The 60,948-nt window shown below is 33.6% G+C and overlaps 4 protein-coding genes and 1 long non-coding RNA gene across 7 annotated transcripts; 3 read left to right on the forward strand and 2 right to left on the reverse strand.

The window, feature by feature from the left end:
- Positions 1 to 3,866: 3,866 nt before the first annotated feature.
- On the forward strand, positions 3,867 to 9,853 carry LOC122582483. Of its 2 annotated transcripts, none has more exons than XM_043754879.1 (4): positions 3,867 to 3,980; positions 5,372 to 5,712; positions 6,574 to 6,813; positions 9,010 to 9,853. In XM_043754879.1, exons 2-4 carry the CDS (start codon positions 5,452 to 5,454, stop codon positions 9,448 to 9,450), a joined length of 942 nt encoding a protein of 313 aa, XP_043610814.1. In that variant the 5' UTR covers positions 3,867 to 3,980; positions 5,372 to 5,451; the 3' UTR covers positions 9,451 to 9,853. The 2 variants fall into 2 exon arrangements, with proteins under 2 accessions (XP_043610814.1, XP_043610813.1); XM_043754878.1 differs by having other exon boundaries at positions 5,375 to 5,712.
- Positions 9,854 to 12,944: 3,091 nt separating this feature from the next.
- LOC122582131 lies at positions 12,945 to 14,898 on the reverse strand. The gene has a single exon (XM_043754489.1). It carries the CDS (start codon positions 14,705 to 14,707, stop codon positions 13,217 to 13,219), a length of 1,491 nt encoding a protein of 496 aa, XP_043610424.1. The 5' UTR covers positions 14,708 to 14,898; the 3' UTR covers positions 12,945 to 13,216.
- Positions 14,899 to 30,998: 16,100 nt separating this feature from the next.
- Positions 30,999 to 40,083, reverse strand: LOC122582853 (influenza virus NS1A-binding protein homolog). Its single transcript, XM_043755288.1, has 11 exons — positions 39,917 to 40,083; positions 37,962 to 38,101; positions 37,365 to 37,546; positions 36,419 to 36,907; positions 36,034 to 36,132; positions 35,390 to 35,747; positions 34,810 to 35,009; positions 32,398 to 32,474; positions 32,042 to 32,143; positions 31,519 to 31,705; positions 30,999 to 31,243 (listed from the first exon to the last, which is right to left on the reverse strand). The coding sequence occupies exons 2-11, from the start codon at positions 38,092 to 38,094 to the stop codon at positions 31,154 to 31,156; spliced, it is 1,917 nt and encodes a 638-aa protein (XP_043611223.1). The 5' UTR covers positions 38,095 to 38,101; positions 39,917 to 40,083; the 3' UTR covers positions 30,999 to 31,153.
- LOC122582855 lies at positions 31,196 to 33,586 on the forward strand. Of its 2 annotated transcripts, XR_006321254.1 has the most exons (3): positions 31,196 to 31,267; positions 32,662 to 33,083; positions 33,361 to 33,586. It is a non-coding gene; the product is annotated as an uncharacterized LOC122582855 (long non-coding RNA). The 2 variants fall into 2 exon arrangements; XR_006321253.1 differs by lacking the exon at positions 31,196 to 31,267 and having other exon boundaries at positions 32,121 to 33,083.
- A 6,224-nt stretch (positions 40,084 to 46,307) lies between the features above and the next one.
- Positions 46,308 to 59,832, forward strand: LOC122582770 (protein SIEL). Its single transcript, XM_043755204.1, has 9 exons — positions 46,308 to 47,064; positions 47,154 to 47,234; positions 47,562 to 47,642; positions 48,309 to 48,527; positions 48,993 to 49,184; positions 55,706 to 55,846; positions 55,985 to 56,074; positions 56,963 to 57,414; positions 58,336 to 59,832. Exons 1-9 carry the CDS (start codon positions 46,408 to 46,410, stop codon positions 59,213 to 59,215), a joined length of 2,793 nt encoding a protein of 930 aa, XP_043611139.1. The 5' UTR covers positions 46,308 to 46,407; the 3' UTR covers positions 59,216 to 59,832.
- Positions 59,833 to 60,948: the final 1,116 nt, after the last annotated feature.

A 60,948-nucleotide genomic window follows, 5' to 3' on the forward strand; every position in this document is an offset into this window, starting at 1 on the left:
AAATAAAGCTGGATCATCGTGGTCTTCTATTTCACTTAAGAGTGATTCTTGCATCTTTTGTTTACGATCTGGACATGTTGAGGCAAAATGACCAAACTTATCACACCGAAAACATTGAATTTTTGACCGATCTTTCTTCTTCTTCTGTGCACTTTCAGTCTTACCCACACCTGCATTGTTTGACCCACTTCGAGTTTGATTAGTAAAGTTATCAGCTCTTTTCCCGCGTCCCTTGTTGCTTTGATTGCCTCGACCTCGACCTTGTGATTGCCATTGTCCCTTACTTGATTCCGCCCTCGTGTACAATGCTTTAGATTGATTATCCGACTCAAAGTCGTCCTCTTTAATTCTTTCTTCATAAGCTTTGAGTCTACCCACAACATCGTCAAACTCAAGCGTATTCAAATCAAGAGCCTGCTCAAGCGCAGCAACAATCTGTATATATTTTTGAGGAATACCTTTTAAAAACTTTTTGACCATCTTCGTTTTATCTATTTTTTCTCCAAGTGATGCTGCTTTCGAAGCCATACTTGACAGCTTTCCCGCGTAGTCACCTATTGTACTAGACTCCTTCATCTTCATGTTATCGAACTCGGTCATTAAAGTTTGTAACCTAGCCTCTCTTACTCGCTCTGCACCAAGATGACGTGCTTTTAAGGCATCCCACATCTCCTTTGCTATTTCAAGATCACCAATTTGTATCACCTCATCTTCAGGAATCGACTGGAATATAGAGCTGTTGCAATATTGTTTTTCTTTTCATCAGTAGAGTCAGTACTTACAACGTTCCCTACTTCATGAACATTAAAGATTGCTTGCATTCGCATGGCCCAAACAGAGTAATTCGTTGCAGTAAGCATTGGACACTGAAACGAACTGGAATAGTTGGTCTTAGCGGGGGGCGGATTATCACCCATGTTTTGCCTTCATTATACGTGTGGTGTTGTTGAATTTTGATCCAGTCCTTTGGATCTGATAGATGATACTGCAGAACCCTTCTTGGCTGCTACCCTTCTTGGCAGCTGCTACTTCTTGGTTATGCAGTTTTGTGGCTGTTGTGTTAAGCTCTGATACCAATTCAAGTCCAAGAATCAGTAAAACAAAGAATTAAGAAACTCACTTTTATTATAACTGAAAAATATAGCTCTAAAAACCAATTACAATAACTCTCATACATAACCCTTAAACCTTAGCTATGTATATATAGTGTGATATAACGTGACCCTAACTTGGTCACCAAGAAAACAGAATAACTGATGGACCTAGCCTACTTGCTTGAGCCCGGTTTTAATTATGAAGCCCACCGACTTGTGAACCCCATAAGGAATTAGCCCAACACAAACTACCAGATGATGTCCACCAAATTAAATGATGTACGTCCATGAGTTCCAAGACAATCTATGTAGCTTTGCACGGCTATTAACCCACAAAAAACTTTTAGCTTTAAGGACAATCTAATAGGTCCTTAAAGCTAAACACGTATAAATTAGTGGGATTTTACACCACCGAGAAACGACCACCCAAATCGATTGAGTAAAACCACATTTAAGGAAAATATGGTTCACTGTTTCTGGTAAATTTCTACACACATGTCACAGCTCTGATTGCAACACTATGTTTCTTCTAGCTAAACAGTGCGGACCGGGATACGATTAAGAGCAACACGCCATGATACTTAATTAGGATATTGACCTTAAGTGGGACACGGTTATTCTATGTAAATGCAATGCCAGATGAGATGATGACATAATGTATTAAAAAAATGTTTGCTATATGATAAGCTCTTTTTAATTTTGAAATCCTATATAAAGAAAAGGTGAAGAAAATAATCTCATTGACTATCTAATTTGCAAGTTTTTACAAACAATGACTAAATGCTTCCACATTCAAGAGGAAAATAAAATATGATAAAACTAGAAAAACTTAATTGAAAAAGATGTTAAAACGCTTCTCTTTTAATGTTAAAACACTTTTGCATTTTTAATATTTGCAAAAATTGAAGTATAAACATTACTTGATTGAAATAAGAATGTTGTATATTGATTGAATGATACATATTTAACTAATTTAAATGAAATTATAATATTTTAAGTGTAATAAAAAGTAAATAAACAAGAAAAGCAAAAACAAAACTTATAATATGGGTATTCATGGAAGTCCATGTAAAAGGTTTAATTTTTTTTTAAACGGCGGAATATATATTAATATAAAGTACCTACTAGCAAGTTGCTAGACGATTAAGTTACACAAAGTACAATTTAGAAAACAACACTTACACATCTATATCCTACTCGGAGCTTTAACTGCTAAGAACGTAAAAAAGTTGAAAAAACTCAAGCCGGTTACCGGAAACACGAGAAAAACCTCATCACGGAGGCCGAGCCACCGGTTTTCACTTCGTGATGTTTTTAATGCAACCCCAAACAAGTCCCGAGGATGAAAAATTACAACAAAAAGGAGAAAAAAATCATGACAGTAAAATAGAACCAAGCTCACTATGACCAATATGACCAATTGAAATGCATCAGCCATATATGATGGAAAGGAGTCACGATCCAAGTTTCCCAATTTGATGTAAAAGGTTTAATCTAATAAGACATATCTTAACTTTTGAATCAATCACGATTCATGTGTTGGAATAAACATGATTCGATTCGAGTGATAAAACATCCCGGATCGTCCTGTGGAACCTGTAAGAGCATTAAAGCATAATTGCTATTGATTTCGGGTTCCCATAACAAGATGATTGAGTAATAATGGGATGAGTAATTCTGTTGTAACTTGATGCACGAATTTGAGAGGAATACACACACGAAAATTAGGGTTTAATATGAGTTGAGATTAATTTTAACTTAAGGTTAATGACTCTCTATTTATAAGGAGAGTATTTACACATTCAACCCCTTTAGTGTTTAATGTGTGCACCATTAGTCCTCTTAGTTTACAATCACCTAATGAGAAACCCTATACTACGTCTCTAAGAGTAAATAAGTCCATTATATATTTACTAGACATAGGGATTTCAGTTATCGTCAATTATCATATCAGGAATGATACATGATCAGTGACGGTCACACTAACGTGGTTCCAACATCATGGTCAACAGTGAACCATAATCAATACATTCTTTTACTATGTCATTCTCTCATTCAACAATATCAAATAGGTGGTGATATGTACACCATCAACTTTTAACCATACACCACTAAACGTACATACAATAACATAAAGCATGTTTAGTGGTGTATGGTTAAAAATTGGTGATTTATAGATCATTACCCATATCAAATCCATCCTGATATTCTAACCTAAATCTAGCTTCAAATTGCTATAGCAATCACCCTCATCAAAATAACTAAGCAACCTTCAATAAATACCATCATTGTCGTTAATCTCTGTCATCTACGTCATCGACATCATCTCCCTTATTGATGTACACAATTTCCAAGCTTCAATTTTGACCATCAATAACATTGATTAGAAAAGATGGATGTGAGAATATAAGTAAAAGTGTGTATCAAATGTCTAAAATGCTTTTTCAAGTTAGAACAGGGATTACTTGTAACCTTCAAGCTTAAATTAATTATTGATATTACAAGTTAAGGGACTAAAAACCAACTAGGTTGGATTAGTGATTGGAGCCCTTGCTTTTAGAGACAGGGGTCATAGGTCCGATCCTCATGCGCACGGTATTTGTTACCCAAAAATTTGGTACCCAAAATCCGTGGAAAACGGCACTGGGAGTTACGTACTTACTTTTTACAAGTTGAGGGACTAAATATGCATGCAATGAAATAGTCAAAGACTATAAACTAAACATTTTTTTATTTACTTCTTAAACAAAATAAAATAAAATAATGAAAAATAAAATTTATCACTCTATCTTGTATTCCCTCTTTTGTGTCTGGGTCTGTTAACAGTCTCCCACCTGCCTTTCCATTTCCGACTTCAGGCCGGCCGGCCTTTTATGTTTCTCTTCTGTAAGTTTCTTCTTTTTTTTCTCTCTCTTTTTATTTTTACGTTTTATAATAATGTTTATGTTTATATACTTGTATTTTGTTTCAAAATTTGCATTACTTTAGTTTTGCTAACAATTTAAGATGACTATAGGTATAGTTTAGGGTTTGGAGATAGTTTGTGGTTTTTGACTTGCCAGTATTTTTTATTTTAAATGGATTATGGACTTGCCAGTATTTGAGATGAGCTAATAACTATAAAGTTGTGAGGGACAAATGTGTGAATTATTGTCTTTACTAATGAAAGATAAAAGAAGGCACTGCTTATAGGTTTCATATATATAATTATATATATATATATACATATAGTAGTTGAACTTGACCAGTTGTGGCACGAGCGACCAACGTGCTTGTGAAAGGTAAAATCTAGGGGTCGGTTAGTGGGGTGTTAAACGTGTGCGGAAATGGGGCCGTCCCAATGGGTGGATCTACAAGTGGGAACAAGTTTCCAACTTGGGATTTTTGAAGGAGGAACACATACGCTTACTTAGGGTGGAATGAGTTTTTCTCTTCCGTAGTTTATTGGGTTGCAAAGAAATTTGATTTTTGAAAAGTAGATAATAGGGAATGCGTTTTTGATCCAGAAGGCTGGGACGCAACTTTGATGTACTTTACATTGCTTAAGCTTATGATGTGAAAGAAAGAAAGAAAGAAAGAAATTGCTCAGTGTCGCCTTCCACGTGTTTTGAGCCCCCAATACCTAGACGGTGTATATGAGAGGTTAAGATGTAAGCAGACCTTACTTGAGGCTGCTTCCATTTTCTACCTAAATGGTAGAAAAGGCCCTCCAACCTTTGCATGGAATGAGGATCGAACCCATGACCTCCGTCTTCAGAGGCCTACTGATCCAACGATGCTACATCTTAAGCTTATGATGTAATTGGCGTAAATATCTTAATGACGGCATGCTCTTTTGCTTTAGAGCAACTTTATAGGAGAACGTTTATTTTTGTCTGTGAGTTGCTTTCTATTTCAGGTTAAACATCGATATGTCTATAAGAGAATCAGATCTTGCTTCTTTCATAATATGGTCATCACAATCACTAATCACCGATTTCTAATTATAATGATTGCTCGTTGGTTGGCTATTTGTTTATACCAAGCTTGTGCATTTTTTATTCATAACTATGCTAAGTCAGATTTTTGGCTCATTTCATGCGTCAGTCAAATCTTTCTGATTACAAATCTGATTGTTGAGTGTCAGATAATCATTTTTAGAGTGGAAACTTAAACATTCCCCAAGAATTACCAGCTGCTTTACACGCTGTTTAGGGCCAATATTACAACATGATTCATGTAAGCTTGTTATGCTTTATATAATTAAATACCAATTTAACATCCTGGTCCATTCTTAGCAGGTTATCTGAACAGAGAAATTGTTCTTATTTGTTTTAACCTCATGTTCTCCCTAAAATAAAATAAGCAAGCTAATGAGATGAGCTACCTTCAAGTCACTTCAGTTCGGCCTTCTTTGCGTGTTCCGATACAGTATAACACACTCCGTGGATCAGCTATACACTGCATTGCTCCAGTGAACATAAATAATCTTCATAGAGCGCTAAAATCTACTCTTGGTTCATCAAAGAAATGCACAGAGTTAATGAAATCTTTCGTGATACAAAGAACGTCTTCTTATCAACGCTGCACACCTGTATGTTCATTTGGTGGCAAAGGAGAATCAAAAAATAGCAATGAGGTATGAAATCCACTCTTTGTTTCATAACTTGTTTGTATGTATTCAATCTGCCACAAAAAGTATAGTTATCGAAGAATGACCAAAAAGAGAATGGAAACTAAGCAAAAAAAAATTTGTAAAACTTTTTCTCGTCCTCTGTCTCGTAGGCTGCAGTGTAATTCGGGAGGAAGAGCATGCATCTATGTTGAAATATATTATCCATTATGCTCTGTATGACTTAACCTCCACTGTGAATCTATTAATTTTTCTATGACATAAGAAATTTGAGAAATACTAGTCTCTTTTTTCAGAAAAGGATGGTGTTTGCCATATTTTATGAGAATAATGTTTGATTCCCTCTACTTACAAATCACTACAAGGCAGCTATTACCTTAGATGGGTTATGATACAACTTATAAAAACCCATATATTTATCTATTGTAATAAGTATATAAAGTTGTAGTATAGATGCCAATAAGCCCAACCTGTTACCAATGAAGTTGATTGAGCCTTTCCTGAAGTTCCAGAACCTGTAGGATGGATAGTTACTTATTAGCAGTTATGGCTACATGTTTAAAAATGCCAGTTTTATATGTAATATTTTCATCATTTCGCTTTTATACCATGTGACAGAAAACTTTGAATAGACATTTGATGACATGTGGATCTCGAAACGAAGACAAGGTTTTCTAAATTATTAGTACATCAGATGATCTGAAACACTCTTATCATATTTAGAGATCTCTTTTATCATTTAGTAATCTGAAAAAGAAGTGTATTATAGTTAATCTGTACACCATTATCTCATAATAAATTCAAAGAAGTTCCTTTATATGTACAGATACAATATAAGTTATTAATATAATTTCATTTTCAATCCAGGGTTCCCCATGGAAATCTATTGAGAAAGCTATGAGTAGCTTTAAAAAGGAACAGTCACTAGAGGATGTGCTACGACAACAGATGGAGAAACAAGAATACTATGACGGAGGCAGTGGTGGAGATTCTTCTGGTGGCGGCGGCGGCGGCGGGGGCTTTGGCGGAACAGAGGATGAAGGCTTTGCTGGGATGTTTGATGAAGTACTGCAAGTAATCCTTGCCATCATTGCTCTTATTGTTCTGGTAACCAGTTTTATCTTATGCCTAGTTTTTTAGAATTGTTCTAATCTTAAAAAAATTGTTTCATGCTAGCTCAGAATTTATTTATTGTCCCTTTAGCCTATCGTGTATTCTAATCATGCAAAATGGGCCGTTGCGGTTGTCTAACAGGTCAAAACTTAAAAATGCTAATACTTTTTGGTTTTGGTTTTGGTTTTGGTCTAGCTGACCCTAAATGTTTTCTATCCATGATTTCTGAAGAAAAATGTATAAATAACTATTCTTTATGATACAAGCAGTGTAAATACAATACCTTCTAAGTTTTATATAATTAAATTTAAGAGGCTATTATTCGGCCTACTTGGACCTGCTTGACTTGTTTTCTTTCTAACTTCTTGTTTTGATTTAGCCCTTTTGACCTGTTATGGATATAAAATAATTGACATTCATAAGGAAATGTGTCAAAATTCTCACCTTTGGTCCTAATCTTTTTCTGCACATATTTTTGCATGTTGACCAAAAGTTGACATTTATTTTTTTATAACTCAACAACTCCTTTCTGGGTATGCAAATAACGCATTTCAACAAAGCTTTAATGGTCAAATTGTCACTTTCTGGCCAGAAAAGAAAGAGTCAGTACAGATACCTCTTTTAAAGAATGCAACAATTAACCTGGAATATAGTTTAAGAAATTAATTTTAACTATAGCTGAAATACTATTTGAAGTTTGAAAGAGACTGAAACTAGTGGTTCTTGGTTAATTTCACAACATCCTTTAGCGGTTTCCAATGGTGAAATAAGGTAATTACACAAAGAAACATTTCTGGAAAAGAAACGTGACATTGTGAATTGCATTGTTTCCGGGGTAAATCCTAACTAAAAAAATTGCATTATTTCGGGGCAAGAGGGGAAATCCAAACTAAAAGAAACATGGTATTGTTTTGGTAAAATCCAAACTAAGAAAGTCAAACATCATTCACATTATTACATAGCACCTTACCTCCCACAGACTTCTGATGACGGTGCCAGTAAGAGGTAGTCGAGAGTGAACTTTCTCTTTCTATTTTTCTTTTCTGGTTTTTGGTATATACACCAGCGGAGGAAGCAGTAATGGTGGTGACATTGATCATTGATGGTCGGAAAGTGGTTGTGATGGTGGCAGTACTCAGAAACAAGGTTGGGAAACTCATAACTCGGCCTTGCATTCCCCGCAGGCTGAGGTAGGAGTGCTCCGGGTAGCACTCAGTTTGGAGTTTTCTATATTTAAATAATATAATTTGAATGTATAGAAATAAAAAATACTCTGAAATGTTTTAATAAAATAGTTAAGATCTATAGATATAAGCCGTCATTGGTTGATTAGAATTGTGGAATTGGAAACTTCGTGGTACTTTGTGTAATATGTACAAGATTCATCAATGGTTTCACCGATCTTGACTAATCTTCACGGGTCTTGACCGCTTTTTTCTGATGTTAGTCAGAGTTTGCCTAACTTGGATCTGCTGACCTCTGAGATAAGAGTACTCGCCAAGGAATCGGCCGAGTTGGCCGACTTTTACAACCATTCTCAGAAAGTGGTTGTGATGGTAGTGGTCGGAAGATCCATAGTGCCAATGGTGTTCAGGCAGGTGGATGTGACCTAACTGTGAATAACCGACCTTTACCTGTCTATGACTCGTTCAACCCTTTCTTCATAGTAGTAGAATCTATATCATCAGCTATTTAGTTTTTTGACTTTGAATTACCCAAATGAACCCCGAAAATGTTTAAATATTACCCAGATTCATCCATAGTCTAAAGAACAGATTAGGATGGTCAGTAGCCACTCATGTCCTAGAGTTGCACTGCCGTATATACGATTATACAGTAGTTCATGTCCTAAACCTAAGGATTAGCTTGCTTCTTATGTAACAGGTTGGTTGATAATTGGTCATAATGTTCATCCATAAGTTTGTGTTAAAGTGGATATCCATAAGTTTGACCTGCTCAATTTTTTTCTACTTTTTGTTTGGTTTATATTTAAAAAGTGTATCCATTATAATTACAAAATAAATTATCAAATAATAGTTTTATTCTTTTTTGTAAGAAAAAATACAGTATAGGTGTCAAGCATTTGGGGGCACTATAGGCAACTTTTTAGCTGTAGTTCAACACATACATGTACATTTTATCCATCAATGAACTAACAATGTTTTCTCTCGATGTCTTTGCTCTTTTCAGTACTTGAACATCATCGCTGGTGACCAGGTTATGCTCTTCATAACAGATACCTTTGACTTTCTAATTGGCAAAAAGGGTCCGCGTTTAAGGACCATAATGTACGAGTTTGCTGAATTTTATCAGAAGTTTAGAGCCAAAGTCCCATATGATCCATATTGGTTAGAAAAGGAAATAATCCTTACCCCTACATGGTGGGATAGTCCTACAAAGTATAGACGCATGCTTAAGGCTGCTACACGTGCAGAGAAGTCTTCAAAACGTAAGATAGATAGTGATAGTGATAGTGACGATAAATCTTACACTGACAACATGCACAGTGATAACGCTTATGGGGAGGATTCAGATGATGACAACGCGTACGCTAAGAAGACATACAATGATGAAGATGACGATGATGATGATGACAATGCCTATAATCAAGATGTTGATGATGACTACTAAATTAGTTTCAAGTCATCCACTTTTACCTTTGGGATCGGAGTTTGTGATTAAAAGGTCAATGGTTTGTCCATGGTTTGAGATTTGCATGAGAAAGTATGAACAAAAAACCATACTTTATTTAGCCTTTGTCATCGTTTTGTTACCATTTAATGCTTGTAGGATTAATCTATATAGCCTGCCCCATTTTTGAGGACAAATATTCGTGGCCCCCCCAAATGGTCCAGTTAAGAACGGGCTCATCGAGGTACCTAGTCGACCATTAGATGGCTGCTTCTTTCATTTCCCTTGGGCAACATCCATGGCTTAAGCATTTATGTATCGGTATTTTTTTTATTTTTAGCATCTGTGTGTTGTAGTTCCTAATTAGCAAATAGCAAAATAAGTAGAGCGAAATAACGGTGAATTATCTGTGCTTAGCAGATTGTTGCTGCTCTCGTTTTTTACTTTATACTCCTTCCGTCCCAATTTAAATGTCATAGTTTGACATTTTCGGTCTTTCATGGTTAACTTTGACTGTCTATAATTCTATTTGTGTTATGTAATACTTGATGTAATATATATAAATCGATTAAGTTTTCAATGTATTTTATAATGATATAACTTTCGTCAACTATTATAAAACACAAAGAATAATATTAATGGTCAAAGTTACAAAAGAAAGACTTGGACAGTCAAACTTGGACATTTAAATTGGGACGGAGGGAATATTAGAGTTTTGAAAAAATTGTGGGGTGTCGGTGATTAATATTTTTTATAAAAATGTCTTCTGCAACACCCAACTGGATAGTAATAAGCTAGAATAGTTTGAGCACATATACCTTCCCAAGGAACAAACTTTGAGCACATAAACAATGAAATAGTTAAATAGTAACAAAATAATACTTGTACATTGCGTTGTGGTCGATGACTCTCAAAAATATTACTGTATATTTTTGTGTAGGTTTAAAACTCCTAGAAATATGTCGGACATCAACATCAGTATATGATTTTGATTGGCCCCTACCAAGCTAGGTTTATCTGGCCCAGCAGACCTAATATTTTTGGTCCGTGACTGGTTTAATGAAATGTCTGGCCCATTGCACTCGAACACCTGGATTTATTGGATCATGTATCCGTAAGCTCCGTAATAACATATTAACATGTTCCAATCTAAAAGCTACATATTTTTTTCTTTTAATATGTGTGAATAGCTCGGGATGTCTAACAAACTTCGCCTTAATTGGATCCATGCTAGAAAGCTCTCTCACTAAATAAATTCTCAATTTAAACGATGAAAAAACCCGGTAACCCAGAGATTTGGAGATAAAAACTCATCAATTTAAATACTTGTGGCCATGGTCATGATAAAATTGCTTGTTTTCTCCGAACCCATTGTAACTTCTTATGCAGTGCATCTGATCTACGTGTTTGTCGGTCTATTTGTTACTATATTGCAAGCTATCTATATCTTACTATGATCAAGGATCAAGGATGGCACATACCACGGGAATTAGGAATCAGGCTACAACGTAAAGAAGCCACGGGAATTAGTATCTGACTCCATCTATTTACACATTGATCAAATTCGAATCAACACTCTCTATTGATCCTCCATAGTATTTGATCACCCATCTATCAATTCTATCTATTATATTTGTCATGCAATTAAGTGTAGTTAAGTTTATATCAAACTTACTTCCATGCTGCACCTTATATATCCATATTCCATAATAAATAGAGAAATATCCATGAAAATTAATACTTTGTGTCGTAATATATATATATATTTGTTTTTACTATCATATTAAGCAAAAAATACTGGGAGCAACAAAGTTATATTACATTTCGTTTTTTTAGGAAATTTAGGTAACAAAAGTTAACTTTTTATGGAGTATAGCCTTAAGTATAAAACTAAAATAATCTGTCCAAATAGAATTTAAAAATGCTATAACCTTTTGCAACCTTATCTAAAAACTTATTAATTCATAACCACCCATCCTCGACTCACTTCCAACTCTCTCAAAGAACATTTGAACTTAAGTTTCAATAATAACAAGAAACAACACGCAGAACTATTGTTTTAAACAAGACCAAAAGGTGACAAAATTATATGTATAGGCTAAATTCTAAAACGGATATATTTTGATGTGGACCCTTTGGGATTCTTCTAGCTTCTGGCCAACAACTATTACAAAAAGTGATACATCTAAAATAATTTTTAATCATTCATATTCATAATTATATATATATATATATACACACACTAAATAATAAAAATATAAATATATAACTTATGATTGATGATTAAAAGTTAATTGTAAATTTGACATCGCCCTTAAAAACACTCCTTACAAAAAAAATTTAAAAAAAAAGTTTCTTTTGTCGAGCACCTAAAATTTGACCAAAACAACAAACAAGGGCCCAGGATGCTTTCCCAACTACAAATTACAATAACGTCTTGATTGAGTTGTTGCAAGGACCATAAACACACATAAAATAGACATCACATGATCATGGCAACATCTCCTCATACTTTACAACTATCCAAATGCAACTATACATATAACCAAAGCTTTCCATATAAGTCACATGACATGTTGGACCCATAAACTAGTTAACAAATTTAATGGCATTAAACACCGAAGTCCACGACATAATTAATGGGTTCAAAAAAAGAAAGCTAAGGCCGTCTCCAACGGGTAAGGTGAAAGCGGCGTGAAAGGCCTTTCATGTGCAAATGGGTTGGACCCGAAGCAAATAGCCCGGGCGAAAAGTGGGGGTGAATGGGTTCGCAATGACGAATTGAAGTGAAAGGTTTTTTTATTCTCCGTTCATATATATATATAAATGAATATTTATAGATATATATGTATATTGCGAGTCTTTTGAAGTTCGGTGTGAAATGTTGGAGATGACCTAAAAGAGGTGATAAAAAAAGGGAAGTGATAATCATACCATTTGTTTTGATATTCTTGTACGGTACCTAATGGTAGATTGATTAAAAAAAATGGTACTAATAACATTAAAATCAAACAATGATATGCCTTTTGACAAGGGGCTAAAAGGTGGTCACTTGTACATTCTTTGCTGAACTTGATTATATTGATGCCTATCAATTAAAGACTCAAAAAGAAGCCAAAGGCCCAAAAGAGGTGAAGATAAGCAAGAATCTTTAAACAGTTGGTTACAATAACACAAATACACAATGTTGCTTTTCTAAAGGTAAGGGGGTGTTTGGATCCGAGGTTTTAAACTCATAATATGGTATTAACGCCATCAAAGGTCTCAATGATCGAAAATGTGCTGGTTATCAATCATCGACAAACAAGCCGACGAAACTTATGAACCGATAAAATAGGTCCCTAAAGTATCAAATGACTACTATACCCATGTTTACAAGATAGCAGAACAGAATGTTAGATTATGAGAACAAAATGTTAGATAAGATTTCGGTCATACTGCAAGAAATACATGTACCATTACTGCTGCTAATGTCATCAAACCAAGAACAACTCTGCAACTAATATATGACGTAAAATTGAACAATTTACCATACATAGGCTAGCACCGATAAGGATGTTGCAACATGACAAGTCTATACGATATGAACAAAAGAGCACCGAGAATAACATTATGAAACATATGGGCCGGCTTAGCCGTGTATACTATTTCCTGATAAACAAGCTACAATGTGAAACAAATTACTTTTCATTTGCAGAAACTTTATATGGAAAACAGACTTAAACTACAACACTTTGAAGTAAAACAAAAGGTACCAGAATACCGATTACCACCATTGATGAACAAGAACTCCACGTTGTCTCAAAGATTTGAACAGATTTAAACATTGTCCATACGTCTTTTGATACTTAGGGCTCCTCACACCAGGGCAACATTTCTGCCACCTATTGTAATGACATTCAAGAAAAACTTCATCAATCAAACAAATAGCACCCGTTTCAATCAACTTTGGTATCAAATCAAATTCAGTCCCTTCAACATCCATCTTCATCACCACGAAATCTTGCTCAGTCACCGTGTTTTTCAACCAATTAGCAAAATCAAACCCTTGTATAACATCGGTAGACCCCACAATCCCACCACCCGATTTAACTGGCTGAATCCGACCCATTCCTCTCCCTTGCTCAACATTCTCATCACCCGGTGTCTGATTAATCTCAAACACTAAACTCTCGTTTTTCACCCAAGCAGCATAAGGCAACAACGTTACACCCTTTTTCGCCTTATACTGATCATGAAAATGTTTATCCGCCTCAATTGCATATATATCAAACGTCTTGTTTTGTTTCGGATACTGCTTCTTAAACCAACTAACTATACTCGACCCATAACTACGTGCTCCAACGTCCACATATACATACCTCCTCTTAAAACTAATATCCGCCATCGTTGTCAAATACTTGACATTTTCAATATTCCTCTTCAACGTTATCCACGGTTTCAACGGCTCAACCTCAATCAAACCCTCGGCTTTTTTCAACAACTCTTGTTTATACCCCGGAACCAAACACTTGCCACCGCCATTTCCACCTCTATCCGTTTTTTCCCTAATTTTCGAATCAAAATCTTTTTTCATCACAATTTCATGTATATAAGGCATATCTTTATCGAAACCATCAATTTTACGCGATCTAATAAACGTACAGCAATTAAATAAACGAATAAACGAATTCAAACTATATTCATCATTAGTCGCGGTATGAACAACTAAATACCCTTCGGGTTTTAGTACTCTTCCTATATCGTCACTCAACTCGCCAATTCTCTCCGATTTTTCGCACATTTCGTTCCCCAAATATACGAAATCAAACACATTGTCTTTATATCCAAATTTCCTAAACCCCTTTTTATAATGAACCCCTAAAACATCATCTAAACCGATTTCTTTCAACGCGTAAACCTCGGCCCCATCCGGGTTTTCGACAACAAGCGATTTCGACCTCGTGTTCAAAAACCCATCAACGATTAGATCTTGAAACACTGTTATGTAAAACATCACGTGTTTATGAAACTCCGGTGAGGATTCCGTCGTGGGGTTTAGTGTGACGGAGGATCGGCCACCGCCGGCGCCGGCGGCGGTGACAAGGTTTGGGTTTTCCGGCGAGGGGAAGAAACAGAAATCATCTCCGGCGAGACAAGATTCGCCTCGGAGTGTGATGACGTAAGCGAATCGGATTCCGACGATCATTAGGCAAAAAAGTAAAAACCGAACGACGACGTTTCGTAGGAAGCCGGGTTTTCCGGCGAGTAATTCCATTTTATTAAATTAATTATATTTATAAAAAAAAAAAAATCAAAACGACGACTTCAATTTGATGTGTGTTTTGTGCGTGTAAATGGAATAAATGAATTGAATTAGATTGTTATGAAACGACGACGTTTAGGGTTTGGAAAATTTATATAAAAAAAAAAGAGAGAAAATTTATATAGATATACACAGAGAGAGAATAGATTACCTAGAGCAAAAACGAGCAGAAGTGTGATTAGCACCGATTAAAGAAGAAGAAAAGTGATTAAAGATGAGATTAAGAAAAAAAGATTTCATTAGATATAATAAAGGAGTATAATTGGAGTTAAGATTCATGGGAAGATAATAGAATTTATCATTATCAGTGTATTATTATTTTTATTATAGTGTAAGATTTTTGTGTTTTATTTTTGGTGATGATTTTGGAGAAAGAAAGATGAGAATGAGAAAAATGAAAACAAGAGACAGAATATGATGATGAGGATGAGAAGGAGGAGGTGGGACCAAGAAAGCGGTGTCAACGCGGCCTGATAATCATGTAATTTAGACACTGATTGAGTCATTCATCTACCATATTATTTATAAAAAAAACATGATTTATTTTCCTTAACACTGCATTCTTCTTAAGATTTTATTTAAAAAAAAAAAAAAATTGAATAAAAGAAAAAAAGTTAAAAAATTACACTAAAAAAAGACATTATCAAGTTAAAAGGAAACTAAAAGAAAAAAAATAGCTAAACCGGATGAACCCTCCACATCCAGCACCCCTTCCACCATGTATCACCGATAACCACCCCTTCCACCTTGTCCAGATCATAATCAATATATATATATATATAGGGAGAAAGGAATATAAGACTGTCCGACACCTAAGCTTAGGTGTGGAACTCTTCACATACTAATATTTTATTATTTCTTTGTTTAATGAATAAATGCATGGGCCCCATGATTTTTATGGATTAAAAAAACAATATGTGAGTGTTCCACACCTAAGCTTAAATACCCGACAGCCTTATATTCTCATCCCCTATATATATATATATATATATATACGGGGATGAGAATATAAAGTTGTTAGGTACCTAAGTTTAAATGTGAAACACTCACATATTGTTTTTTTAAACCATAAAATTTATGGGGTCCAGACATTTATTCATTCATTAAGAAATATTAAAAATTTTGTACGTGAGGGGTTCCACCCCTAAGCTTAGGTGTTGGACAGTCTTATATCCATGACACTATGGCAGTGGCCAAGGGCGGAGCCCGTCAGTCCATGGCGGAGTCATAATGGCTAAGGGCGGAGCCCGTTAGATAGATCACCCATCATCGGTCACCCCTATGACCTATTACCCCCACCAGTTTTGGTTTATAAATATCCTTAAAGGCGAAGCCCGCTCTGAATCATAATTTTTGACAACCACCATCAATCACTATCATTGCCGGAAATTAACTTATGCATGTGTAAGTTCTAAAATATTTTACATAGATGTTTTTTCAATTGGTACATTGAACATTGTACATATATTAAAAACAAAAGTGAAAATATAGGTCAACAACTAGTGTCTAACTAATACCATATACGATAAGTATATATTTGTCATTACCTTCATCTTTTTAACTTTAATTTTCCCGTGTGTTCTGATACCATAGATATGTTTTTTTTAGGTATATAATCACATGAAATGATTTAAGCCTACGTGATCACACGAAATAACACGATAACTCTATATTATTAATTAATATATTAAAGTAATATATTAATTAGTTTGATCACGAAAACATTAATTTAAATAAGTTAAAGGGTTAATTGTATTTAAGTTAATTAGAAGGAGGTTTAATTGTGAAATAAGATAATTAGGGTTGGACTCTAATTTGGACTAGGGGGCCGGTTTTATCAAGGGTTTTTTAAGCCTTGATTTAACTTGTTTTCCAAGATAATAAACCCTAATTATTCCCTATATATAGAGGGCTTAATTTAAGGGTTTTTTATTCAATTCATATAAGAAAAATATCCTCCTTCTCTCCCTCTTTCTCTCGGACGAAAACCCCTCTCCAAAGGGTTTTGGATTTTCGGTTCTAGGCTAGCAAAGGGTTTAAACAAAGGGTTATTCGTTTCGTGATCAAGGTACTAACATACGATATAAGAGATATCTAGTGTGCGATTGTAGAGGATTTACTTCAAATCCTTTAAAGTTCTTCACTTTATCATCTACGTTAAAAGGTAATCCTTAATCCTATTTCAAGATTAATTATTTGATTACATGGTTTTATTTGCTTCCGTTGCGTACTCGTGTTTAAAGATATTTAGTTCTATATTCCAACACTTTTATCCTTTTAGACACACATATTAAACAGATCCATACAAATTTTTTACATAACATTTATCGTTGTAAGTACTTGTAATGTTAACCTTTAGTTAAAAGATTATAGAAGGATGCTATTGCGACGTACGGAATTTTGTGGCGATATACTTTCCCTTACAATATAATACCAATAACATTGGTCAATTTGTTGTGATCAACAATGACAGTTTAATACTTCAAGTGATCAAATTAAGGTTGTTCTTCGACACTCTAATTGAACAAATTTTGTTTTGACATACATGTATATATGGATCTTGTGAAATTATAAGATGGTGTATTGAGGTGTCCATGTGAGCGTCAAACGTTGAGATGCGAAATAGTAATAATGAAGGCATATGTTTTTAATTTCAAGACAAAAATTTTGCATTTAACGTAGCATCCTTCCCATACGCCTCTAAAAGGGGATCGATCACCTACTTACCACCGATTTGATGAGTAACTGGTACTACTAGGATTTAAGTAGCTGGTTAATCTTATATAAAAGTCATTTCATAAGATATTGTGTCGCTCCAATACTTTAAGTCACTCCAATACTCCAAGTGTCTATATTTTAGTTTTAGTTTTAGTTTGTGTGTTATTTTAAATGTCTATTTTCAATCAACGATAATGAGATATATATCCAGTTTTTACTTTTGGGATGAGTTTTTCCTTTGATACCGTTGGTGTGTAATAACAGCATCCGGTTTAAACAACTAATTATCTGCTGTTGATTTATGTACTCACTATTTGAGGATGAAAATGTTTGTTTTTATTAATTTAAAAACCACATGCCAGTATAGTTTGGTAAATTCAAATACTTGCAATCAATATTTCTTAAAAGTACTTTTGTTAAATTTTAAATATACCCTTAATCATTACCTTGATTAATTATACGTCAATATCTGTACGTGTGTGTCGATGAAATGAGTTTAGCAAAAGATGAGATACGTAAAGTAAAGTTACAGAATGTAACTACCTTTTAAATGCATTTCTTTACACTTCTATGATTTTCTAACGCAAATTATATTAAAGCATCGAGAATTCGGAAAAGCGGCGAATGTCTCACAAAAACAAAATTACTTTATAAAATTCGAACAAGTGTGCTACAAGCATACGACAACCGCGGTGTTATAAAATTACAATGGCGACTATATATTCAAATGAAAGAAACCGATACATATTTATTATTTATCAAAAAAAACGTCTTCACTCTACTTTATTAAATTCTTTGTACTGGACGGGTTGGTTGATTAGGATTTAGGAGTAGCTAAAATTAATACAATCAACCAATGATCCTCGGTACAAAAAGGTTCAATGACTTCAATAATGCAAAGGTCATATATTCAAGTTTTACATGGGACAAAAAAATTAAGATATATAAACAAGGGGTAACCTTTTACACGATTCGTTTAATTTTAAAAGGTTACTTACATACAATGAACCCAACTAAAGTTTCTTTCATACAATAGTAGCTGGTTACAAGTTACATACACACGCATATACTTTTTCCTATAATCTTTCGTCACGTGTCACCAATCAATGTCCACCACATGTCACTGGATCAATGATTGATCTTTCACTCGGTGTAATTGTTCAAATTTTGTCATATCGGATCCCATTTGAGTTTTTCCCCTTTCGGTTATTCTTGATTTTTTCCACTTTTTTTTTTTGCATAGTAACTCGTCTACGTGGTGAGTTTTGATGTCACACCCCGTACTACTATTCAGGTTACTTTTTGGTTTTTTTCGACATTAATTCCTTTTGAGTTATCTAACCTTTTTGCGCTACATCTCATACCACTATTTACATTTTATTAAATCGCATCTGCTTTTATTCTCAACTAATATTATTATGTTTTTGCTATATCATATCTTGTTCGGGTTTATACTACGAATTACTTTTTGATTTCCCGCACACTTTTAAACAAACATATTCATGATATGATGGTTTTTAATTGATAAGTGGTTAAAGGCTCAACGCAAATATGTAAGCGTTTCAACAAAAAAATTGCGGTTCCGTAACACAGGGTCCGAAATTTACTAGATGTAATTAATATATGAGAAAAGTGAATATGAGGCTGTTATGCACCCAATTTGGGTGAAAAACCTTTCACATACTAATGTTTTAACATTTTGAATGAATGTTTGGTCTTCCATGATTTTTATGGTTTAAAAAAAGGTATGTGATAAGTTTTTCACCCAACTTAGATGTCTAACAGCCTCATATTTCTTTCCCCTTTAATATATATATATATATATATATATACATAAACCTGTTTGATATGAGCTCTGGTCAGTAACCTCTCTCACACATGCACGGCCAAAATTTGCTCCTACTGTCCTACATATGAACAAATTTATGATTTTTATATTTTAGAAGTTCCTCTATAGTTTAAGGGAATGAAAAGAAGAACCACTTAATATAAAGGGGAAAGCTTAGCAAAAAAAAATCCGGTATATACCTTAGATAAAATATGTCTATTTCGGGATGGATTATATAAAATTCAGGGACTATATATGTTTATCAAATTTAAAGATTTAATTTATAAGTTTTTTTAACATGACGGTACTTAAGATAAGTAAAATAATGCAATATCGATCATTTTCCCAAATATAAAACATAAGATAAAACCTTGAAAGGGCAGGATTTTATCCCTAATTAGTGTCGTGCCTTCGGGCGACTAGTTAGGGGGTTTTCCTCCTACCGGTTATTGGAGGGTGAGAAGGTATGTAAAACTATCTTAAGTTAGAGCCTTCACTGCGATGATTATTGATCCACATCTTTAAAAAAAAAATATAAAGAAAAAATAAAGAAAGGGAAGAAAAAAAACAAAAACTAGTTTGTTTCTTTGACTACGTGTTTGAAGTTGAGCCCTTCTGCATTAAATGAAATATAATATTCAAGTGTTTATAATAAAATATTGAGTTTATAATCTATGATAATATTTTATTGTTTTATATAAATCATATGTAATATTATATTTTATTTGTTACAAATAAGCTTAGCTACAATAATAATGATTCTCTTTTAATATAATATGTGTAGAAAATATTATCATCCAATGATAATGATAATAAGGATTAAAGTTACCCACCCAACCTAGATGAAATACTCTTTATATATTATTTTTTAATAAAAATATAAGTATCCAATTATTTTTTAAAATTTATAATATTAACATATGAAAGATATTTTTATCTAAATTGAATGTGTAATAACATCATATTTATTTTTCCATGATAATATATCATATTAATTTTTATCAATCTATATTCTATAACATAAAAAATAATCCATGCATTCTATATATATATATATATATGATATAACAGAAATAGATAATAATGATGATATCATAAGTTTAAGTTTTAAATGTAAAACAAAAAAAATAAATTAAGATTTTATGTTTAGTTAAATGGTTTGTGATGAATTCTTTTATGTTGGTGGTGTTTAGATCCTACATTCAAGTATGAAGATAACTTGATAACGCAATAACCGTCATTTATTTAAAACAAACTCAAGTTTGTATTACCAATCTATTTCATTAAACGTAATGTTGGAAAATAATAGGACCTTGTTATATATACAATTTAGATGTAAATGTTGGAAAATAAAATACTAATAGGGATTTTCAAGAGTTCTTTCATCCAAGACATGCGTATAATTTAGGAATAGGAGTAAATTAAATAGTCGTTCTAAAAAAAAATTATTTAAATTATTTGATCGTATTTAATTTACACTATTTTCTATACCTTGTATTAAATCAAATAATTTATATATTTTTATTTTCTACAAAAGTATGAAGTATTTGCTAGAAATAGAATTTGGATAATGAAAGTAATAATTAAATACTGGAAAATGATTAATTTTCCTAATTAAATGGCCTAATAATTTTCATAACTATGTGATGATTACATGTGAAAAAAATTAGGGAACAAGATTATGAAAGAAAATAAATTAATATCACATGTCATCTTCTTAATATATTAGGAGTATTATTAAGCTATCTGGGTTATGATAACTTATCATTTTCCTTAAATACTCGTATATAGAAAAACACCTCGTGACCCTACCAAGTAAAAACAAAATTGCAACAGTTGCTGGCTTGATCCTGGTTACCGTTTGGAAAAGCATGTCAGCATGTGGAAACCAATTAAATCCATGATTAGATGTTTCACTTTTAACTTTTCCATCCTTAAACATATATTAGTTTATATTCTTCTTTTTAACAGCTAAACATATATTAGTGGATTCGTACTTCCTAGTTAACTCAAGTGATTGAGCACCTGTCTTACAAGCAGGAGGTTTTGGGTTCAAGACTTGAGAAGTACATAGGAAGTCTTTCTATGAAGGCTTGACTTGGGTATACCCAGGTTCAAGTCTGAGAAGACAGAGTTTACCCCTATTGATCGTCGTGCTTTCGGACGGATTAGTAGGGGGTTTTCCCCCATTAGGTATTTGAAATAGACATTTTTACTTCAAGAGAACTCTTTAACACGGACCTGATTAAGACAACGTATGTTAGACCTGTAACTGTCAAATTACGACACGAAATTCTCAAGCGAAATTCACTTTTTAAAAAAAATATAATATATTAGTGGATTCGTTCTCAAGATAAATGATTATAAAACACCACTTCCACCGTCATATTTTTCTTAACTTATTTCACTTGTTTTCGATCTTCTGTTAGACTATCTTCGTCGGTTGAAAATGTAATAGTTGGTTGGGCACAAAGTTAATAAACAAATATTAAACAAAGCCATGAGCCACCGAATTAATCGGCATACCAACTAATAGTTAGGCACCAAACATTCATACGTGACAACATTTCAAAATTTTGCCAGGTTAAAATCAAAACATTCATATATGTACAAAATGTTTCTAATGATGTTAAATAACTCAATTTACTTAGTCATAAGTATTTTTAATTTTTTAGATTTATTTTAGATAAAAGAAATATTAATTATAAATTATTATTATATATTAAAAAAAATAGTTTGATTAGGTTGTTAATAAGAGTGTAAAAATTAGTTTTAGTTGAGTTGGGTAAATAGAAGAGAAAGAAATTAATCTTTTAATGAATAATATTGTTAGGTCGTGTTGTGAATGGGGATAACCTTAGTATTTGATATATTAAATCAAATAAGTATAAATTTTGATATTAAAAAAATAACAAAGACTTTGGAATATATATTTAAATGATATTTTATTGATATTGATAGTACACATTTATAAAACTTTATGCATATTAGAAATGAATACTTATTTTGAGACGTAGGATCGGATACATATTTTTAAAAAAAGAAGAAAAAAAAGAACTTTAGCTTTGTGTATTTTACTACGTTATCCATCTTGATTTTAATTTTAATTTAATGTAAATAAGTTATAAATTATTAATGTTTGATGTAAAAGTTTATGAAAAATCAGTTAGGTACTTACTGTAATGTTTGTTTTAAAAATATGAAAGTGGTATCTGCACAATGCATTTATGGTAGCGACATGATGATAGTACAATGTGGTTATTAATGTAAAAGTATTTGATGTGAAAGATGATAGTGTAGTTATTTTAAAGGTTATGGGATGTATGTTATAAATAATTTTATTAAGAGTATTATATGTATATTCAGTAAAAATATTTAAATTAATGATCAAATGAGATATGTAGTTTCAACTAGTTAGGATAAGTATGGTTAATAGAAATATTTTGGATTTTTCAAAGATCAAAAGTTTAAAATCATGAAGGATAATTTGTTTTATAATCAGACAAGATAGATATTTTTCTTCAAATTATTTTGAGATATTACGTACTATGGATCCATAGAGACTACAAAGAAACATGCTATATAGGAATATCAGTTACGATTTTTTGATGTTTAAAACGTATAAGTACTCAAGCTTTTTTTTTTCTTTCAAGTAATAATTAGTATTGTTAAATCTTATAAAACTAAAGAATTAGATGTTCATTTCATAGAAAGAATTCACAAATCGTTACTGTTTGATGTAAAATTCAAAGTTAATGAAAAATCTGTTTAGTTCGTACATGTGTTAAAAACATAGAACTTTTTTTTATTCAAATTCCCTTGAGATACTATCATGAATCAGTACTTTGATTACATAGAAATACATGCTATGTTAGAATCATATAAGCTATTTATCACATTATCAGCTTAATGTAAACATTTAATAAATATCAAATGTTATTTTCATCGAAACAACATTGTAGTGAACCACATGTCCACATTATTCATTGAAGCTTTCTTTGTGAGTTGTGTATCCGACATTTTACCGGTTCAGGCTTTGTCAACGATTGTAGCTTTCTTTGTGAGTTGTATATTCATTGAATGAGCCTGTTTGCTGCATAATGTTTACCGGTTCAGGCTTTGTCAACGATTAAGGGCGTGTGTTGTTGGTTAGGCTCAACAGCGCAGGATAAACGAGCAATTTGTCAACACTTGTTAATCATGTTTGATTGTCTTGTTATGATTCTTTAACATGTTCACAGATCTCCACTTGAGCGAGACATACATTTCTTCAAGCCCTTTTTCGAATTACTTAAGCTTTGACTGTTTAATAAATCAGAAGATAAAAAATGTATCTAATGAACTACATAAATTGAAATACATAATTAATACTTAGTCATGCTATCACTACCATATGTATGTTTGTATGCATAGACTTCTATACTATCACATGTTTCCATAGTAAAAGCCAAAAAAGACCATAAGAAAAACTACCAGATCAAAAGGGAGAGAGGCGTTAAGGCATGGTGGCACGCCCAAAAAGCGCACGTAACGCCCCCGACACACGCCCCTATAACGCCATAAACACCGCCCTTGGGGGCGTTACGGAAAAAAAAAAAAGTCCTCCCTATTCCAAATTGAACGTCCGTTCCCGTGTGAGATTCCAAGCAAAATAGTTGTTGAGACGGCTACTTTTCTTTTTCCCTAATCTTTTATATTTCATTTTCACACATATTTTACACAAAACACATACAAAACTTTATCAAAAACACATAACACACCATATGGAAAATTATGATTTTTCGTCATCTTCTTCATCATCCTCTGCTGAATCTTTTGGATCCGACGATTATGATAATGCCGTCGAGTTTTCCCGGCATGATAAGTGGTATCAACTGCATGCGTTGGGCATGGAAGATGTGCCTTAATGCTTGCAGACTTTAGCGATTACTTCAGTTGTGAAGAATAGTATAGTGTGTAGTTTTAATTTACTAGAATTATGTACACTTCTTATATTTTACTAGATTAAACTCACACGTTGTGCGGGACTGACTGACAACATAAATAAAAAATATAATATGAAACGACACGACTTGATTATAGAAAAATAAAGAATTTTTTTTTTTACTTCAGACTTGGTCTCGCCGAGGGGTATTATTGCCCTCGTCGAGATCAAAAGTCAGTGTGAAAACTCAAATGACACTTCCAACCTGATCTCGCCGAGGGACTTAACTGCCCTCGTCGAGATCAAAAGTCAGTGCTGAACTAAAATTTGATCTCGCCGAGGGCAATAATCCCCTCGTCGAGATCACTGTAAAACCTGAACAAAACATCAATTTGACATTTTCATTGCATTGCAATATCACACAATTTGACCTTCACACCTCAAATCAGTTTATCAAACATTCAAAATTGACAAGTACTACACAACAACTTTCAAAAGCTTTCAATTCACCAAATGTACGTTTGATATCGCCTGTTTTATATATATTTATTTTATGCGATCTCATTTATTTTATTTTTAGATTATGCTTATTTTATGGATTTTTATACTTAATAGATGATTGACTTGAATTGTAGGTTCATACGGTGAATGTATAACAAAAAGTTTAAAATAAGTTGTTTTTAACTCAAGTTTGCAATACATATTACAAGTCAGAAGAGAACAAAGTTCAAGATTATATGACATGGAAGTAATTTTGTTTGAGTTCAGCTGGAAGGCGCTTTGGTTCCATTCGTGGGCTACCATACGCAAAGAAATAATCACATTGGTGCATATGTGGGCTCGGGTACAAAAGGAAAAGAAATAAACGTGACAACCAATTAGCCCATTTATGTTGAAGATTGTACTAAGCCCAAATTAGTATCTTCAAAACATGATATGCTCTTGCTAAGTAGTTGCTCTTTTTAGTTGTTAATTTGCAATTCAATTAACAGTTAGTGTTCTAAGTACGTTGGCTTTTGTACATGTAAGGATGGCTTAATTATGTCATGTGTGATGTTGGCATGAAATGTACAGGTTGTTTTATTTTCTGTTAAACATGCTCTATAATAATACTATATATAATTATATACTGTAATGACTAAATATTAGAGAACGAGAGTTGTCCCTTAACATTTTCGAATCACTGTATATATAATCACGAGTAAATATTACAACGCTATAAAAACAAATTAAGTAGTTTGCTGCATGCCTTTAATTACGAGTGACAATATATACGTTGATAAATAGTGGCTGTATAATTAAGGGACTTGATATATACCATCTTTCATCAAAAACTAAAATACCAAAGCTGTAAAATTCATTGAAGTATGTTTTGATGGGTTGCTAGTAATAAAAATAACCAACCCAGCTAGCTTCTATCATCCGACACTATTTTTGCCAATCTTTTTCTTTACTTTCGGTACCATTCGGTTTTGATACCGAAAAACCGGTACCGGTACCGTACCCATGTAATCGGTACGGTATTCGATTCTCACTTTTAGTTATTTTCGGTATTGGTACTAATCGGTTTCGGTACGGTTCTGTACCGAAAACTATCCCTGGGGGGTTACGAATTGGAAGGTGCTTGGGGTGTTGGAGGTCGGTGGGTGAGGGGCGCAGAGTAGCAGCAGCAAAAGCCTCTTGGTTTTCTTTTGGAGTTGTCGTGAGGTGGTGTTTTTCACAGCCGCAGAAAAGAGTTTAAATCTTTGGGGATTTCGTCGAACAACAACAGTCTAATACATCAGTCACACGACATCAACTTTGTTCGAACTCTCTTTCTTATTATTATTATTATTATTATTATTATTATTATTATTATTATTATTATTATTATTATTATTATTATTATTATTATTATTATTATTATTATTATTATTATTATTATTATTATTATTATTATTATTATTATTATTATTATTATTATTATTATTATTATTATTAGTTGCTTATTGTGAGACTATATTACTAAACCCTTATTATTATGGATTTTATTTATTTGATGATTGTTAGTTTTATTAGTTTTATCATGCATAGCTAAATACTTTATCATCTAATGAGATGAAGTGACACAATGAATAATTGTTGCAAAATCTTTTGAATTCAAGTTGATAGTTAAACGTTTTGTTGAGATCTTAATGTTTTGAGTTCTTGTTCACTTATTACTGTTTTATTGATGATGTATGAATGATTTAGAAGTATCTAAGTTTAGGAGTACATTGTTCTAGTTGATTGAGTACAGTCAATAGGTGTTAACTTGTGGTAACGAGTTAATAAATGACAATAGATAATATAAATCAAAGTGTTAACGATTTGGTAAAATCGGTAGACAAAATTGTTTGCAATAACAAAACAAATTAGTCAATATAGTAGGTCTTGATAGGGAAGGTGGTAACTGGATCTTAGGGATTGAACAATTGGTCAATGGGTTCGGATAGGGTAATAAGCTAGGTGTACAACTAGTGAGTTCTTTGCCTAACCTCGTTATCAAATCAACATATTTGAGTTAGGTCTTAAAATAAAGTGCAACCTGAATTTGGTGTGTCATGGAGTCGAAATAGATGATCTTTTAAATTATCTTGATATAAAATAAAGAGAAATTATCACAAATCGTCCTCGTGGTTTGCTCGATTCGCACTTTCGTCCCTGTACTTTTTTATCACTAAATGTTCCTGTACATTTCATTTTCATTGTCAACCGTCCCTAACACTAACAGTCGTTAGTTTGCCTCGTTAAACCTCTCATGTGCAATGAGGGTATTATTGTCAAGTTTGTAACCACAGGGACTATTTGTAATAAACACATTGGATTAAAAAAAATCTTTGGATTCTTTCTCCCACACAAACTCCGACCACCACTTCTGACCAGTCGATCACACTCGCCACCGCCAGAAAAGTTTGCCGGAAACCGAGAACCACCACCCCACTATGTTTACAAAAACATTGACAAACTTCGACCATTTCAGTCTTAAAAACATTGACAAAACAATGATGATTCACGGCGGTAATTAAAGGTGGTGAAAAGTGGTAGTCTATGGCGGTTTTGAACCGAAACCGAAGAGAAAAACATAATAATTGAGCATGGTCAAATCTATAACAACTTGCGTTGAAGCTTGAACGTCTCTTCTTCTTTATAGATACCCGTCGTGAGGTGGTGGTAGTCCGGTGATGCGTGGCTGAGAGAGAGAGAGAGAGAGAGAGTAATAGAAGAAAAAAAGGAAAAAATTATGGTTTCTAGAGAGAGGGACGGGGTGGGTTTGTTTATAAGATCGTTATTTACGTTCTACTTTCCTGGGATGTTATGGAGTCGTGTAGTGGTGGCTGAAAAACGAAACAGTAGGATGAGTTTGTACAAGAAAATAATTGTTGTTGGGGATGATGGTCGTAGTTTTTTATGGTGAAAAAGAGCGGCAGCAGGAGACTGTAAGGGTGGTCGGAAGTTTGGTTGGTGGTGGGAGTGAGAGAGGGAGGAATATGATGAGTTTTTGTCTTTTTATACAAATAGCCCCTCAAAGATGTTTTATCACAAATAGTCCCTATGGTTGCAAACTGGACAAAATGCCCTCATGTGCAGTGCACATGAGGGGTCTAACGGGTTAAAACTAACGGTTGTTAGTGGCAGGGACGTCTGCTAATGAAATGGAAAAATCCAGGGACACTTAATGATAGAAAAAAAGTACATGGACGAAAATGCGAATCGAGCAAACCACAGGGACGATTTGTGATAATTTCTCTAAAATAAATTTCTTTTCAATTAATTTTTCGGAATTGCTAACCTTTCAATATAGCTAACTATTTTAAATCCAATATGACTGGAATCTTTAAAATCCAAAACTCTTTTTAAAACTACATTAAATTCGTTCACTCTTAATTAGTCCTTGTGTTCGATCCTGGACTTACTTTTAAACTATATTGCATACGAACGGGTCCACTTTCCGAGAATGTGTAATAGTCAGTTAATCGGTATTTCTTGTTAATAAATTTTATAACTCGATTTTACACATCAACGTTCCATAACAAAATTAGTCATTTACCCATTTTGCCACATAAACCATAACATTCATTTGACTTCAAATCTTATCAAAACTAATTACAAACACCACATTGAACAAAATACATATCCACAAGATCAAAATGTCAAGATTGTACAAAGAGCCATACAAGGTGGGATGAACTAAGTATCTACCAAATACACCATTCATTCTCGAATGGTCAAAATACCTTCAAGATCCTAGCAACTTCAATATGCCAACAACTTCAAATCACAAGAACTAGTTTCTTTATCTGGAACCACGTATCAAAATGGTAAACAACTAAAAAGTAAGCGAATGTTTAGTGAATAAACTTGCATACAAATATATATATAAAGGAGGGCAAAAACACAAAAGACCATCGCATGTAACCAATGGTACCGTCATACCATCACTTGCATACTCACTTTTGCGCTAACAAAACATACATGGATCCATATACGCTAAACAATAAACAAAGAGGTTCTTAGGGCTCATCTCAATACGCAAGAGGTTCTTAGGCCACATCTCGATACAACTATGGGGTTCTTAGGCCCCGACCTCAAAATTAGGCCCTAACGCCAAATCGATTACCACACACGGAATCCACCATCATATGGTAATCGACCCAACGCACATATAAGAGTATGCAAATTTACTCACCTCATTCGCGACAACCAACAATTAAATAACCTCAATGCACAACAAACTTTTAACTTATTCAAATCATCACAATATGCATATAAAACAATATTCACCATCTTGGTTACTCAACCTAGCCTTTCAACATTACACTAGCATTCCTAACCCAAATCATCTTACTTTGCCATTGAGTTGCATTTCATTCAAAAATTCACTTAATGAGTTCAACTCATAAATTCCATCATCATTCCTTTCAACTAGTAAAATCATCATTCTTTCATTATTAAAGTCTCATTGTCAACAATCAAATTCTTAATTAAATTCATCATACAACTCAATAACAAACTATTATATACAATAAATTGGGGGAAAAGATCATAAAAACTCAATTCTAGCATAACCTCTAAATTTGGGTATTTCAAGAACCCTAATTTCTCAAGATAATCAAAAACTAGGTTAGAAAGGTTATTACCTCGAGGATTCAATGAGCTAATTCAATAATTAAAATCACAAACTCTTCTCTTCCTCTTTCTTTCTTGAATTTCAGTTCACACACTAACCCTACTTTGAATTCCAATATAATAATGAAAGATTATTGTTATTGTTATGATTGAATGATTCTAGAATTGAACTAAAGTGAAGTTTGATTTAGAATAAAATTAAGAGATGAAGATTATAGAAGGAAGAAGTAGTGAGTGGGAGGTAAGTCACAAAAGGAGAAATGGCTGGCACTTCTCCTGAGTGCCACGCCTCTTTCTTAATTTTTATGGGTGTTTTACCTTCTATCTGCTAAAGTTTTAAGTAAATCAACCCTAAATCCAAAAATAAGATACTAGGAAATTGTTTTAATATTAAAACTACAAAAAAGGCTAATTTATGTATTCAAAAAATCTTGGGGTGTTACATAAGATATTACATTATTATTCATAATTTATGATAATATTAAAATCTGTTAAATTACGACTGATCAAACAATAAAATTATAGTTTATGAATATATGATATACGTCAAATATGTTAAAGCATGACTAATAAGTATAAATATTTATAATAAGTCATAAAAAATGTATTATATATATATATATTCATTAAATATAATATAATAAATACTTTCAAAAAGATAGACATAATATAATAAACAATTTCAATGTAAAAAAAAAAAAATTATTTTTGAGTTAATAAAATAAACATAGTATAATGTATATAAAATCTTTGTACTCATAGAGAAATAAAAATATAAATATTACTTGTAATATTAAGATTATGATTAAAATGGATGATTAAGATCATACATGACAAAAAAAATATATATATATATATATCAATTTAAATAAAAAAAAATGATAACTCATTAAGATATTAATGTTAGAATTAAATTAAATTATTATTGCCGATCATTAAGAACTACATATATAGTGTTTTTTTTTACTTTTCAATTTTCTTTATTATTAGTTAATGATAATTAAGATAAAGAATAATTATTAAAGAAATTCTTAAAATTAGGAAATCAATGTAATTACAACATATAAAAAAAATCTTACATAAAGTTATCTCATAATTGTCAACTAATCAAAAAACTATCTTCTCTTAGTTATATAGAAAGATGTAGCCTATAATTTATATTTGTTTTTAAAGTTTTTATGTAAAAAAATTAGGAATAATGTATTTATTATGTTTTATATAAAATTATTAAGTTTAAAAAAAAAATGTAGCAAATGAAGCATATCTCAACTGGCAGATAAATCTCTGGTTTTCCCTCATGTCTTGGGTTCGATTCTTGAGAGTGACAAGTCTGTAGGTTTTTTCCCTGAATCACCTGTAACGGCTAATACCGACTAACTATTAAAAAAAAAATGTTTCTCCATAACCCCCACTCCATACAGAAAATCCCTTGATGAGTGACATTCCACATGAGGGTTCCAATGTTCCATAACCCTTCATTCCCTTTAGCCTTAGTGATGGCTCTCGTGGACCACTAGTACATAAATATGTGGTGTTTGTTCGAGCAAGAACTCATGGTATCAATAGCATCATTCATCATGCAAGACACATACTTTTTTGCCCAACAAATAAAGGCATCTGCCATCTTCAAGCCTAAACTAGGTCATTAATATTTGCAACCAAAATTGGAACGTGGAGACGTGGAGATTCACATAGAGAGCTAGAGTATGGAAGATTATACATGTATCATAAGGCTCCAAGCTAAGACCACCATCTTATTATGGTATTCAAGTTGCATGCTTCATCGTGCAACAGCCGAGAAAAAGCATCTCCGGCTACCAGCCTTCGTGTCAAAAGTTTCCCAGCCTTGGCCTTCCTTGTAGCATTCAACCTGTCATGACGACAAGTTAGTCAGGTAATTTCATCCCATCTATAGGAACATGAGCTATTTTGGGTCAATTGCATCAAATCACTTTAATTCAAAAAAGTACTACAGTACTCTTTAATTCCAAAAGGTATCCTAACATTATTGTTTTAGTACTTGATGCATTAATTGTTATTTATGTAAAAATTTAAAAGAATAAAAAAATTGTTAGCGGGTCAACCCAGCCTGTTTTGACCCATTACCCGCCTCTACATACATATTAGAATGTTAATATCACTTACAGTATCATTGATGTCGTCCCCTCTTTTAAGTCCTCCAAGGATATAGATAGATTCTTTAACAACTGCAGCAGCTGAAAATCCCCTGGGGTAACTCATCGAGTCTCCGATCACCCATGACCCACGTCGAGGATCATAGATTTCTACACTTGGAACCATTGCCCTACCATCAAACCCCCCTAAAACATATCTGTTAAACAATAATCAGTAACTTATACCCAGATTCATGCTGAGTTTTTTAAACAAAGGTGGCAACTTCGACCCATTTACTGGTAATGGGTCAACTCGGATTATGGTTTTAGCGATAACGAGTAAAAAACTGAAAGGGTAAAATGGGTCAATAATCACCCGTGAAAGTAGGTATTGCATAATACCTCTAAAATCATTTTATATTTATTAGTAAAGTTTCATTCCTCGAAAGCCAACTTGCCATGTACGGAAAATTTATACCTTTTGACCAGTTATTAAACGTGGCCGGCCCACCCAATTTTCCAACCGTAAAACAATATAGATATGAATATCTTACAATTTTTCATTTAGAACGACCAAAGAAGGGCAACCCCTCACTGTGTTCATGCTCTCAATCTTTGTCCAAGAATGTTCTCTTGGATCAAACCTTGCAGCAGTGCTAAGATCAAAATAAATATAAAAGATCTCTGTAAGGCTAAGAGAATTAATGAAATATGAACTTCAAACTGAATTATGGCTTTGATCCGAAAGAGTTGGATAAACAGTAGTAAGGCTGACTATTTGGATCTGATCCCTTATCCAATCCGCCCATTTTGAGAACTCTATCATATTCCAATGATGAACAATTAAGTTATATCCAGATTCATTTATCCTCAACAAAACAAATATGGTAAGGAAGGATGATATATTTACTTCAAGTAGTTTTTTCCATCATAACCACCAACAGCATAAAGTGCCCCATTGAGTTCTGCTGCAGCCAAAGAAAAGCGCTGAAAAAAAAAAAACATTGAGGTAAGTTTCGCATGCCAATTCTCAGCAGAAACATTGCTCCATTGTTAGTATCGTAAGAATAAACACCATAAAGTATTGGCCGCACAATGCAGCATTCTAAACATATTGGGGTGCCATGAAAGACGACAGTTCCGTACTTAACCAATTTACTAATTTACACAACAGGAATACAGGATGCTAGTAAGATTAAAATGGGATTCAACAAGTTCTTTCTACTTCATCTGACATGGTGGTCTTATGATAATTGATCGTTAGTCACACCTTTTCTTTAAGCTATGGGCCAAGTCAAACATTTGGAGATATATATGATCCTTTCATCTAGTACAGCACTTTCAACGAAAATGCATCTATTTATTTATTCTCTATTGCTAGGTTTATATTATCTCAGCCTGCCGCTCACTTATGACAATATATGTCACTTATGTGCCATATGCTACATAACCTAATATATAGTGACACAAGACGGAAGCAGAATTGGAAATTTAGCCAGTGACATATCAACACAAAGTTGAGAAATAAATTCAGAACGCTTTATAAGCATACACCAAGTCATCTATGCAAGACACTGCTATCTTGGCAGGTTACAGGTATGCCATCATCTAAATTTAGACTCCCTAACAAAGAAAAAATATGATCTAAAGAAATACATACTATCAGACGGATACATTAACTTGAATGGATGAAACGAAACTTGCAAAATTTTCAAAATTTTGGGCAAAAGCCAGCTATTCTAGAAGACAACGCCTAAATGGAAGTATTTCCCAACCTCTTGATATTGGATTCACAGCTACTTGTTGCATAAAAGTTCTGAACAGAAAGCTGTACTTTTTAGGACAAATATCGATAAACTTGTATTTTATGCAGTCTCAATGCACATGTTTCTATGGGAGTGTTTATCCTCATTTGGTTCAAGCATAAGCTAGTCAACATCACAGGTAAAAGAAGCTAGAGGAGTGTGTAAGGAATATGTTATTTGTCATTACTCTAATGAAATTTAGTTGTTTGTATCGTTGGATTAATTTCCCAAATATCCGCACCAAGTATCACCTTTATTCAAAACATATAATACGTCCATTTGTTTTGTTTTCAAGAGCATTAACTTATTTCGTTCAGAAGCATACTGTATTAGGTTTTCTCCTCATAGAGTTTATAAAAAAGCTAGTCCTACGTGTCATCTCAAAATCTAATAAAAGGCTCCCTATGCTTTGCCTTGTACACTTCATCACCAGAGTTCTCCATATGTTCTAATAGAATCAGATTACAAACCCTGAAAGATGTAAATAGTCTTAAGTTGTAACTATGAAACATCTAAACCTGTAAATATGAGCTTACTTTTCCTTTTATAACCAAAACAGGTTATAATATCATAAATTACAATATGAAACATCTAGATATTCTAAACATGTACAACCATTATAAACCCTAAAACATCTAAAACTGGTGCAGGTGTTTCAGACGAAGACGCTAAACAAATAGTCCATATGTCACAAAGATTATCAAAACATCAATAAAAACAATCCTATGAGAACAGAGACACTCTAAGATCACACTTTTATGTTCACAGCCAATGCTCCGGGATGCATAATCGACAGCCGCCTATCTAATTAAGCCGATGTCCCCTTAAATGCTTAAATTCATAGTTACTACCAAATACTCGTCTAGACCTCTCTCCGTACTCGAATTGTTCTTTCCAACAAGTACCAAAGTTCTTAGTTGTAAATCCTTTGTTCACATACGTCTATTAATATGCTTACCGAATTTACTAGTTGTACTCCATCCACACATACCCGTAACACAAAGCATATGGGATCCCAAGTCCATCAAATACATGTTAGGTATGTTACTTCTCACACCAAATAAGATACAAGTGCTATTCACCTAATTCAATTCTTCCCTTCAATAGATATCGCATTTTGAAAGTCATATAATAAGGACAGGAACTAAAATCTTAAAGAAAATCAAACTTGAAAATATTCTCACCCTATTATTCCTCCCCATTTGCCAAATCTTTACAAAAACCAACCATCAAAAAGACTTTTGATTTACTGATAGCAATTTAAAATGGCAAGAGAGCTTGGACACTCCATTAGATAACACCTTTGTCTTACACAACAACTTGTGTCATACACTTATACAACAACGCCCGTGAAATACTTGTTTTTTACTATACATAACTCGATTATCATAAATAAAAGGACTGGAAGTTTTTCTTTTATGCATCATCACTTCAAGGACATTTTGCATAATGGTATGCTTTTAAATCATTGGTATTTAGTACTTATTACTCAATTCATGTAGATAAAGGTTTTTTACCTTTTCAAGCATCGATCGTGATGGAATCCAGACTCCAATGTCAAGGTCTAACATCTCAATAGTTGCATAGTATTCATTTTCAGTCCCACCAGCAATTGCGTAAATCTTACCATTCAAGGTAGCACCAGCTAGGCTTCCTCTTTTTGCATTTAGAGAAGGGCGATCAGTCCACTCATTCACAACTGGGTCATATGATTCAACTTAAACATGAAAAATAAAAATAACATGTTAGTAATAGCAGGATACATACATATGTATACGCACGTACATACATATGTAACACGTACACATGGAAATGGGGTCAGATAAGAAGTATAACTATGGTCATTAATTTATTTTTTTTTAAAATAACTTTTAAAGAAACGGGAAATCAAATGCACCCTTCTCTAAATTAGATCACCAGTAAATAATTTTGCCCCATTCATCTGAAATAAGTTCTTAGACTTCTTAAATAATTTATAAGTTCTTGGAGTTCTTGAATGTATTTTGAGTTATTATCAAAGTCCTCCCCTACACACTTACATACAAAATCATAAATACATCTATCGATACACACACAGAGAAAGGAAGAGAATACTACCTGTGTCATACCACTCACCACGAGTTCCACCACCCAACACATAAAGTTGACCATTTAATATTGAAACATGAGCATGACATCTAGCAGTTTTCATAGGTGCAAGTGATCTAGTCTGATTCTGTGAAGGTGAATAGCATTCCAGTGATGAGAGCCATGATCTACCATCATATCCTCCAACAAGATATATCAAGTCATCACAGTCTAAATTGATATCACTTGTTTCAGGTGAATTATCCAAATGCAACTCTTCAGATGAAGTTTTCACATTTATAGGATCAGATTCCACAGAGAGTCCTGCTATACTTTCTATAGTGCTACAGCGGTCTTTTAGATTCCTAATTTCCTTTTGTGCTTCAGTCTGACATGTGAAGGAACAGATCACAAATGTTTAATATAAGAGATGGGTCTTATATGGTGTGAGAAAGATGACCCCAAGCAAAGAAAAGATAATAATTATCAGAACGTAACAAAGCAAAAATATACATTTAAATGGAGATAGTTCTCGTTTCAACTTAAGACCTCACAGAAAACAATGAAATCACTGTGCTTGAAGCTTTTTTTATGTCATTAACAACAGGATATATGAACAAATATCATCAAGCTCAATTCCTTTGAACAGATTTCTGAGATAGAAAAAGAATTACCAGACTATACTCCAAGGAAGTAATCTCTATTTCCAAACAACCGATCGTGTGATTTTGCTCTGTTGTAATTGCAATCAGATTATCTATCTTTCTAATCAACTATTACCAACAGGAAAAAAAAATATGTTACTATGAATATTGGCAAAAGACATAACAGATATTAGAGGTGGCAATGTCAGCCCATATACTGAAGATCTAGTCTGATGGTGTTACATTTTACCTTTGGCAGATCAAACAAGAAAGTGGGTTAAAGGACATGCAAAGTGTATTTCAAATAATAAAAACTTCTAAATAAAATTTATTAAAGCTTACAATATCATAAGCTTGTATATCCCCTACCCATCCGTTTGGCCACCTAAGAAAAATACTTGTAAATAGGCGAGACCTGAGCTATAATAGGATCTTGGGATGCCTTGACACCAGCATCAGTTTCATCTTTACGGGCAGGAGGTTGGTCCATCTTTACAGGGGAAGGTTGGTCTACCTTTTTACATGTGGGTTCATATCCACGAGAGGAAGGTGGGTGCACGAGATTAGAGTTTGAAGCCAGTTTTTCATGCTTCAGGTATACAGGTTCCTTGTCATCTTTCCCAATGGTACCTATTGAAATATTTGGTGTACCCAAACTCAAAGTCTTGCCACTGAAACTTGTACGAAGATCTTTCCTTTTAGGCTGATTTTCCACTTTCTTGTATGACTTGAAGACAGATATTGGTTGAGAAGAAAATAAAGCCAATAATTGGTTCGTTTGGACATGATCTAGCTCAAACCAGAAACGCTGTGGAGTATAATAGTTGTCCACAATGATGGGCTTAAACTGATCCTCGTTTAGCGGCTGGCGTGGAGAATCTGATGATCTTAGACGCACTTGAACCTACATAAAAACACCAATGTTCAATGAGTTTTTTACTACATGTATATAATATAGATTCTCATTATTATTTCAATTAACCACTTCCATACCCAGTAAAAGTGATTATTTAAAATGATTACCCTCTTATGTGCTTACAACTTCATTGGGGATAATAGTACTTCAAAAATATTTAATGGGTTAACAACAAAATACGTTTAAAATATTGTTTACATATATTGTCATATTTCAATTTGAAATACTATAAAAAATAGAGAAATGTCAAGTTTAGTTGGCACCTCAACTAATCAGAACTGTACAAACATTAAACAGCTCATTTATCTCATTATTATAGCTTTCTAACCGTGAAAGTAAATCAAAACACTATAGCTAATCATATGTTAATGATCATTCAATATCACATTACCAGTTTCAAACTCAACAAACAAGTAAAGCATGCACTAGGGTACATGTTAAGTACCTGAGCAGAATATCGTGTTCCTTGTGAAGCGTAACCAGCCCATGCATACGGATCTATATTTTTTTGGCCATGACTAGCAGCTTCAAAAACACCATGCAATTTTCTATCCGAATAGTTCAAGAGAAACAATGGTAATCCAGGATCAATTTTTTCAACATACACAAGGTGCTCTCTTGGTAGACCTATCACAGTTTAGTCAAGTACATTAAGAATATGACCAAAGGGTGAAGGTTTCCTTAAAAAAGTCAGAACGGGTAGGGTGAGAAGGAATGGTTAACGTGTCAAAAATACTCAGGCTGAGCTGGGATACTTTTTTGTCTAATATTTTCAAGCTTTTAGGTAACTTATTATTAATGCGTCAAATATAATTACACATATAAATATGAAGTTCTATATATATGATTTAGATTGTTTAAAGTATTATAAGAGCAGTGATCGACTTTCTAGTTTCTACCCTTTAGACGTAATCCATTTAAACCAACTTTATTAACCATTTGACCAGCTAGAGATAAATTAACCCACATCGCCAAATACATTACTATAACATATTTCAGAAATATATATATATATATATCCTGGTCAAGTTAAAGGACTGACCAAAGAGTTGCTTGGAAAGGCATTCCTGGAACGTTGTGTTCGTGGCACCAAAAATTACACCGCCTAGTTGACTTTTCCCTAAGTTTCTAATGGTTGAACTATATTGGTTGGCCTCTTTATTTCCTGCCACCATCTTCAATCTGTAGCTTGCAAAACATAATCCAACGTAAAGAAATACGTAACTAGTCATAAGACAACATTTAATTCTGTAGTTCTAAAACAGTAACCCCAATAAAACCCTTTTACATTAATCACTTGACAGGGTGATTCTTTACATCTACAGGGATAAATACAGACCCACCATGTTACACATACATTTGAACAAATAAGCTAGAAACACAATCCCAAGTTAGTTCTGTTGCTAAACATACCAAGCGTATCACAGATAGTTAAGATGTATATGATCCAAACATAAAAAATTGCTAAGCTGAAACATCAGAAGAAGTAAAGATCTTGAATGTTCTGAGTATCCTTACAATCCTACAACATATTCTTTCACAATTCTATCACGCGCATTATATTCCTCTAAATCATAACTATCCAAACATAACTAATTGGAATAATACATTACGTTACATATTATATCATACCATCACAATCTTTTTCTCAAATAAGTGCACGAAACATAAAAGTAAAAACAAATTAAAATAAAAAAAAAAAAAAAGCAAACAAGCAATCACATGGTATAGTGCAATTATTTCAGTTATATTCAAAGATTGATCAAGATAACATTAAATATAACCAAGCACATTTATCAAATGGCCCTAGACGTGGCGGTATTCGAGGTAGCCCAAGAACCACAACCTTATGTGAGCGTTTACTTGCATAGAAGTTTGTTAAGTTTTTCAACTTCATATTTCAAATAAAAGAAAAGCGTTTTATTTTTTCACTAGAAACCATTAAAAATTTTGAAACGCGTTTAGTTGTTTTCATTTTCAACTTCAGAAAACACAAGTTTTCCATTCCTATACTGAAAACTACAAATATGAGATGTGATCGTTTCATCAAGAGATATTATAAGAAGTTTTAGACAACATCCACAAGTCAATATTTAGTTGGATACACTTTTTTAACGATAACTGTGTACATTTCCATACACTTGAATAATTTAAAAAATGTAGTTCTAAGTCCAAAAAGCGAGTTTTTTCTTTTTTCAATCACATATATGTTTTTCAGATTTTCACGAAAAGAAAACATAAGTAACGCCCGATGCCGTCTTCCACGTGTTTTTGGTCCTAATACCACGACAGTATATGAGGAGGTTGAAATGGCTGCTTCCAGTTCTATCTAATATAGAAAAGGACCGGGATAGAACCCTTGACCTATGTCTACAAAGGCAAGGGCGTTAACCATCACCAAATTCATGTTTCTTCACAAAAAATTTCAGGTTCCTAAATATATAATGAGCCAAAAATGGCTTTGCCACCTTTCATAAAAACCCGACTAAATTCCTAAAAATACAAGACACATTCACATAAGCATTTCATCAAACACCACCCCTTCAAAATTCACTCTACAACAAAACTCACATAAAGGAATTAAAAAAAAAACATCTATTAAAAAATGGGTTATGCTAAACATAGCTCTTAGGGTTGTATTTAAGATGCCTTGAATAGCCAATGATGTCTAGCCTAGCTGGTAAGAGACACTTCCAGTTTTATCCAAGGTTCCTCAGGGATTCCAAATACCCATAGTTAATATCTCGTTGTCTAAGATACTTGAAACGTTTCACCATTATACGTTGAGGTTTCCTAGAGGTATTTTTTGCCTTAAATAGATGTGTATTTAACATAAATATGAAAAGTAAAATTTTATTTATGCTGCAACACATTTTCCTATAAAAAATAAGTAGCGTGTAAACCCCTTAAAACCCAAAGGAAAAAGCCAAAAAAAAAAATAATAATTAAACAAAATCATAGTGTTGATTTTATTGAAAATGGAAGGAAAGAAAGAACCTGTTTGTGTGTATGTGTGTGTAAATGATGGTGAGTTTAGTATGTGTCTTGTTTGGTGGGAATGATGATGATGATGAAAGCGCGAAATAAATGTATATACAGTATATGGGAAATGGTAGTGTTGTGAAGCGACGGGTAGTACTACTTTTGTCAAAAAAGAGCGACAGTTTCTGGCGATAGGTGATACGATATTGATATCTTTACAATAAAATGAGTAGAATATACTACGAGACAATAAAATAAAATACTCGTATAATGTTTTAAAAAAGTTATCCACTATCTTTATGGTGTAGGGGTGTGACAACACACACTATTATACGCCAACTAAGCCTAATGAATAATTCACAAACTTGTCCCAATGAATAATTCACAAACTGTATTCATAAATTTTTTTAATTTGAACAACAAATCTAAAATACTTTAACTTTTACGAGCATAGTATCCGCACCTTGCAACGAATATTATGGACGATGGTGTCTGATGATGGACGACGACGGTGGTTATTCACGAAAATAAAAGGGTTGTATATCGTTTTGGTATATAGAAAGAAAGAATATTTTGTGTGTTGTTTTAGAGAGAAAAATAAAGAATGAGGATATTTAGTTTTGTTTTAAGGGAAATGGTAAAAAGGTAAAATTGCATGTCCCAAATATGTAAACTTTTCAACACCCCATATAATTTTTAATAGGGAGTATAGATATAGATATAGATATAGATTTAGTTAAATAAACGTGAATGAAAATCGTAACTCTTGTTTACTTTATTTGTGTTTGTCTCAATCGTTTGTTTTGTTTAATACAGTTTGTTCAGATTTTTTTTATGTATACACTAGCACGATACCAATACAATGCGGTCGTGTTTGTGGCGGTGACAGTGAGGTGGTGAGGGACGAATGTTGATGCTAAAGACAATGTCAAGTGATGTTATTAATTGATGTAAACGTAATTGATCTAAATGATTACTGGAGATATTTTAAAAGATAAAAGACTAATAGTGTAATACTCATATAATCATTAAGGATATTTTGGATATTTTTTCTCATATAACTTTCAATAGAAGAGTTATTTTTTTTATACTATAGTATAGATATAGAAGTATTGAAGTATAGATATGTATGTGTACATATATATTGTTTTAGAGAAAATTACATTTTTGGTCCTTCAACTTGGCAAGATTCATAGTTTTTGCCTTTAAGTGAATTAATTACAAAATATAACCCCTAAAGTTGGTCCTTTTTTTTCACTTTTCACTTCGCGACCAAGCACCGTCTATTTGGTCCGTTAAACAAGAGGCAAATTCGTCATTTCATCATGCTTTTCTTCTTCATCATTCATTCATCATTAGAAACAATTAAATATAATTTTGTATGATGATTGATGAACCCAGGAACAAAATCCTTCATTTATGAACCCAGGAACTAGGAATCAAATCCATCAAAACCATATATGAACACAAATCAACAAAAATAACAAAATCATAAATCAAAACCCATACAGCTTATTGGTTTATCACAAGAGATCGAACAAGAATCAACCACATGTAAATGTATATCGAACAATACCACATCATATTCTTCTTCTTATTCATCACCAAAGACTTTCCCAATATCCTCTGCCACGCATAATCATCATCAGAAAATCTTGGAAGAAGTAGCAATCATCCCATGAAAAATGCTAAGAAACAAAATATCCGGTCATCAATTCTTCCGGCCATCCAGCTTCGCCGCCGCCCAGATGTTCTTCCCCAATCACCACCAGCGTCTCTCTTAACCACCAATTATTTACTTTTTCAAATCATATGTCATGACAATACAAGATCTCCAAGCAAAACATTAATTAGTTCTTTTACACCTATCTTTATCACTTCCATAATTTTTTTCCATTTTCCTTATGTAAAGCATTCCCAAAAAAAAAGATATCAAGAGGGGAAAAAACACAAAAGATCCCACAAATAACAAACCACTATTAATGGTATTTCAAATTTTCCATTTTCTGGACCCGAATATGATCGTGGGAAGGTTAACTATCCTCCACTAAAAGCGACTAATGGTTCTCAATCCTTTGTTAGTCCAGATCTAGTGGTGGTTGAACATGGTGGTGGATAGTGGTGGAAAACGATGGTGGCAGATTTTGGATGGTGATGGTGCCGGTGTCGGCGTCGCTATTGATGGTGGTGGCGATGCAAAGAGTGGTGGTGGCTATTGGAATGTATACATACACATACATGAGTATTTTTCTTTCTAAAACCTACCAACATCAGTTTGTATTGATGGGATTTAGTTTTAGGTTGATTTGATTTTAGTTTATACACATATATTGATAGATACCACCAGTGGAAGGTGGCGATGGTGGAGTGTAAGTGGGGCAGTAATGGTGGTTCTTTGATTTTAGTTTATACACATATAATTATTTCCTTCTTTTTGTAAATATGAATATATAATTATTTAATTGGTGAATAACCGGCTCCACTTAAGCCATTAGCCACTTGTCTGTCACTTTAAACACTTAGCCAAGTTTTTTGAATACAATAAAGCTGAACTAGAGTTCGTGCACACAATAACTTTTTGGGATTAGTTAACTGCATTTCGACGCACTTAGCCCTTAAATATACATCATCAAATATGTATAGATAGTTACAAAGTTTCATTCATTTATAAAAATTCATAGAGAATTAATTTGTTAAAGATCACATAGATATATGTTTCAAACTTGAGGTCATGCATTGCTTCAAAATACTTAATCAATAGTTTTGCTTTTATAGATCACCATTAATACCAACTTCATTGAAAAATAGATTGTAGATCACAATTAACCATTAAATTCATTTGAAATTAAAAGATAGTGAATAAAAAATGATACAATAAATCATTAGTTTTCAAATCACAATATGTCAATATGTTAATTGTCGATAATATCATGTTTCAACAAATTACTCTAAATGAAACCATGTGTGTAAAGCTAATCAACCTTGCATATGTAGATATGCATCCACGAAATAATAAATAAATACGGTATATATATATACTAGATATTTTACCCCGCGCAATACGCGACTAGTTAAAAAGGTTATTTTATGCATTAATAAATAGCTATTCTATAGGCTTATTATGTTGAAATTGATTATGTTATAGTTAATGGTTAATTCCTAGATTACTCTGGTCATCTTTTGTCTTTTCTGACATGTTGACATCACAGTCACTAAACCTACTATAGTGATTACACACCAACATTTAACCTAAGATATTTTGATATCATCAACAAATCAAACGTAAATCGATAATGTAGCATGATATCTATATATTCATCAAACGAAATAATATATACAAAGTAAAAAAAACTAAACATGACAAAAATTTAGTCATATAAAATACACATAAATACAATACGAATAAGTAAAAAACTAATAAGATAAATAAGAGAAAATCATTATAGTTTTTGCTTTCAGTTATGCTGAAAAGATGGAGAAAAACCTTATGTAGTGACGGGAAAAAATAATCCTAAACACAAATAGAGAATAAAGTATTTTATCTCCAACAATTAAGAAATTCATTCGTAAAACTCAAAATAACTACTATTATCATTATAAAATAGACATTTTTTTGTGGCTAGAATAACCAATTTTGGTTAAGGTTTCGGCCAAGAGAACGAAGGAGAAACAACAAAATTGTTTGGTCGTGTATAACCTAATAATATTTTTAAAAAAATTTTAAAATTTGATATAGTCTTCAAAGTTGTATATACTTTAATAAATAATATTATTTATGTCAAATATCATTGCCAAATTAATAGATGTATTGGACGTCTTCTTATATCTTAATATGGGTTTTGAGTTTTTTTTTTAATTTTGTGTATATAGTTTTGATTTAATATTTTATGTTATATTTAATAAAATAAATTACATTGGTTTGAGAATAAATAGGGGTTATAAGATAAATTTTATAAAAAAAGTATGGAGATGCCACGTAGAATACAATCCTATGTGTCAATGTTTAAAGCTAGCTTTAGGTTGAAAGAAGGATTTAAAAGGCTATGATTTTTACTGTTTTAATATATATATATATTGGTATACGACAGAAGAATAACTTTATAAATTAAAAACCAATTGAAAAATACTTCATGATTATGATAAATTAACAACGAAGAAAACTATGAAACATAATATATGTATAGATAAATTATTAAGAATAACTTTATAAATTAAAAATCAATTGTAAAATACTTCATGATTATGATAAATTAACAACGAAGAAGACTATGAAACATAATATATGTATAGATAGATTATTATAAAGGGCTATGTAATTTGAGGTGTACGTGTTGAACGTAATATATATAGTTTGATTATGAAGTGTATATAGTAAATAGAAAATGAAAAAAAAAGAAAGAAAATGTACTAAAATATCATGGATTATGAGTCATGAATTATGAAGTGTTTATAGTTAAAATAAAAAAGTTAAAAAATGTCATGTTAGTCGTGATTTTTTATATATGTTTGATTTATATAAATATAAATTGTATATATACATATGCTTTTTCTATATGCCATATTTAAAATATATGTATAATTATATTATATTATTTAATGAAAATCTATTAGTGTGAAAAAAATATGGAGTTGCCACGTAGGATAAATCCTATGTGGCTTGTTTAGAAATAATTTTAATTTGATGTGGATGACTTTAAAAAATCAGGATAACTATTGTTTTATTATGTATATATATATATATATATATTGTGGAGTCATCATACAATAATCAATAATCGTAGATTATAATTGATCTTCTAAATTCATATATCACCTCGTGTATGTCAAATTTTTTAGACCAAGTGGTACGTCGGTACAAGGCATTTTATGGGTGAGGGGTTTTCCGCCATGTAACGTCTAGTCATTAAATAAGACAACATGTAAAAGTGAGGATATTAGACATTTTAAGATGTGTTGCATGAGAAGTTGAAAAAGAGACACGGGGATTTGAAAAAGGTGGTTTGTAGTCAAAGTTTTTGTCCAAACGTGGAAAGGGAAAAAACAGTGAAGAACACCTACAGGACAATGAACAGGCGTTTTAGAAACATTCCGAAGACGTTTCAGGCGAAAACACCTCTACGGAGAGTTCATCTCATTTAGTCTTGGGGGCTGTTTGGTTCATTGGATTTCATTGGAATTCTTAAGAATTGGAATTTCAATTCCATTCTTTCCTTTGTTTGGTTGAGAAATGAAAGGAATTGGAATTTCAAACATTCCATCAAATTCCTTTAAACATGGAATTTGCAATTCCTTCAAGAACTTGATGGAATGTTAAACATTCCAAAGGAATTCTTTTTTTTTTTTTTTTACCAAAATACCCTCTCATAATTAAATACCAAAACAAAAACTCTTCCCTAATTTGATGTCTCGTCGGATATGAACTGCTGTCACTATCCACCGCCACCGCTGCTGCTTATTCCGGCCACTGTCGTTGCTTATTCCGGTCATTGCTGCTGCATATTGGATGAAAATGGCAGAAAGATTGAAATTGTAAATGAAGGCAAAATCGAAACTTTACTTCATTTGTGTTTGTATGATGGAAACGACGGACGTATCGATAAAGTATATGTATTTACTTCATTTCTATTTTGTTTGTTTAATGGAAAATTGGAAGCGGCGTTTTTGTTTTTAGCGTGTCTGCAGAAAGTGATTGGGGTTTGGGAATGAATGGCGTGCGTTATCTTCATATATAAAATTAATGTAAGTAAGTAACTGCTCAGTGCCGTTTTCCGCGGGTTTTAAGCCCGATACCTCGACGGTGTTTGGGGGAGGTTAAGATGTAGGCATACCTTACCTTTACCTAAGTAGAGAGGCTGCTTCCAGTTTCTACCTAAATGGTAGAAAAAGCCCTCCAACCTTTGCATGGGATGAGGATCGAACCCATGACCTCTGTCTCCAGAAACAAGGGTATTTACCACTGATCCAACCATGCTGCTTCATATAAAATTAATGTGTATGTAGTAAAAATAATAATACTAGTGATTTATTTATACAATTTATCATATCATCGGTATTGTATAATGAGTATATAATATAATATGTTATGTAAATATAAATAGTAACAAGAGGTTAATTTTGTTTTTTTGACATAATTTATGTTTTTATTCTTATAATTGAATTTAATTGATTTCTGTCAACTAAATACATAACATATTTTAAAACTTTTAGATTCCAATTCCTACAAATTTCAATTCCTTTAATATATTCTAATTTTCTCAAAAACATTATGAAAACTAAATGCTCCGTTAAAGCTTTTAAATTCACATTCACCGTGGGACGAGACTTGTCACATGTCGATGTTATCCCTAAGTTTGAAACACATTTTTGGTTTCACTATTGTCATTCATTTGGATTCAAAAATATTGATTCGCCAAATCCCTCCTCCCCTCTAAAACCCTGCCAAAGATTTCTTTCACTCCCCACCTCCAAAACCCCTTTAAATACAACACTTTCACCCCTACACCCAAATGGAACAAACATTCCTTTCAGATTTCCACCAATCCCTCCACAAAACCCAATTATCAAACTCATCATCTCTAAAACCGTTTTCAATCGCCAATTCCTTAATTCTAAACCCATCGACTTCCATTCCCACTTTATCTTCAATCCTCCAAACCCTCACCCAAACCCTAAACCAAACACTCCCAATTCAATTCCACGTCATCATCATCTCCCTCCTTTCCCGTCTCTCCATCACCCACCCCAATTTCACATCCTCCATCACCACCACACTCAACTCTCTCCTCACGCGCCCCACTCTCTCCCCACGCGCCACTTCACTCGCACTTTCAACCCTCGTCTCATTAACCGACAAACCTGAGATTCTCGATATGTCGGAAGGAGTGTTTCTGAGCTTGTGTTTTGGTTCTAGTGTGTCTGTAAGGCATAAAATGATGTTAAATGTTGAGAAATTCGGTGTTAGACCATCGGTTTTGGTTACGGTTTTGTTAGGGTTTAGTAAGGATCCGTTTCCGTATGTTAGGAAAGCCGCGTTGGACGGTTTGGTTTGGTTGTGTAAATGTAGACGTGTAGTTGATTTCCGTTTGGTTGAATCGTGTTATTTGCGAGGTGTCGAGTTGTTGTTTGATTCAGAAGAATGTGTTAGATGCTCGGCCGTTAAAATGGTAATGCGCACTTTTTAAGACTTGTTTGTTTTTTGTGAATGTAAAATATTGAATGAATGTTTTCGATTTATGTGTCGAGATTTTGGCAGGTATGTGAATGGGGGATGCTTATTGCGGAGATTAGTAAGGATGAAAGTAAAAAAGATTGGTTAGATTCGTTGTATTTACAGGTATTGATTTGATTGTATTTGTTATGTATGGCTAACTTTTACTGTACGTTTTCGTTTTGAGTTGAAACACATCGCATTTCCTTTGCTTATTTCAAGTGTCGTTTATATGAAATTGTAAAAATCTGGACTTGTGTTGTTATAGAATTAGATTAGTACCAGGGCAGCGACAGTTGGGTTTTGGTAAAATAGATTGAAAAAAAGTTATGATTTTTTTTAATTTAGATACCATAATGTAAAATCGGACTTGTTATTCTTAGAATATTGAAGTTTGGTTAGGTATTATAATGTGTTGAAAGTTTGGTTATGTATTATTGTTTGGAGTGACAGGTATGTGAATGGGGGAAATTTCTTGTCACAAATAGCGAGGATAAAAGTAAAAGAGTTTGGTCAGATGCAGTGTATGTTCAGGTATTAATCTCAAATGTTATGCATCACAAACTTTGTCTTTCTCTTTCGAGTTTAATTACGTCGTGTTTTGTTTGCATGTCTGAGACATCTTTTCTTTCTTAGTTTCTTTCGTCTAAAATATTGGTAAATTGTCAAAGTTCTGGATCAGATTGAAGATATGCTTCAGGATTGGAGTAAAAGAAAGACACTAGTACATAAGCAAATTGTTATGCTTGTTTTACATTTTGAATGGCCATTGTTATGCTGCTTAATAATTCTTTGTTCCACAAGATAAGTTTAGTACTTGTCTTTTAGACAAGGGCAAAAGCATAATGATCAATGTGCGAATCTTGTTGTTTGGAAATAGTATAATTTAGAATACCAAATAGTATAATTTAGTTACTGTCAAGTTCAGAAAAATGCTTAGTTTATTAAGAGATTGATGTTTAATGATCAATTTCTCTTAAAAAATATTTATCTGTTTTTTATTTTATTTTTCGGGACGATGGGAGCTTACTATATTCACTTAGAAGCTGATCAGTATACTAAAGCTGAATTGAATGACCTTTCCAGCATATCAATGAATTTTCTTTACAGAAACTGCAAAAAATAACAACTTTATTAAATTGTTTCTGGTGTATCTTGTCCCATATTTTCACTATATATGTTAATGGGTTATATTTGCAGCTTTGCTTAATGGTGAGGGACATGAGTGTGAATGTTAGAATTGAAGCTTTTAAGGCCCTTGGTAGGGTAGGAATGGCTTCTAAGTATGTTCTGATGCAAACTCTCTTCAAGAGATTCGAAAATAAGCTTGTTGAGCAGCTGAAAGGAAAGCATTTCAATTTGCAAGCATCAAGTGCTGCTGGAGCTTTTGTACATGGGCTGGAGGATGAATTTTATGAGGTAGTCCAAATGCACAGCAGTTTTGAATATTCAAATGAATACAGCATGACCTAAAAGTGACAAGATGGGCGATTAGGGTGTGTTCAATGGCATATCAGAAGGGGATTGGGTAGAATTGGGCCATATATGGTAGTGGTTGAAATGGGTCGGGCTGGATTAATGTGCAAACACTCTTTGTCAATTGTTTATAAATAGAAGTTATTAAAGCGTTATTCATGATAAATAGTAATTTTCTCTGGACAAATTTTCCAATAATATGATTTAGCAGCTCACAAACATTCAAAATAGACTTTCGGAGACGGTTACAAAACTCAGTTGATCCGTGTCTTGTTTAGCTGGAGTTTGATTTGTTCTGTATGAGATAAAACACAACCACAATTTCAAATCTCATGTTTTAACAAGGATCCTTGTTTTCAATTTTCTTGTGTACATTTGAATTTTTTTAAAAAAATTGCTTATTTGAAGGTACGAAGTGCTGCATGTAATTCCTTGAGGATGCCTGCCATTCTTTCTGCTGAGCTTGCTGCTAGATCCTTAGGTTTATTGATGGATGTGCTGAATGATGATTCAACCATTGTCAGATTACAAGCTCTGGAAACAATGCATCACATGGCAGCTTTTGGCCATCTAAAAGTGCAAGAAGTGCACTTGCACATGGTAAGTTTCTGGTTAGTTCTTGGATATCTAGTGCATATATATATATATATATATATAGGGCTCTAAAAGTGCAAGAAGTGCACTTGCACATGGTAAGTTTCTGGTTAGTTCTTGGATATCTAGTGCATATATATATATATATATATAGGGATGAGATAAATTGAGTCTATCTAATTTGAGTCCAAAAAAAGTCCATGTAACTTACACATGTATAAGTGAACTCCGACCACCACCACCACCACCACCACCACCACCACCACCATCATCTCCGACCACCACCATGATCCTCCAGTGACGGCGATCATCTCCGACGAGACTTACACATGTGTAAGTTAACTTTCCGGCGATGATGGTGGCTGGTGGTGGTTGTCAAAAATTATGATTCGGAGCGGGCTTCGCCCTTAAGTATATTCATAAACCAAAGCTGGTGGGGGTGATAGGTCATTGAGGGTGATAGGTCATAGTGTGATAATAGAGGGTGATAGGTCATAGGGGGAGATGGAAGAAAATCAATGGACTTTTTTTGGACTATATATATATATATAGGGTGACAATCAAATGAGAACCAACTTAAAATGAGAACACTTAAAAACTACATTTTTATGCATAAAAGTCCATAAAACTGACATAGTGCATAACTAATTATCATTATTTAAGTGTTTAACAACACATGGATCCGTTAAAATCGAAAAAAATCACGTTTTTTATCGGATGCATCATTTTGATAATGTGCATCCAAGATGGATGCACAAAACCAAAAACGTGATTTTTTCGATTTTGAAAGATCAATGTGTTGTTAAACACTTAAATAATGATAATTAGTTATGCACTATGTTAGTTTTATGGACTTTTAATGCATCAAAATGATGTTTTTAAGTGTTCTCACCGTTCTTATTTTAAAAGTGTTCTCACCGGAGTGTTACCCTATATATATATATATATATAGGGGTTATACCACCACCATGATCATCTTCGACCAAAAACATGGTCCTCCGGCTCCGGCGACCACCGCCGTCGCTGGAAAATCATGGTGGTCCCTGTAGCCGGAAAATCATGGTGGTGGTCGGAGATGATCATGGTGGTGTGTAAGTTACAAAAAACACATGTCCTAATTGGTCCTAAAATAAGGAGTGGTACTAAAATAACTTTCACCTATACATATATATATATAGATTTTAGGTAAAATAAAACAAGTATTAATGTAAAACAAATAAAACAATAGATTTTTCTATAATGATAATCACCGTGCATCATAAAAATCATCGTACATCAATTGCTTCGTGAATCTTCGTGCATCAATTTAACCATGATCTAAGGGTCAAGATCTTGTATTATTTGTTTTACTTTAATACTTGTTTTACAATACTCAAGCCCTATATATATATATATAGGGTAGATATCCTGGAAGAAGGTGTCTTAAGGAGAGAAGGGAGAGAAGGTACTATAGGCCAATCAGAACGCGACATGTGTCAAAATGAAAAAAAATGCGCGGTGGCATTTTGGTAAATAAATCAAACTTTTCTGAAGCTTGGTCAGCCTGGGTTCTGATCAGCTTGGGTCTGGGTCTGGGTCAGCTTGGGTTCTGATCAGCTTGGTAAGTCAGCTGGGTCAGCTTGGTTGGGTCAGCTTGGGTTCTGGGTTAGCTTGGTTGGTCAGCCTGGGTTCTGGGTCATCTTGGGTTTTGATCAGCTTGGTTGGCCAGCATGATCAGTTTGGTCAGCTTGGGGTCTGGGTCAGATTGGGTCAGATTGGGGTTAGGTTGAGTTAGCTTGGGGTTGGGTCAGCTTGGGGTCTGGGTCAGGTTGGGTCAGCTTGGTTAGCTTGACACAATCTACACAAATGTAGATTATGGGTTTTGGGTCAGCTTGGGGTTGGGTCAGCTTGGTTATCTCAGTTAGCTTGGGTTGGGTCAGCTTGACCCAATCGACACATAATCTACACAAATATAGATTATGGGTTTTGGGTTAGCTTAGGGTCAGCTTGGGGTTGGGTTGGGTCAGCTTGGGGTCTGGGTCAGGTTGGGTTAGCTTGACACAATCTGCTGCACAAATGTAGATTAATTTACACAAATGTAGATTATGGGTTTTGGGTCAGCTTGGGGTTGGGTTGGGTTAGCTTGGGGTCTGGGTCAGGTTGGGTCAGTGTGATTAGCTTGGGTTGGGTCAGCTTGACACAATCTACACATAATCTACAAAAATGCAGATTAATCTACACAAATGTAGATCCCAAGTTGACCCAGAACCCAGGCTGACCGACCAAGCTGACCCAGAACCCAGGTTGACCAACCCAACCAGCTGACCAAGCTGACCAACCAAGCTGATCAGAACCCAGCTGACCCAGAACCTAGGCTGACCAAGGTGACCCAACCAAGCTGACCCAGACCCAAGCTGATCAGAAAGCTTGACAAAAGTTTGATTTATTTACAAAAATGCCACCGTGTTTTTTTTTAAAAGCCACATGTCACGTTCTGATTGGTTCATAGGACCTTCGCTCCTTCAGACACCTTCTCATTTTAAAAGCCACATGTCACATCCACCAAAAAGTTTGTTGTTGTGGCACCTTTTGCTTGTAGATGTCTATGCCATAGGTTAAGAGATTGTTAGTTTTTCTTTATATCATGTAGTTCTGGTTGTAGCCATACTTTAAATGGTACTCAGTCAGCTCATATAACTTATGATTTCACCCTGTAATTTGGTGGATGTTAGAATCAGTATAGTCACAAAGTCTAACAATCTAACTCAATATGACTTATAGTTAGATGGATATGGAGTTCCGGATTATGTTTTATCTGTAATGGGTCAAACGGGTGGTAAATTAATAGATACTACGCGAGAACTAGTTGATGGTCCCTCATAGTGTATCTTTATTTTATTAAAAGTGTATAAATCATATTTAGCCTAAAATTCATATTTCCGGTAATTATTATCGGTAACAAATTTGAAGCAAATTCGGACAAAGAATGTTCCAGGTCAGTCGGGGTCACCCCAACTGTTACAGTAAGTTACCTGTTTTTGCTTGAAGGCCATATGGCCTCCTACGCAACCCGCCTTGCTAGACCTTTTGAAACTTCTAGTTCATGTTGGTCTTGTGAATTGTTGAGTGTTGATCCAGGCAACATGTTTGTTATATAACAAAATAATAAGTGATAGTTGATATGTTGTAATAGTTCAGCGGGTATAGTGTCAAGTTAGAAAGTATGGTGGTTAAGTCGGTTAGTAGTCTATATAACTGTATTATTATCTCATTTGAATACCAGACTTGAATATTGATACAATTTCCTCTTCTTCTCCGATTTATTCTCTTCTGTGAATTCCAACCTTAACAGTGGTATCAGAGCCGTCGATTCTCCGACGAGCTTTCGATTCCGGTTACACCTCCGATTGAGATTCCTATTGAGATTCCGGTTAGTCGTTGATTCTCTTCCTCCTAAAATCAATGGCTGTTAGAATTCTTGATTTGATTCCTTTTTCGCGAGCCTGTGATTACGATCACTTTCTCCGGTGAACTTTTGTTCTCCAGTGACCTATCCTTTTAATAAAATAAAAATTCAGAAAAAAAATCCAAATTTGCTCACAAATTCATCAATAATTCACAACAAATAACCTAAATCAGTACAGTTCAATGGCGACTCCTAGTTTTAATGGTGATGATGCTAAAGGTTGGAAACGAAGGTGTGAGGAATTCTTTTTGGTCGATGAAACACCTAGTAATCGGAAAGTGATGTATGCTGCTGTCAAATTTGAAGGCAGAGCATTACATTGGCATCAACTCTATGCAAAAACCAGTGGGAAATCATTGTTGGATATGTCTTGGGATGATTATTCGAGAGCAACCTTATTGCATTTTGGTGAGAAACCAGAATTAGAAGAATTAGAAGATGAACTCTTACAAATTTAAAAGGAATTGAGCAATTTACAAATAGCACTTGCACGAATAGAAGAAGATGTCTCAAGATTGCAAAAACAATCATTGATGATAGATGAATCTTCTAATGAGATTGAAGTTCAATTGGCTGAGTGTGAGGAGAAATCAGAAACCTAAGGTTTACATTCTCCAACTAATTCTTCTTCTTCCTTATGCTATGATGAGAGCAATTCAGTGAGTTTTGGAACTGAAATTAGATTGAATTTTGAAGTAAAAAATAATGCACACTAGGTGTTTGATGAAATGCCTGACCGAAATTTGGTTGGATTTAGTGATATCTCTCTATGTAGGACTATTTTAAGCAACAATTCAGTAGGTTTTGTAGATAAAAATGAAGTAAGTTCATCATGTGAAATTAATGCATGTAAGGTGGTTGATGTAAGTCCTGAAAGAGTTATTGGTGAGAGTAATGCGGAAATTAAGGCTCAATTCAATGTTAAATTTGGCTCTGGGAGTAATCATGATAGGATTGTTATATTGGACGATAGTAGCAATCTTATTCTTAAGCATTTTATGGGTCAAATTGGAAGTTTAAGTCAAGATGTATTGGTTGAGGTTATGAAATTCCAATTTTTGAGTGATATTGTGTGTTTTGATGATTTTTGGGGACAAAAATCTCATAAGGAAGGAGTATTAGGTATTATTAGTATGGTCATGGATATAGAATCTTTTGGTTGGAAACCGGGGTGGAATAGTGTTGATGATCAAGTAGATACGAAAACAAATGCCGTTGTGAATGAGGTTAAGGATATTAAAGAGTATGTGTGTTTTGAGAATGGAAGTTTTAGTGCATTTGATTGGAAATCCTGCTGGATTTTTATCATGAGTAAGGAATTTGTGGTGATCAACACAAAGAAAAGATGGTTGTTGGGTTTTGTATCAACGATTGTTGGATCATTTGAATGGAAGCCAGGTTGGTTGATTTTTGGAAGGAATAATAATGAGTTGCAAAAGGGTTTTTTATCGAGTTTTGGTGGAATGAAGCTGTTGATAATCGATAATATATGAGTTGGAAAACTAATATTGGTGGCTGCTCTTCAAATTAAAATGGGTTAAAAGTATAGGAATGTTCAAGTTTTTAGTAAAGTTGTGCATAGTGAACTAAGGAATGGGTTGGAAGAAAGTGAAGTGATGGTTCTGAAAAAAGGTGTAATTCTGATGGATATTAATGATGGGCCTTCAGTGCCTACACTTGTGATTGATATTGAAACTGCTAAGAGATCCTTTCTCCTAGCTGGAAATAAGGCTCAAGATAGTTTATGTAAGTTGGTTGTTGTCACCGTGGGAATGAGAACTCGATGGAAACACTACCTGAGGAAGAACCTTTTCAAGCATGTAAGGGTGGTGGTCCATTTGGGCAGCTCACAGTTAATGAAATGCATTGGCGGATTCATGATTGGAAATTGGGGAGTGCTGACAGAAATTTGGGATGTGACTTCATTTCCAACTTCCAGCATGAGTTACAACAGTAGTAATAAAAATACGGCAACCAAGTAGGATGTTACTGTTGGAAACACTCATGTGCTTACAAGGATCACAAAAGAGCTGGCATCGTTACTATCTCTTGCTACTCCAAAGTGTATAGTCGAAGCTGAAGGTTTTCTCATCTTGGAATATGTTATTGAACTCACTGATTATACTGGAAGGTTGTTTAATGATCCATCAGAACATTTTGCACAAGAAAATTTGACATCGAGTGGGACTGAACCAGAGTGAAAAAATGATGCACATCATTTACTTACTGGAGAAAAGATGTATTCAGTGGTTGTCGAGATCAGCAAGTTGTATTTCAAAAGAGTTCCTGCAATTTCAGCAAGCAACAAATACAAACCATGTTTCCATTGACAAGCTCGGTGACCGTTTTGCTAAGGAAGAGTTCTGGTTTCTATCAGCAAGAAATTCAATCAGTATTCGTTCACCAGTGATGAAGTTTACTAATCTCAATAGGCACTTTAGTAAGTTGCTTCAGTCGATATGTTCCAGATTAAATGATCCTACAAGCAACTTGACAGCTTTAGTGAACAACTTCAGCATGTTGCTTCAGTCGACTTGCTTCAGTTTAAATGCTCCAGTGAGCAACTTCAGTCATAATATGGACCAGTCACACGTATTGTTCTTTAGCCTCATAACTCAAGGTTTTCACTACAACCGAGATCAAAACTTGCTGGAAAGTAGATCAAGAGGAAGGGTAAGATTGCAGTCAAGATATTGGACCATTGGGAGAGGTTGTTTGTGGCTGAAATATCATGAAAGGATGTGGGAAATTCTAGATTCGGTTTTGGATTTTGAGCGCTGCTTCCGCTTGCTTATATGCACGCCATTGTTTGAGGACAAACAATCCTTAAGGGGGGAGTATTGTTACATAGCAAAATAATAAGTGATAGTTGATATGTTGTAATAGTTCAGGGGGGTATAGTGTCAAGTTAGAAAGTATGGTGGTTAAGTCGGTTAGTAGTCTATATAACTGTATTACTATCTCATTTGAATACCAGACTTGAATATTGATACAATTTCCTCTTCTTCTCTGATTTATTCTTTTCTGTGAATTCCAACCGTAACAATGTTATTCTAAATGATTTATTGGTTTGATTTTACAGTTTCTTGGCACTCTAAATGACATGAATTCATCTGTGAGATCTACAGCGAGGAAAGTTCTTCGTTTAACCAAGCTCCATGACCTGCCTATGTTTAGACTAGTTGTTGACAGCATAATACAGAGTCTAGAAATATATCCACAGGTAAGTTGTTATTATGCTTTTAATTGAACCTGTTGGTGGTACTGTCACATGCGGATTTGTCATCATATTTAATTGTTCAAGGGTGTAGGACGTTGTCTTGTACTCTTGTTAACTGGATTTTGATTCCCACTTTTTCAGGATGAGCCAGATGTCCTCTCTCTTTTGTTTGAAATTGGCCGAAGTCATGGAGGTTTTGCTGTCAACATCATTAATGAAATCTTTTTAGAGGTTTGATGGTCATCATTTCAGTTTTTTACATGCTAATTTTTACTCTAATATTGATTATTTATTACTCATTGTTTATCTTACTCGAATTTGGGGTTAAGCCACTTCACTTCCTAATTCGGGTTCAGAAACATGATCATCAATATGTGTAACCTTTTATGACATGCATGTTCTATATAAACAATTTAATTATTTGGACATCCACTGAATGTGGTGTGCTGATTTGTAAACTTTATACTTGGATTTGGTAACGTTCAATTTAACCTCAAACTCTAAGCAAAATATTTACATGGGAGGGAACTTAATGGTATCTCATCCCACCACAAAAAGCAATCTGTTTTCAAATTTAAAGCTAGCAACTTTCATGACCCATTACCCAACATGTCAACTGGTGTTCTTTTGGAGTTTATTAAAGGTGGAAAAATGGGTGGATTGGACAAGTTTGGTAAGTGGGCAAAACAGGTTTGGGTGAAAACTTCAATTTTTTTGCCTATTAAAACTGCTCGGGTGTACCTGAAACACTTTTTCTCCAAACTTCTTACAACGTCTGTAAATATATACCGGCTTAATCATATTCTAAAGATTTTAGTATGTAAAAGTTAGTTTATTGGATACATTAATTCAGTGGGTTTTATAGATAAGAATACAAACCTTTTGGGTGAATTTCGACCTGCTTAACCCATTTGATCTGTTTTTTACTTGATCCATTAGCGATAAAACATAAACAAAATCAATCCATTGACATGGTAATGGATCAAAATGGTCACCTCTAGTGTTTATGACTTGACAAGAAGACTTGCTCTATATGTAACTCTAACTTACTGGCCACAACATGTTCTGCTTTTCTTTATGAAAACTTGCATACTTTTTAATCTTTTAACTGTACATTAGATGGATCCATCTTCAGAAAGTGACTGGGAATTCAATAGCTCAAAAACTGCTGCACGCCTTGCATTAGCCATCTCTGCTCCCCTCTCCCATGGAACACGACAACATTTGTACAGCATACCATCAACAATATTTTCGTATGCTGTTACCATGCTTGGAAGAATTTCTAATGCCTTGAATGAAGTGATGAACCAGGAGACACTTTTAGCTTATTTGTCACATTGTAGTAGATCAACTATACCCAACTCCACATTACCTGACTCTATGCATGATAAGATAGTTGAAGATGATGTGTGTACAGAGATGGACAATCAAATCACACTTTTTCATGTAGCTGACCAGCATGAAGTGCATGATGAAGAATATAGTTATGTGAAGTTTGTGCTTGCTAATATTGTAGAAATTTGGCCTTTGTTAAAGATGGGATGCATAAGTGAAGTGCTTATGACATTGAGGTTAGTTTATACGGTATAATCTGTTACATATACTTGCTTGCATAGGTAACTTTATGCATTACATATATTTTGACACACGAAAGGCTCAAACTTTCAAAAGTTTTCATTCAGGGTAATCTTCCAAGCTAACCTGCTTCCCCCACGCTATGGCAGCCAAAATCACCATGGTAGAAGATACTGTCAGTTGCCCTAGTCCTGGTTACCGGATCATATTACCTTAAATCATCTTTTCAAAGTTTTTGTTAAATCAATTTTTATGAAAGTTCTTTCTTGGGTGCATATTAATGGGACTCGAACCCGGGTGGAATTCCCCAAGGTCAAATACCTTACGAATGGGCAACCAACCCCATTGGCATCAAATGGATATTAGTGAGTTTGTTTTTGTGAAGGAAGGTATTCAGTTCAGTTCCAGAGATGGCAATTTCAACCCAATTTATTTATTGATGATCCGTACACCACCGAACATGCTTCAAATTATTATACGGTACAACACCTTAAAGTGTGTTGGTGGTTTACGAATAATAATAGGTGGTGTACGGATCACCTCCTTGTTTGTATGCTTTACCACCATTGGGTCACTTGGGTAAAAGTAGTTGGCTGCAAAGGAAATGGATCACATCGGTAACTAAAAATGAAAATTGCTCAAACGGCTAACGGGCTGAATTCACCCAAACCATATTTTTTCATTGCATTTAATTATGTAACCTCAGTTTCATTAATCATATATAACACGTGGACAAAACTATTTGTGGGTCAACCCATCCCAATTTAAGAAAATGTCACCTGTTCTGATTCATTACATAGCATAGGGGATGAATAGCCAGCAGAGTAACATGTTTTAACTTTTAACACCTATGGTATATCTGATGTATTGCAGAATTTTATTATAATCTTAAGTTTTACAATATGTGGTTCATGCAGGAGTTGGAAGGAAGAGCTAGCAACCTATATAACTGATCCACACCAAACAGATTCTGTTTTAACATTTACTTTACAATATATTCATGTGGTGAAACTCCTTTCAAAAGCATGGTGGCATGTAGTGCTTCCAAGAGATGTACATAACAAGGTCGGGGACATGGGCTATATTATGCAGAAATTAGAGAGGAGACTAGGAGAATTAAGATATCGTTTCATCGGGTTGAGTAAAGAAGAGGAGTTGCATATTGAGGAGCTGACACTTGTCGCTTGTACTATGAGACTATCATTTTCTGATTTTCGCTTACATGAATCTGCTCTAAAGAAATTGTCCATTTACAATGAAACATCAATAGACACTTCTAAATTCAAGATTGAAGTAATGTCAGCAATGCAGAAAAATGACAGTGACACATATCGTTTTAGGGAATCGCTTGAGTTCTTCTCCTTAAAGCCACTTATATTAGGTGGCAACATGAAATACATGAAGGCAGAAGTGGATATTGGGGTTAATGACTGGTCAACTCCCCTTCATTTTGTGCCTGGATTACCTGTTGGGATACGATTGAAGATCAGGCTACATAATACGCCTATTGACACCAAGTTGTGGTTAGTCATGACGCTGTCAAAGGACTTGATCCAGTATGTGTTCATTGATTTGAAACAGTTTGAAGGTTCTGATAAGATTAGAGAGTTTACATTCATTCCCCCCTTCTACAGAACTGCCAAAGTTAGTTCTTGTATATTGAGAGTGTCTATAGGCATGGAGTGCTGTTCTGAGGTGTTTTGTTCTTTTAGAGGCCATGGTGGGCCAAATCATGAGATTGTTTACCTTTGCAAGGAAAAAGAAGTGTTTCTCTCTATGGTGGTTAAAAAATCTTAGTGTCAAACCTTTTCTCAAAGGGTAAAATGTTTCATGTTATATTATTGCTGCGATTGGGAGGTGAATATTGATGGAAATGCTCGTCTTACAGAATCTTCATATGGAGGCAATTTTGAACCATTTACTTACTAAATGGGCTGACCGGGTTATGGTTTATTCCAATACCTATTTATTTTAGCTCATCCTTTAATTGGGTCTTCGGGTTTGAGGTCTCCATAACGCATTTTTGATTCTTACCAGAGATAGCCTCCCTGTAACCGTTTTATAATTTTGACAATCATGTTAAATCACCTTAAATATAAGTTGAGACAGAAAGCGTATGCGAGGGCAACAAGCTCAACCCATACTAAAAACAACCCGTTCAACCCAACGACGCTTTCCACTGCCTAGCTTGCACGTCCCATTCTTTTTTTCCAATATAGTTTGCATAAATGACAGGATAAAGAGGGAGAGAGTGGACAGGGGCGTCTACTTATTTATGAATGAGAAATCACTTCCATTTGCTTGGTCAATTCTGTTGCAAGTGGAGGGACATGTTTTACGTTGGTTCCGTTACAAATGCTATCTTTGCCCGCTGGTATATTTTCTCTCCTCAAACTCAATCAGGGAGATCTTAGTTTTTTCTCTCCGTTACATATGCATATTATTTTTCTAGCAGTTGTTAAACAAAGCTTTTAAGGGTTGTAGTTAAAATGTATTAAATAATTTTTTGTTTGTTGTTTTTTTACCTATTGTTTTTTCGGATGTTGCTAAACGAAGTAGTTAAAATGTTGTACACAAATAATCTACCCAAAACTAAAAAGGAGGTTGAGGTACACTTGACACTCTTTAAACCCTTTTTATGCCTTAAACTCTAATCTAATTACTTTAGAGTTTTTTCTCTTTTTTTTTCTAGTTTTTTTTTTTTTATGTTTTATTTACTTACTGAATAGATAATTATATTTAAAACTATATCATAAATCTTTTTCTATCAAAACAAATCTTTTTAAATATTAAAGATATATAATATCCTTAAAACTCTCCTAATAAATTTTTATTTATACAATGTAAATTTTTATTAATCATTCTCATTCATATTTTTCTTCTCCTTCTTATCTATAATGAACAAATCAAGTTCAGTAAATTTCTCAACAAAAAAAACATACGTCTTTTTTTTATTACTTTAATTTTAATTGTAATATTTGTTCGTATTTGTTTATTATTTGATATTGAATTGTTATTTTATTGTTATTTTTTTTTTATCTTTTTTAATTTAGTTTGCTGTCAATTGTAGTTTGATTATGATTCTATTACAAAAGGGTTTAAACTTTTAAATTTTGTTTTGTTCATGTTTTGTTATTTTTTACCTGTTTTGTTATTTATTATTTTGATATTTACCCTTGATATATATATATATATATATAAATATATATATAGGTTTTAGGTAAAATAAAACAAGTATTAAAGTAAAACAAATAAAACAATAGTTTTTCTTCATTAGAGATCATTGTGCATTATGAAAATCATCGTGCACCAATTGCTTCGTGAATCTTTGTGCATCAATTTAGCCATTATCTAATGGTCAAGATCTTGTCTTATTTGTTTTACTTCAATACTTGTTTTACAATACCCAACCCCTATATATATATAATTATTAAAACAGTAGTTAACCGAACCTTCTAAAGCATCCTTAAAACTCAAAAATATTTTAAAAAATTGCCACGTAGGATTTATCCTATGTGGCATCCCCATAT

Source organism: Erigeron canadensis, chromosome 9 (genome assembly GCF_010389155.1).
Source record: "Erigeron canadensis isolate Cc75 chromosome 9, C_canadensis_v1, whole genome shotgun sequence".
Lineage (NCBI taxonomy): Eukaryota > Viridiplantae > Streptophyta > Magnoliopsida > Asterales > Asteraceae > Erigeron > Erigeron canadensis.

What these genes read in the sequence shown, in the direction of transcription:
- LOC122582131 (XM_043754489.1), bottom strand. Translation starts at nt 14,707, where the DNA reads ATGGAATTACTCGCCGGAAAACCCGGCTTCCTACGAAACGTCGTCGTT.
- LOC122582770 (XM_043755204.1), top strand. Translation starts at nt 46,408, where the DNA reads ATGGAACAAACATTCCTTTCAGATTTCCACCAATCCCTCCACAAAACC. An exon ending in GATGCTCGGCCGTTAAAATG is followed by an intron (nt 47,065 to 47,153) that starts GTAATGCGCACT and finishes AGATTTTGGCAG; the next exon opens with GTATGTGAATGGGGGATGCT. An exon ending in AAGAAGTGCACTTGCACATG is followed by an intron (nt 49,185 to 55,705) that starts GTAAGTTTCTGG and finishes TTGATTTTACAG; the next exon opens with TTTCTTGGCACTCTAAATGA.
- LOC122582853 (XM_043755288.1), bottom strand. Translation starts at nt 38,094, where the DNA reads ATGGTGGCAGGAAATAAAGAGGCCAACCAATATAGTTCAACCATTAGA. An exon ending in GAACACGATATTCTGCTCAG is followed by an intron (nt 36,908 to 37,364) that starts GTACTTAACATG and finishes GTTTTTATGTAG; the next exon opens with GTTCAAGTGCGTCTAAGATC. An exon ending in AAGATCCTATTATAGCTCAG is followed by an intron (nt 36,133 to 36,418) that starts GTCTCGCCTATT and finishes TGTTGGTAATAG; the next exon opens with TTGATTAGAAAGATAGATAA.
- LOC122582483 (XM_043754879.1), top strand. Translation starts at nt 5,452, where the DNA reads ATGAGCTACCTTCAAGTCACTTCAGTTCGGCCTTCTTTGCGTGTTCCG. An exon ending in AATCAAAAAATAGCAATGAG is followed by an intron (nt 5,713 to 6,573) that starts GTATGAAATCCA and finishes TTTTCAATCCAG; the next exon opens with GGTTCCCCATGGAAATCTAT. An exon ending in TCATTGCTCTTATTGTTCTG is followed by an intron (nt 6,814 to 9,009) that starts GTAACCAGTTTT and finishes TGCTCTTTTCAG; the next exon opens with TACTTGAACATCATCGCTGG.